We start from the raw sequence: 72089 nt of genomic DNA on the forward strand, positions 1-72089 counted from the left end.
TAAACTCCTGGGGCAGTGGCAAGGCCCATATTCCGTGATTCGACAGGTAACCCCTGTCACTTATGAGTTGGAACTGGACCCAACACGAGCCACCAAGCAGATCTTCCATGTGAATCTGCTGAAAAAGTGGGAAGGCCCACGTCCCGTCCTCACTAACACCTTGAAGCAGGTACCCCTCTCCTTTGCTGCCTGTATAGATTCGGGGCTCCCCTCCCACCAAAGTCACGACCTTATGACATATCTATACCCCTTACGTCAGGTGTTTTCCTCGGTACCCGGTCATACGACCATCACCGAACACGCTATTCACACAGAACCTGGAAAGGTGGTCAGACAAAGGCCATATCGAGTCCCTGAAGCCCGTCGGACTGTCATAAAACAAGAGATAGAACAGATGCTGAAAATGGGCATAATAGAACCCTCATCGAGCGATTGGAACTCACCGATCGTCCTGGTTCCCAAACCTGACGGGTCCGTCAGGTTTTGCATTGATTTCAGGGAAGTCAACAAGATATCCTCATTCGACACATACCCCCTTCCGCGGGTCGACGAAATGATCGAACGCATAGGGAAGGCCCAGTTCATCTCCACTCTGGACCTCTGTAAAGGCTATTGGCAGATACCCCTCAGAAAAGAGGATAGGAAGAAAACAGCGTTTTCCACTCCTGAGGGGTTATACCAGTTCCTGGTCCTCCCTTTTGGCCTACACGGTGCTCCCGCCACCTTCCAACGTGCCATGAACCACATCCTACGACCCCATACCCAGTATGCTGGGGCATATCTAGACGACATAGTCATCTATAGCGATAACTGGAAACAACACTTGGACCACCTGCACAAAGTCATCTCCTCTCTTGGGTCATACGGATTCACGATCAATCCCGCTAAAACCACCCTAGCTGCTCAAACAGTCCACTACTTGGGGTACCTTCTGGGTGAGGGCCTCATACGACCCCAACATACCAAAACCGAAGCCATCCGTTCCCTCCCCTTTCCTGCAACGAAAAAGGACCTCCGTGCCTTCCTAGGCCTCTTAGGGTATTATCGGAGGTTCGTGCCCAATTTTTCTCAAAGGGCAGCACCGCTCACCGACTTACTGAAAAAAACCACAGACACTGAGACCCTACTCCGACATCCCACCCCCTTGTTACTACAGGCTTTTTCCGATCTTAAGCATGCATTGACCTCAGATCCCGTGCTAGTGAGTCCTGATTATACACGTGCCTTCCTTTTGCAGACTGACGCCTCGGAACAGGGGTTGGGGGCGGTGTTGTCACAAAAAGACCCGTATGGAAACGAAAAACCCATTCTCTACCTCAGCAGGAAGTTATTTCCCAGGGAGAGAAATTATGCTGTGGTAGAAAAAGAAGCTCTGGCTATAAAGTGGGCGGTGGAAAGTCTCCGTTACTATTTAGAAGGTCGGGAATTCACCATTTACACCGACCACGCCCCCCTGGAGTGGATGGCTCGGAACAAAGGTCATAACGACCGGGTCCTTCGCTGGTTCCTTGCACTACAACCCTACAGGTTCACCACAATCCACCGAAAGGGGGTGGAACAAGGAAACGCAGATTACCTATCACGGTATCCTATGTCCTTCCCCCGTACACGAAAGACACCTAGGGAAAGGGGATGTGAGGGACCCTTTTCCCCGAACCCTAAACCCTCCCGTGTACCACCCGGATTACCTCCTTTACGGAGTTCTCCCTTCCCGGACACGCCAAACGATATGATCTCCAAAGAGTCCGTGACAACGACGACCCCGCCCCTCTCTCTCTTACAGGGTCCAATCCGATGTGACGACAGACCGGAAGGATTCGACCGGTACCCCGGAAGTCCCTCCCCCTCCCCGGTGGACGACCACAGAAAAGACGGAATTGAGAAGAACGAAGGGGTCGGAAGATCGTGGCAGGAACTCTCGACTGGCGATACGGAGAAAGGAGAAGACGGAAGTGGGGACCTCGAGGAATGGTCGGAAGACTGGTGGAGTCCTCCGGAGGTAGCTGAAGAGCGGCCGTAACTCAAAGGAGAGTTACGGCGGAGCGTGTGAGTACCTTCCCCCATATTCTAGCTCGCTAGGTACGCTGTGTAAAACCATAGAAGCCTCCTTGTATATAGACTCCCTCACTTCTACAGTCACGTCCAACCCCCTTGTAAATACTATACAGCACTGTTTACACTATAAGTCCTATTTCTCACAAACCCTTTCCGAGCACCCTCAGTCTTGTCCTTTTTCCTCCTCGACCCATTTCTTTCCCCCCCCCCCTCACGGTCCGTTTCCTCTTCATCACATTGTGGGTCTCGGGGGCGGTATCTTCCGCAGAATCCCTGCAGGACTGACGGCTCCTCTGTTTGTTTTTCTTTCGGTCCTCCGAGGAACACCTACCCCGGTCTACCACCGCCGAAGAGTGCCAAGAGCGTGAAGCGTACCAGAAACCCCGACAACGACGACCGAGACGAGAACCATCACCCCATTACCCGTGACTCTCAACCCTATACTGGAACTTGTGTATATTAAAGAAACGCACTATAGCCCACTATATCTGGCCTCCTCGTCTGTTATTCCAGCCCGCCACATCCCCACGATCACAATCGCTTATCGGGTTTGTGCATGATGAGCATACATCGAGCAAAAATTGATGGAAACAAACAACAGCTGATTGATAAAGTAATTGATAAATTTGCACAAGACTACTGACGTTTACAGTTCCTTTTTCGAGATCAGTACACTAACCAGTGAACAATAACTGTATAAAACTACTACTCATTGAAGAATGTGACTGTTACATTTCAGCAAGACTCTACATGTTTGCAGTTCCTGCAACAGTTACCCAGGTTAAGTTTATATGTTTTATTTTCCAATTTGGAAGAGAACATCTGTTATTTATGGTAATAAATTTGATTTTATGTATTTTAATATATTTAAGTTAATACATTTTCACAATAAATACACTTGTCACATATTTTAATTCTCATTTGTTTGTGAATATTAACACCAAATGCAGACTGACTTTTCATGTTTTTTTTATAATGCAGTTATAGTGCCTTCGCTGCCTTGATCATGTGTGTATGAATAATGTGGTATATTCAATAGCGGTGACATAAAAACAGATTAGAAATTGCTAATCAGACAATGGCAGCTTGATCCTTCCATTAATATTTTGCATCAGGTTTCTAAACCCTTTGCATGCCTGTGCTTTTTCACTTTAGGCCAAGAGCCGCTCCTGTCGGCAGCTGAGCTCTGCTTTTCTCTTTGCCAACTGCTAGAAGATGTGAATGATATCTTCCAAAGTACACAAAAGAAAGAGATGGCTGTGGCACAACAACCCTATGATGTATGAGATCATATGCAGCCTGCTTCCTGTCCCCCATGCCTCCTTCTGCGCCCCAGTGTTTCTTGTGCCCCACCTGGCACACATCATGTCGGAGGATAGTGATGACGTTAACATTTTGACCCCCTCCTGGAAAAATTTCTGCGGATGCCCATGTTGTCAGCTCTCCCGAATCACTGCATACTAATGAGGAAGGCGAAGCCTTCAAGAAAGACTTGAATAAATTCATTAATTCCTCTGTGGAAAATGCGGTTGAGGTGTCAATGAGACGTATGTCCAAGGGTATGGAATCGTCTATGTTAAATATTTTGTCCAAAGCTCTGGCCCATTCTGCGGGGGATAGCAGAAAAAGAAAGATGGTTTCTTCTGTCTCTGGTCATGCTTCTCATTCTGCGTCAACTTTGACTGAGGACTTAGTTCCTCCAAGGCCTCCTACTCAGGAGGGGGAGGGTTTTTTTGGTTCCGAGGGCAAACGCAAACAAAAATTAAAGCATGCAGAGTCTCCAAAAAAGTTAATAATTTCCACCATTTTGGACACGGACGATGACCAAGACGACGCAGACGATCTGTTTGACCTTTTCAATGTCTCTGACCCTTAGTCTCCTCCCGCTAAAAAAGCCAAATCTGATTCCTTTTCATTTGAGCCAGTTTATGACTCATGTTTGACCCGTCCTCCATTCGCCATCCTAACTCGTCAGAATGGTTGCCTTCCCCTCATGTTGCAGATTATATTTCTGCTAGACTACGTCTCCCTCTGGAGGTAGCGGTCCGCGCTCGTTTAAAATCAGAGTGTCCCAAGCCCTCCTTGCTTGATAAAATTACCTTAGTCCCTTCCATAGATCAACCCTTACTCACTTTCTTTTCAAAGTTCGGCAAGGACCCCCGTAAGGGTGTTGATAAAGCCTGGTCCTCCTGCCAGGATAAGTTGCTGGACGTGGTCGGTCCTCTGGCACGCATCTTTGACATGGCTGAGACTTCTCGTCTCGATGGGTCTGATCTTTCGGCTGAAGAAGTGTCGTTGTGGGTCCAACGGGCCTTTTGCTTACTCGGCAACGCTAATGCGGCCATAACCCATGAGTGGCGTAAGGGTCTTCTCATTAAGCTAGACCCTAAACTAGCTAATTTAGCTCCCCAGGATCCTGGTGCCAAGGCTAACGGATTACTTTTCGGAGACTCTCTGGTTAAAGACCTTAGTAGGTTCGTGTCTACTTTTGCATCCTTGGACAAAGCCCAACTGTCTATAAAAAAGGTCTTCACACCTCGGGTCTTTGGACGGGCCGGCAGAGGCAGGAGTCGCTCTTCCGGCCGCGCCTACTCCAACCGAGGCTCCAGAGGCTCCTACAACAACAATTCCTCTCAGGAATACAAACCGCAGTTCTACCCTCAGCGGGGTAGAGGTTCCAAAGGTCGCGGACACAGAGGTTTCCGTGCCAACGACTTTAACCAACAAGGTAAGTCCATCTCCTCTTCCCCCTGTGGGAGGGCGTTTAAAACTGTTTCTTCAAAAATGGCAAACAATTACCTCGGACCCCTGGGTCCTAAACACTGTTCAAGGCTATCTTATAGAGCTCTATTCACCGCCTTTCCAAACTGTGTTCCCCCCTCCTTTGGTCTTCTCAAACGACATGTCCACTCTAATTTCTCTAGAAATCCAGTCCCTTCTTCAAAAACAGGCCATTGTCATCTCCCCTTTTGATCCCTCAGGTTTCTTAAGTTCTATTTTTTTCGTCCAGAAAAAGAACAAAAAATTGCGCCCTGTTATCAATCTCAAATGGTTCAACCACTTCGTGGTCTACCGCCATTTCAAAATGGAAACCATCCTCCATTTAAGGGACACCCTCACGATTGGTTGGTTCGTTTGGACCTTCAAGATGCTTATCTCACAGTCCCCATTCATCCTTCTCATTCAAAGTTCCTCCAATTTCAGTGGTTAGGCGAGACTTTCCGGTTCACTCCCCTTCCCTTTGGTCTTTCTTCTGCACCTTGGTGTTTCACAAAACTCTTGAAACCAGTCATAGCTTTCCTGCGTTCCCTGGGAATCAGAATGATCATCTATCTAGACGATATTTTGCTCATGGACACGGACAAACAGCTGCTTCTATCCCATCTTCACATCACACAGTCTCTGCTCAAGGATCTAGGATTCTTAATCAATCTCGAAAAATCCATGCTGCTGCCCTCTCAGAGCATCGAATTTTTAGGCTTCAGAGTAGATTCAGTCGCAGCTTCTCTGTTTCTTCCTCAAGCGAAGGTATCTTCGATCAAAGCAGAAATTTCTCACGTCCTTCAGTCTTCTTTCCTCTCTCTCAGGGCTCTGGCAAGAATAGCCGGTCTTCTTTCCGCTTCCATCCAGGCCATCTTTCCGGGTCCCCTTCACAATCGCGCCCTTCAACGTCTGAAGATCAGGCACCTGCGCCTAGGACTACCCTACGACGATCTTATCGCCTTGGATCAAGAGTCTCGCGTCGAACTACAATGGTGGATAGACCATTTAGACGCGTGGAATGGGCGAACGATTTTCGCCGCGGCCCCAGATCTTGTGTTAGAATCCAATGCCAGCCTGGCGGGATGGGCCGCCCGCTGTGGTCCAATATCGACTGGCGGTACATGGTCTTTAGAGGAGTCCAAATTGCACATCAACTGTTTAGAGATGCTTGCAAGCTCTTTTGCAATCCAAAGCCTTTCAAAAAACAGAGTTTGCTGTTCTTTTCTTCTCCGCATGGACAATGTTTCTGCGGTTCGTTACATAAACCATCTCGGTGGCACAAAGTCCAGACCTCTTGCGGAACTGGCAAAGAGTCTTTGGGAATTTTGCCTGTCAAATCAACTTTCCCTGACGGCGGAGTATCTTCCAGGAGAGCTCAACTCTGTAGCGGATTGACACTCTCGCTTTCTTCGGGACTCCAGCGACTGGAGGCTTCTTCCATCCGTCTTCCTATCCCTCTCTCACAAATGGGGCCTTTTCTACATAGATCTGTTTGCTTCTCGTCTCAATACTCAGCTACCCAGTTTCTTCAGTTGGCGACCAGATCCTTTGGCCCTGGCCACAGACGCCTTCCTTCAGGATTGGTCTCGACAACTCAATTATGCCTTTCCTCCTTTCCTCATGATCAACAGAGTTCTTTCCCAAGTATGGCGTCAATCGACCTCCCTAGTCCTGGTGGCTCCCTTTTGGCAGTCCCAAGTTTGGTTTCCGTCCCTTTTGGAGTTGGCAACGGACTTTCCTGTCCTCCTTCCGAGTCGCACGGATTTGTTGGTGAATCCTCAGGGTATGCCGCACGATCTCATCCTGGACAACTCCCTGTTTCTGTCTGCCTGGAAAGTCTCCGGCCTGTCCCTCCTGATGACTTCATTTCACAAGAGGCTTCTATCTTTATCAGCAAAAAAGCCTGGGCTCCCGGGACCTCCAAGGCCCACAAATCCGCCTGTTCTCTTTGGGCAAGCTGGTGTCTGGAACGGCACGCCGATCCATTTTCAGCCCCTCTAAACTTTGTGGTCAATTTCTGAAGCTAGCGCAGGTAAGTCCTACAGAACAGTTAACCTGTATAGATCCGCCATTTCCCTTAATCATTCCCCCATTGATGGCAAACAGGTTGGCTCTCATCCTCTGATATGCCGACTGTTGAAAGGAGTTTGTTGTTCTAAACCTCCGTTGGCTAAGTATTCTAGTTTATGGGATGTTTCTGTTGTGCTTAAACTGTTTTCTGATTGGCCAGATAATAATGCTCTTTCTCTCAAAATTTTATCAGCTAAACTTACCATGCTTTTGTGCCTGGTCTCTATTAAACGTGTCTCTGATGTTAAAGCGCTGGACATTTCAGCTCGTCTGTTTTCCCCTACTGGGGTTCTTTTTCAGATTCATAGACGTACTAAGACTAATTTAAATTCAGTATTTTATCCCTACTTTCCCTCGCATCCAAAACTATGTGTTGGGCAATGTTTAAAAGTGTACGAACAAAGGACGTCTGATCTCAGAGCGCCCTCTCACTCACAGCTCCTCATTTCCTTTCGTAAACCCCATCTTCCTGTCTCTTCTGCTACCCTGGCCCGGTGGGTTCGTTGGGTCATGTCCCTGGCGGGTATTGACGTCTCCGTCTTTGGAGCCCACTCCACGAGAGGTGCCATGGCGTCCAAAGCCTTTTGTGCAGGGTCTCGCCTGGAGGACATTCTGAGATCAGCGGACTGGACCAATGATTCTGTCTTTCGCATGTTTTATTGTAAACCTATTGATACTGTAGCTTCTCTAGTTATAAATATGCTTTAAACAAGCATAATAGGAGCCTCCGGTCTTGCCATAAAATGTAGATTTTCCTAGTTTCTTATGACGGAAAGTCTTAATTTTTATTAAAGACACGGAGGCGAGTATTATCCCGCCTCATCACTACCAACGTTTGTTCTCTCCTTCAGCGAATCCAGCTCTGCCGCCGGGATCTTCGTGAGCGTCTTCTTCAACAGAGACGGCCTTCTCCAGCTCGATTGGTTCCTTCTTCTGGACATCTTCCACCTCCGGGATTTCCTGCTTCTTTTGCCTCATGGCTGCATCTGGTTCAAGACTTTTGCTCCTGGATTTTGGCTACTTTTATTGTTTTTTCCATTGCTCCTTTATTTGCTGACTTTTCCTGATCTGCTCACCTGCGAAAAGAGGAAGCTCCGCAGTCAGTTGTGACGTTTTATTGTTAGCTACTGCCTGATTGGTTATTTGTTCCGTTTTCTTTGCGTTCCCATTGGCCAGTTCTTCTCGCTTGGCCCTCTGGGAACTGTAGTGTTTTCACTTTTCTGGCTGCTATTGAATAAAGCTAGAAAAGAAAAGCATAATACTCGCCTCCGTGTCTTTAATAAAATTAAGACTTTCCATCATAAGAAACTAGGAAAATCTACATCATCCATGAAATGCTGACCTTGAAATTTACTGGCACATGCATCAACGTAGGCTTTTGCGATTCCTTAATTGCGATAATTAAGGAATCGCAATTAAGGAATTGCAAAAGCCTATGCATGTAGGAATCGCTATAAAAATAGCGATTTCTACACATTCCTCAATTGCGACTCGCAAATTGCGAGTCGCAATTAAAGAAAGCCGTCCCAATCATTCCTATAGGCCTCCAGGCCCATAGGAATGATTTGGAGATTGCATGAGCAATTTGCGAGTACCAGTAGGTACTCGCAAATTGCTCATGCAATTTCGAGGGTGCAATGGTGTCAAAATGACATCCTATTGCACCCCTGAAATTGATCTGTGCACATATGTTGCAAACACACATGCCCAAATGCAAAAATACCGGTCGCAAAAGGGCAGATTCTGAGAATCTGCCCGTTTGCGACCGTTTTTTCCTTTGATGCATGTGCCTGTTAGTTCGTTGCTCTTGAAGAAGGTTGAGGTGTGCCTCATGAACTTAAAAAAAAAACTGTGCGACTCGAAGGAGAAGGCATCGTAAATCAAAATATACAGTGCCGCATGCTGCAGGAAGACGAAGTTCAAGTTGCCAAATAGAAACGTGGTTGGCAGAATGGTTGGAAAAAACACAGTATAAAGCATTGCCAACCAGTAACAAAGTGTCTCAAACACAAAATGGCGGCACGTATTTTAACGCTATGCCGGATGGTTCACTGGGTCACTTTGCATCAAAGACTCTCGGTAATCAGAAATGAGCTCAATATGCGTCACAGAAGGCAGCACAAGTCACTTTTTGATAAATAGCAGGAGAAGGGTAAGGCAGCGCTCGCTCGAGGCACTTTTGAAAATGAAGAGGGGATTTAACTGCCAAAAACAAATGTGCTCTGTAGCAATGTGGGAAAAATATAATAAAAGTTAAATAACTCCCAATGTCAAGCAAAATTACAGTTCAGAAATCATGTAGAACAGAGTTTTCTCAGACAGTCACAGGACAGTTTCAAAACATTGCAGGAAAGGCTGGTAGTGAAGCAGGGAAATTCTATGTCAGGACAGGAGGCTCCAATTATGCTTTCTCATTTCTTTACTAGAAATGCTCAGCAGCCAATAAAAACACAGTAGATGAAGAGAAAAACTGCAATACCCATAAACACAAGGGTATCACGTGAACAACCATAGAGACCATAGTATAAAAGGTCATGTAGAAAGTACAACATTCTCTTTCTTTGCTGCTCCGCAGCCAGTTAAGTATTTATTACTTTCTTATTAATACGCTTGTGTTACTGTTGCAATTTTGGTGCATGTATTATTGTTGCGAGCGTATCATTCCGCGTGTTTCACGCTGTTGAGTACCGGGTTTCTATGGTTCCCGTAACGGGTTTTGGTCTCCGCTCGCCGCGGTCGTCAGTGCGGGGAGCGTGAGGTTTGCCACCTTCCCTGGAACGGGCGCTTCGCGCCCGCATCTCATTATTTTTCATTGTGGAGAGGGAGACAGGGGCTGGGAGGCTCGCGCTTGGCTTTGCGAGTGCTCCGTATGTAAAGAATACCGGGCGGCCGTTACCGCGCATGCGCGGCGGCCATTTTTGAATCGCAAACGAGTGATTTCTCCTGACAGAAAGGTCGCATTAGCGCCCAGTGCCCACAGCCTGTGTATTTCGCCCCTTCTTACGCCCATTAGCAAATTTATATCTTTTGGGCTGTAAAATTGATCATAGGCTTTGCCTAGAGTGACAGTTTTTTCAGTCAGCAAGCCCTCCCTCCACATTTAAATTTTTTATAGAGTGTTCAGATTATCTAATCTGCACTGTTGGCTTGCTGTGGGGTTTTTTCACTTCCCCTGCATTGTGCCTTTGGCCATTATTGATTGTTGTCATCCCTGTGGGCATTGTACCTTGCTACACTTTGTGACATAATGGAGGATTACTATGAAGATGACTATTACTATGATGAGGATCCTTCTGGCTCTTTGGAGCACGATTTGGTGGAGGCGCTGGATCAGGGAGTACAGCATTCCGTTAATAAGGCGCTTGTTCGCGCTATTAATCCCTTATCTCTCTACGCACAGCAACAGGGTTGGTTACCGGCTGCTCGTGCGTCTAAATCCCCTGTCAATCCTCATAAGTCTGATTTTCAAAGGTTGGCCAAAACGCTGTCTTCGGACACGGCTACTACTAAGGGGTCGGCTGGGACCTCGTTTTCATCCTTCCCAGATACTGATGCTGACGAAGCTCATTCCTCCACTTCTTCTGAGTTTGAACCTCCTCCACGAAAAAAGGCTCGTAAGGAGCACTTCGTGGACGCCCCCTCTCATCCCCCCATTCTCACTTTTGATCCCTCCGATATTGTGCATCCACATTCTTCATCTTGGTTGCCATCTCCAGCAGTGGCGGAATATGTGCAGCCTCATATTCGCCAGCCTTTTGAAAAAGATGTCAGGGCCCGCCTGAGATCCGAGTGGCCACGTCCTGATTTGGCGGACCATTTGGCCGAAACCCCGGAGATGGAACCTACTATGGTTACGTATCTTAAAAAGTACGCCAGAGACCCCAAGAAGGGTCTTGACAGGTCTTGGCGTTCCTGTTGGATTTATGGGCCCGCTCACTAAGATTTTAGATTTGGGCATTCTTGCCAAAGAGTCTTCAGCTCTTGTTAATCCGGACAAACTCATTGAATGGTCCCAGAGGGCCATTTGTCAGTTGGGGAATGCCAATTGCGCGATTTCTTGTGAGCAACGCCGCTCCATTCTTCTCTGACTTGATCCTAAGCTGGCGGAGCTCTCATCTTCAGAGTCCGGCCCCTTGGCTCAGGGACTCTTATTTGGTCAGCTGTTCCTGAAGGAGCTTACCCATTTTGTGGCCACTTTCAGTGGCCTTGACAAGGCCCAAGCCTCGCTGCGGTGGGCGTTTCGGCCGGTTTTTGCCAAGGCCGGACGTCTTAGGGGACGCTCGTTTGGCCGTGGATCTCAGCAGAATTCCCAGAGAGGATTCCAGTCCCACAGAGGGGGTGGTCAGGACTCCGGCTTCACCACCCATTCCAACTTCTATCCCTCTCGCAAAGGGAAAGGACAATTCCGGAAGGGTCGCTTCGGTGGACACCAAGGTGGTCACCAAGACTCCAACAATTCAGGTGAGGTTGATTCCAGTTTCCGAAGTGGTTTTGGGGGGAAGGCTCCAATTTTTTCTCCACAATTGGCAGTTAATCTCCAACGATGCTTGGGTGCTGGACACTGTTCAAGGTTACAAGATAGAGTTTTACCATCCCAAGCCTCAACCCCTCCTTCCAACCCCGTTGTTTTTCTCTCTTCAGGATCGGGAGATCATTTCAACAGAAATAGACACCCTTCTTGCAAAAGGGGCTATTCTTCGAACTACCTGTCATCCAAGAGGTTTTGTGAGCATGGTGTTTCTGGTACAGAAACGAGGGGGCGGATCCCGTTTGGTCCTCAATCTAAAGGAGTTCAACAGAGGGGTGGTTTACCGTCATTTCAAGATGGAGGGGATCCATCTTTTGAGAGATCTTCTCCGAGAGGGCGATTGGATGGTTCGCCTAGATCTCAAAGATGCGTATTTGTCGATTCCAATCTTTAGCCCACATCGTCGGTTTCTCCAGTTCCAATGGCAAGGGGACTGGTTCGAATACAAGGTCCTCCTGTTCGGCCTCTCATCAGCTCCCTGGTGCTTCACGAAGCTTCTGAAGCCCGTGGTGGAATGCTTACGCGCTCGGGGTCTCCGCATGATTATTTACTTGGACGACATTCTGATCATGGCAGATTGTCCACACAAATTGATTTCGCATCTCGAATGGACGATCGACCTGTTAAAATCTCTGGGATTTCTAGTGAATCCTCAAAAATCTGTTCTCATCCCATCTCAGGTGATAGACTTTCCAGGCTTCCAAGTCAATTCTCTGACCTGTCAGCTTCTTTTACCCAATCAAAAGATTTGCTACATCAAAAGGGAGTTGGTTTTGATTATCTCCAAACAGATTGTATCATTGAGATCTATAGCTCGTGTAGTCGGTCTTTTGGCGTCTTCAATTCAGGCGATTTTTCCGGGTCCTCTGCATTACAGGGCATTACAACGGTTGAAGATCCGTCATCTCCAGAACGGCCTTCGCTATTCCGATCAGATTCCTCTTTCAGAGGAGGCGAGGTGCGAGATGCAGTGGTGGTTGGACCACATGGATGCCTGGAATGGGCGAGCCCTGTTCGGTTCTTCCCCAGAGATGGTGATAGAGTCCGATGCCAGCCTGTGGGATTGGGGAGCCCGGTGCGGTCCAATATCAACAGGGGGTCGTTGGTCCCCTCAGGAGTTGTCTCTCCACATCAATTGTCTGGAACTCCTGGCAGGGTCCTTTGCGATCCGTTGCTTCACTCCCCTTCGGTCCAACTGTTGCATTCTTCTCCGCATGGACAATGTGTCCGCGGTTCGTTATGTCAACAAGTTGGGCGGCACGAGATCCAAGTTATTAGCGGAGATCGCCAAAGATTTTTGGCACTTTTGTCTGCAGAAGAAGATCACTGTAATTGCCGAGTATCTTCCCGGCCGCAACAATCAGATTGCGGACTGGCATTCGCGTCACCTTCGGGATTACAGCGATTGGAGGCTTTATCCTCGCATTTTCAGCTCTCTCTGTCGGGTTTGGGGCCAGTGTCACATCGACCTGTTTGCCTCTCGCCTCAACACTCAGCTTCCTCGGTTCTTCAGCTGGAGGCCGGATCCGGAAGCCCTGGCCACGGACGCATTTCTCCAAACCTGGCCTTCCCTTCTGTGCTACGCCTTTCCCCCGTTCATGATGATTCCGAGAGTCCTGGCTTGCACAAAGCGTTATCAGTCAGAGCTGATTCTGATTGCTCCTCTGTGGAGGGCTCAAGCTTGGTTCCCAGTTCTCCTGGAAATGTGTTGTGCCGTGCCGATCCTTCTTCCCCAGAAGTGGAATCTCTTGCTGGACCCTCTCGGCAATCCGTATCCCCTGATCCAGTCAGGCTCTCTCCGTCTTCTGGCATGGCGACTTTCGGGGACCGTTGGACGGTCCCAGGCCTTTCACGAGACGCTTGCAAGTTTATCAGTGGATCTTGGGCACTCAACACTCACAAATGCTACTCAGGCTCTTGGAAACGATGGTGTGATTGGTGTGTTCAACGGGAAGCTGATCTCGCTGCAGCGGATGTATCTCTAATTATTAACTTTTTAGCGTCTCTTGCTTCCTCCGGTTTGGCTTATCGGACGGTTAATAATTTCCGTTCTGCCATTTCGGCAGGCCATGTTCCTCTTGATGGTAAACCCGCGGGTGAACACCCTTTGATTACTAAATTGCTTAAGGGTATATGTCTGGCGACTCCTCCATGTCCTAAATACGCATCTTTATGGGATGTATCCGTTATCTTGAAGTTTTTGGAAGCCTGGCCTTCCAATTCTTTGCTCTCCCGCAAACAATTGTCAGCCAAACTGACCATGTTGTTATGCCTAGTTTCTTGCAGGCGGGTGTCTGATGTTCGTGCATTGGACTTGGCAGGTCGCAGTTTTACCCTTGAAGGTGTCACTTTTCGGCTTTCCCGACGTACCAAAACAAATACTTCCTCGATTACCTATCCTTCTTTTCCTAACCATCCCAACCTTTGTGTGGTTCAATGCGTCAAGGATTATGAGGTATGTACTGCTCCTTTACGTTCAGATATGCGGGATCAACTGTTGATTGCTTTGCAGAAGCCTTTTCGCCCTGTTACCCCAGTTACTTTAGCTCGTTGGGTTCGATGGCTCATGTCTGAGGCCGGCATTGATGTTTCCATTTTTGGTGCTCATTCGGCACGTGGGGCTATGGCTTCTAAAGCATTCTCGATGGGTGTTACTTTGTTTGACATTATGAAGGCCGCAGATTGGTCTTCTGATTCTATGTTTAAAACATTCTATTATAAGCCAATTGATCATATTGCTTCAGTGGTGGTGGATAAGCTTTGAACAAGCATAATCGGAGCCTCCTGTCCTGACATAGAATTCAAAATTTGCGAACATACGTGACAAGAATTTTCAATTCTATTAAGGACAAGGAGGCGAGGATTATCCCACCCATTGTTATTGTTATGTACATATTTTGTATTTATACTGTTGCTTTTGAATATGCATTATATTTCTTATAATTCATTGTTTCTCTAATCCCCCCCTATTGTGTTTATACTATATATATTGGATGTGTATTACGGCAGTCTGTCTCTTTTTAGGTTCTGACCCGAAGTGACGGTGTTATTGTTCCATCTGGTTTCTCCTGCATCCAATGTTCTTCTGTTTCCAAGGTCCTGCGGCCTTCCAGTGCTGCGTTCTTCAATATGGACTTCTGCCATTGCTGATGGTTTTTTCTCCCTGATGGTCATCGTTGTTCTTGGACTTATTATTTTACTTGAACTGTTCTCCTCACCAAAGAAAGAGGATGTTGTACTTTCTACATGACCTTGTATACTATGGTCTCTATGGTTGTTCACGTGATACCCTTGTGTTTATGGGTATTGTAGTTTTTCTCTTCATCTACTGTGTTTTTATTGGCTGCTGAGCATTTCTAGTAAAGAAATGAGAAAGCATAATCCTCGCCTCCTTGTCCTTAATAGAATTGAAAATTCTTGTCACGTATGTTCGCAAATTTGGAATCCTTCACGGATATCAGTAGAATAACGTTGACAGTAAGCACCTCTAGATAACACTCTCCAGATGTCACACCAGTGCACCTCAGTTTAAGCTGGCATCTTAAACACGCATTCCAGACTGAAAACTGTGGAAAATCATGTAATTTAGTATCAGGGGAATCCCTTTTCTGGCCGTAAATTCTGACAGTTGAAGATTTAATAACGGCAACACAAATGTGGCAGAACAAGCAGAAAAGGCAGGGGAATCCACAACAGAATATATCAGGACAGTCAGAGGGCAGGGGAATCCTCCAGAAATTGTAGAATGGTTGAAGTAAATTTTAGCAGGGACTGGCACTTAAGGAATAGGGCGACCGGATGAATGGTCACTGGTGGGGTTCTGTAGAGGTGCCAGTATGCTTGAGAATATTTCTTGAATGAAAACTAAATTCTTTACCTTGTAGTTTCCTGGTCTTGGCAGTCCTTATAAGTAGCAGGCTGAAGTACGCCCACATCGTCGCCAAATTGTAGTGGTGGATAAAGGATCACGTAGTCAGTCAGAGTGGTAGATTATCAGGTTTATTCCAGGTAAGTACATTAGAAGAAGATGAATAGATAAGAATTCACTGAAAAGCAATGAACCCCACCTGGAGCAGGTTCCTACCCGCTCAGCCTCAGATCTCAACTGACTTCAAGGAGTCAGAGAACATTCTAATGCATCACAACAATATGAACATTCTACAGGGACAAGTCAGAGGCTGTGAAGGAAGCAGTAAAGACACTACATAAACGGCATATTACGTTTTGGCAAAAACTGGGCCCTCCTTACAAGCAAAATACTTCTACAGTCTTCAACTGGTTCAGGCTCATTTAGACATGTCAATATTTTAAAAGTGGAGATTTTGAAAACAAATTAGGGGGAATGTATTTTGCCAATTGACATACATTAAAGAAGAAGCAATTTCAGGTCGGAAACAGATAAAGCCATTTTGGCTTAAACATTAGTAGTCTCGAGCTTGAATCAGGTGTGTTGACATGTATGCTCACTGAAGAGAGTCAAAGTGTTCATATTTATAGGTGGGCAGCTATCGTCACAAAAGCCTTTAACCTTACTCACCTGAACCATAATAAAGCTAAAAGTGGACACCCGTTGTCTCAATACAGGTTAGGCAAACAATAGCTGTATTTGGTATGAAGTCATTTCTTAAATAGGAGAGGCCAAGTTAAACAAAACTGGCCAGGTGATCAATGCAACAGTGAAATACAGTGAGAAAACCACACTTCAATAAATTGTAACTAATATAACCAAAGGAACACATGTTTTTTTCTGACTGGATTTATAAATGAAAAGCATGTTTACAACTATACATTTTGGTTTTCGCCTGTGTTAGAACCACACAAACTGGCTCCTATACTGAGGATAAAAGGTGTGATGCCACAGCAATACCTAAAAGAATATGAATTAAAATGAATGTTTTTGTGAAAATCATGTTATGTATTTGTAGGCAACAAAATTATTGTTAATAAAAAGCAAATGTTAAGTGACGATGTAATGGGTTTGTATTTAGTGTTTTGATTAGAATGTAATTACTTCTATGTTCTGTTTGCCTCGTGCTTAGAGTGTGCGTTGTTGGGGATTCGATCAACTGCTGTCAGTTCCGATCGGGATCCTGAGGGTCGCACAGCTCCTTGCCGTGGCTGAAGTTGTTTACAATAAAGAAGACATTTATTACAAAGACTCTTCTGCTTCGTGGTGAATTCCTTATTTACCACATATGGCGCCGATCAGGAAACAACTTCAGCCAGAAGAAGAAGCCCACGCAGCAGAATCTACTCGTCACTGATGCTACGAGCTTCAAAGCCTACAGCCGGAACGGGAATTCTGGTTGTGGCTGCCGCGCACCTTTCCTCGTGTATCAGAAGAAGTCTGGTAAGATCCATTTTTATTGATTTTGAGCGCATTTGAATCGATTGCTACCGGCGACCTTTTGTGGCTCGTGCGCTTGCACAGAGTCCAGTGTACACAGTCAGCGCGTGATTGGAACTCTCAATGAGGGCGGCTGATCTGATCGTCAGACGTATTGAGTAACGCTCTGACGCTACGTGAAGATCCAGGGCGACCATCTTTGTTTGGTTAAAGGCCTTGGATTTCAAAACAGCGGCGATCAGCTGTGCCTACGTTGTGGTGATACACAAATACTACGTTACTGAAAACTTCTTCCTCAAACAGCTGATTGCGCATTGCAGTGATGCGCACACCTAACAATTGAATAATTGTGGAAGTCAGCTGTTCGTATATAACGGTGATGCGCTCACCCATGGTTCTTCTACAATCTACTATTTGCGCATCACGGTGATGCGCACACCTTATAATTTTTTATAGCCTTCAGTATATTTCCTTGGATGCACTGATTTGCCTTTTAGCGTCATAATTCAGTACTATACATTACTGAATTACAGCACTGGATTACATCTCTTGGTAATACGCTCAACCTTGTATTTGAGATCAGACTCTTTGTTTAAAAATAAATTATTTATTTCATGATGGCAACAGCACAGCAAATTACTCAACCTCCTCCATTTTTAGCAAAACCAGGTAAACCTGGCTTACCCTGGCTGGAGTGGTTTGGTCTGTTTGACTTCGCATCTCGAATGGACGATCGACCTGTTACAATCTCTGGGATTTCTAGTGAATCCTCAGAAATATGTTCTCATCCCATCTCAGGTGATAGACTTTCTAGGCTTCCAAGTCAATTCTCTGACCTGTCAGCTTCTTTTACCCAATCAAAAGATTCGCTACATCAAAAGGGAGTTGGTTTCGATTATCTCCAAACAGATTGTATCATTGAGATCTATAGCTCGTGAAGTCGGTCTTTTGGCGTCTTCAATTCAGGCGATTTTTCCGGGTCCTCTGCATTACAGGGCGTTACAACGGTTGAGGATCCGTCATCTCCAGAACGGCCTTCGCTATTCCGATCAGATTCCTCTTTCAGAGGAGGCGAGGTGCGAGATGCAGTGGTGGTTGGACCACATGGAGGCCTGGAATGGGCGAGCCCTGTTCGGTTCTTCCCCGGAGATGGTGATAGAGTCCAATGCCAGCCTGTGGGGTTGGGGAGCCCGGTGCGGTCCAATATCAACGGAGGGTCGGTGGTCCACTCAGGAGTTGTCTCTCCACATCAATTGTCTGGAACTCCTGGCGGGGTCCTTTGCGATCCGTTGCTTCACTCCCCTTCGGTCCAACTGTTGCATTCTTCTCCGCATGGACAATGTGTCCGCGGTTCGTTATGTCAACAAATTGGGCGGCACGAGATCCAAGTTATTAGCGGAGATCGCCAAAGATTTTTGGCACTTTTGTCTGCAGAAGAAGATCACTGTTATTGCCAATCAGATTGCGGACTGGCATTCGCGTCACCTTCGGGATTACAGCGATTGGAGGCTTCATCCTCGCATTTTCCGCTCTCTCCGTCGGGTTTGGGGCCAGTGTCACATCGACCTGTTTGCCTCTCGCCTCAACAGTCAGCTTCCTCGGTTCTTCAGCTGGAGGCCGGATCCCGAAGTCCTGGCCACGGACGCATTTCTCCAAACCTGGCCTTCCCTTCTGTGCTACGCCTTTCCCCCGTTCATGATGATTCCGAGAGTCCTGGCTTGCACAAAGCGTTATCAGTCAGAGCTGATTCTGATTGCTCCTCTGTGGAGGGCTCAAGCTTGGTTCCCAGTTCTCCTGGAAATGTGTTGTGCCGTGCCGATCCTTCTTCCCCAGAAGTGGAATCTCTTGCTGGACCCTCTCGGCAACCCGTATCACCCTGATCCAGTCAGGCTCTCTCCGTCTTCTGGCATGGCGACTTTCGGGGACCGTTGGACGGTCCCAGGCCTTTCACGAGACGCTTACAAGTTTATCAGTGGATCTTGGGCACCCAACACTCACAAACGCTACTCAGGCTCTTGGAAACGATGGTATGATTGGTGTGTTCAACGGGAAGCTGATCTCGCTGCAGCGGATGTATCTCTAATTATTAACTTTTTAGCGTCTCTTGCTTCCTCCGGTTTGGCTTATCGGACGGTTAATAATTTCCGTTCTGCTATTTCGGCAGGCCATGTTCCTCTTGATGGTAAACCCGCGGGTGAACACCCTTTGATTACTAAATTGCTTAAGGGTATACGTCTGGCGACTCCTCCGTGTCCTAAATACGCGTCTTTATGGGATGTATCCGTTATCTTGAAGTTTTTGGAAGCCTGGCCTTCCAATTCTTTGCTCTCCCGCAAACAATTGTCAGCCAAACTTACCATGTTGTTATGCCTAGTTTCTTGCAGGCGGGTGTCTGATGTTCGTGCATTGGACTTGGCAGGTCGCAGTTTAACCCCTGAAGGTGTCACTTTTCGGCTTTCCCGATGTACCAAAACAAATACTTCCTCGATTACCTATCCTTCTTTTCCTAACCATCCCAACCTTTGTGTGGTTCAATGCGTCAAGGATTATGAGGTATGTACTGCTCCTTTACGTTCAGATATGCGGGGTCAACTGTTGATTGCTTTGCAGAAGCCTTTTTGCCCTGTTACCCCAGCTACTTTAGCTCGTTGGGTTCGATGGCTCATGTCTGAGGCCGGCATTGATGTTTCCATTTTTGGTGCTCATTCGGCACGTGGGGCTATGGCTTCTGAAGCATTCTCGATGGGTGTTACTTTGTTTGACATTATGAAGGCCGCAGATTGGTCTTCTGATTCTATGTTTAAAACATTCTATTATAAGCCAATTGATCATATTGCTTCAGTGGTGGTGGATAAGCTTTGAACAAACATAATCGGAGCCTCCTGTCCTGACATAGAATTCAAAATTTGCGCACATACGTGACAAGAATTTTCAATTCTATTAAGGACAAGGAGGCGAGGATTATCCCACCCATTGTTATTGTTATGTACATATTTTGCATTTATACTGTTGCTTTTGAATATGCATTATATTTCTTATAATTCATTGTTTCTCTAATCCCCCCCTATTGTGTTTATACTATATATATTGGATGTGTATTACGGCAGTCTGTCTCTTTTCAGGTTCTGACCCGAAGTGACGGTGTTATTGTTCCATCTGGTTTCTCCTGCATCCGATGTTGTTCTGTTTCCAAGGTCCTGCGGCCTTCCAGTGCTGCGTTCTTCAATATGGACTTCTGCCATTGCTGTTGGTTTTTTCTCCCTGATGGTCATCGTTGTTCTTGGACTTATTATTTTATTTGAACTGTTCTCCTCACCAAAGAAAGAGGATGTTGTACTTTCTACATGACCTTTTATACTATGGTCTCTATGGTTGTTCACGTGATACCCTTGTGTTTATGGGTATTGTAGTTTTTCTCTTCATCTACTGTGTTTTTATTGGCTGCTGAGCATTTCTAGTAAAGAAATGAGAAAGCATAATCCTCGCCTCCTTGTCCTTAATAGAATTGAAAATTCTTGTCACGTATGTTCGCAAATTTTGAATCCTTCACGGATATCAGTAGAATAACGTTGACAGGAAGCACCTCTAGATAACACTCTCCAGATGTCACACCAGTGCACCTCAGTTTAAGCTGGCATCTTAAACACGCATTCCAGACTGAAAACTGTGGAAAATCATGTAATTTAGTATCAGGGGAATCCCTTTGCTGGCCGTAAATTCTGACAGTTGAAGATTTAATAACGGCAACACAAATGTGGCAGAACAAGCAGAAAAGGCAGGGGAATCCACAAGAGAATATATCAGGACAGTCAGAGGGCAGGGGAATCCTCCAGAAATTGTAGAATGGTTGAAGTAAATTTTAGCAGGGACTGGCACTTAAGGAATAGGGCGACCGGATGAATGGTCACTGGTGGGGTTCTGTAGAGGTGCCAGTATGCTTGAGAATATTTCTTGAATGAAAACTAAATTCTTTACCTTGTAGTTTCCTGGTCTTGACAGTCCTTATAAGTAGCAGGCTGAAGTACGCCCAAATCGTCGCCAAATTGTAGTGATAGATAAAAGATCACGTAGTCATTCAGAGTGGTAGAATATCAGGTTTATTCCAGGTAAGTACATTAGAAGAAGATGAATAGATAAGAATTCACTGAAAACCAATGAACCCCACCTGGAGGAGGTTCCTACCCGCTCAGCCTCAGATCTCAACTGACTTCAAGGAGTCAGAGAACATTCTAATGCATCACAACAATATGAACATTCTACAGGGACAAGTCAGAGGCTGTGAAGGAAGCAGTAAAGACACTACATAAACGGCATATTACGTTTTGGCAAAAACTGGGCCCTCCTTACAAGCAAAATACTTCTACAGTCTTCAACTGGTTCAGGCTCATTTAGACATGTCAATATTTTAAAAGTGGAGATTTTGAAAACAAATTAGGGGGAATGTATTTTGCCAATTGACATACATTAAAGAAGAAGCAATTTCAGGTCGGAAACAGATAAAGCCATTTTGGCTTAAACATTAGTAGTCTCGAGCTTGAATCAGGTATGTTGACATGTATGCTCACTGAAGAGAGTCAAAGTGTTCATATTTATAGGTGGGCAGCTATCGTCACAAAAGCCTTTAACCTTACTCCCCTGAACCATAATAAAGCTAAAAGTGGACACCCGTTGTCTCAATACAGGTTAGGCAAACAATAGCTGTATTTGGTATGAAGTCATTTCTTAAATAGGAAAGGCCAAGTTAAACAAAACTGGCCAGGTGATCAATGCAACAGTGAAATACAGTGAGAAAACCACACTTCAATAAATTGTATCTAATATAACCAAAGGAACACATGTTGTTTTCTGACTGGATTTATAAATGAAAAGCATGTTTACAACTATACATTTTGGTTTTCGCCTGTGTTAGAACCACACAAACTGGCTCCTATACTGAGGATAAAAGGTGTGATGCCACAGCAATACCTAAAAGAATATGAATTAAAATGAATGTTTTTGTGAAAATCATGTTATGTATTTGTAGGCAACAAAAGTATTGTTAATAAAAAGCAAATGTTAAGTGACGATGTAATGGGTTTGTATTTAGTGTTTTGATTAGAATGTAATTACTTCTATGTTCTGTTTGCCTCGTGCTTAGAGTGTGCGTTGTTGGGGATTCGATCAACAGCTGTCAGTTTCGATCGGGATCCTGAGGGTCGCACAGCTCCTTGCCGTGGCTGAAGTTGTTTACAATAAAGAAGACATTTATTATAAAGACTCTTCTGCTTCGTGGTGAATTCCTTATTTACCACATATGGCGACGATCAGGAAACAACTTCAGCCAGAAGAAGAAGCCCACGCAGCAGAATCTACTCGTCACTGATGCTACGAGCTTCAAAGCCTACAGCCGGAACGGGAATTCTGGTTGTGGCTGCCGCGCACCTTTCCTCGTGTATCAGAAGAAGTCTGGTAGGATCCATTTTTATTGATTTTGAGCGCATTTGAATCGATTGCTACCGGCGACCTTTTGTGGCTCGTGCGCTTGCACAGAGTCCAGTGTACACAGTCAGCGCGTGATTGGAACTCTCAATGAGGGCGGCTGATCTGATCGTCAGACGTATTGAGTAACGCTCTGACTCTACGTGAAGATGCAGGGCGACCATCTTTGTTTGGGTAAAGGCCTTGGATTTCAAAACAGCGGCGATCAGCTGTGCCTACGTTGTGGTGATACACAAATACTACGATACTGAAAACTTCTTCCTCCAACAGCTGATTGCGCATTGCAGTAATGCGCACACCTAACAATTGAATAATTGTGGAACTCAGCTGTTCGTATATAACGGTGATGCGCTCACCCATGGTTCTTCTACAATCTACTATTTGCGCATCACGGTGATGCGCACACCTTATAATTTTTTTATAGCCTTCAGTATATTTCCTTGGATGCACTGATTTGCCTTTTAGCGTCATAATTCAGTACTATACATTACTGAATTACAGCACTGGATTACATCTCTTGGTAATACGCTCAACCTTGTATTTGAGATCAGACGCTTTGTTTAAAAATAAATTATTTATTTCATGATGGCAACAGCACTGCAAATTACTCAACCTCCTCCATTTTTAGCAAAACCAGGTAAACCTGGCTTACCCTGGCTGGAGTGGTTTGGTCTGTTTGAAAACCACATAGTTGCTATCGATGCTACAGAATATTCACCTGCCCGCAAATTTGCACTCCTTTTTGGCAGTTTGGGTTTGGCAGCACAGCGCATTTTTCAAAGTTTACCTCCTATTCCTCCACCAACTGGCCAATCAGGAGACAGTCAGTGGAACATATATTTAGAGGCTATTGCGAGACTTAAGAAACAGTTTTCAGAGTCTCCTATTATTATTAAATTTTATAAGTGCAAGCAGGGTGACAAAAGTTGAAGAATATATTTCAGCTCTAGGAGTCCTATCCACTACGTGCGGGTGTGGACCTTTAGCAGATGACATCATTAAGACCAATTTGTGTTCAATTGTGCATCACACAAAATAACGGAAAGAATTTTAAGTTGCAAAAATCCCCCTCTCTTGGAGGTGATTGACTTAGCTTTAAGTATCGAGAGATCAGCAATTTCTACTAAAGCTATGCATGCAAGCACTACGAGCAAAGTTAATCTGATTTCTGATCAAGAGGACACTCTAGAGGCACGCCGTCCAGAGACAACTGATGCGAACTGGCGATTGCCACTTAACGAACCCCCCTAACATATAGAGTGAGCTATGCGATGGGATACTGGGGAGGTGTCTGACTGGTATGTGCGTTAGGGACAGGTGATGGGAAGGTCTGGGGGTGGTTCCCTTAGGAGAGAGGGGCGGTACTCCAAGCGCACACTACACCCGGAGGTAAGGGCAGTAAAGGCTAAGTCCCCCACCCATACCAAGGGACACCTACACCGCGCACGCGTAGGCACCATGACACTGGAGCGGTCTATGACAGTAAACGCCACATAATAGCCCTCACTAGCCGTCATTGGGCTTAGTTACACTTCATAAGCGTTAGCTTATAGTTTGGTCGGATGCCCGCAAGGGGATTTGCCCTGGCAGTTATATTGGCCTTGTTATTCAGTTCACGTGCATGGTTCAACGTGAGAGTTTCTTTGTTTTGGTGTTCTTTAATGCAGCGCTTTGGATTGACTTACAGGGACCCTGTGCCCCGAGTAGATTGGGACTTCCCCGGCCCCGCCGCATGCACAGACTATAACCGTTCCAAATGGCCACCACATCTATAATCACATGGAATGTCCGGGGTATGCACACGCCAGCGTGTAGATACTCCATATTCGCTTACCTGCAGAGGCACAAGGTGGCCATAGCCCTCCTTCAGGAGACGCACATGACACAGGTAGAAATGGACCGGCTGCGTGCTCGATGGAGGGGACAGGTATTCAGCACCACTTATTCAGCGCGCGCCAGGGGTACATTGGTCTGGGTACGGGCGGGCACCCCGTTCACATGTCTGGAAGCACTGGTCGATCCGGCCGGGAGATACACCTTAGTGCACGGGCGGCTAAATGGACAGCATGTGTTACTAGGCTCACTATACGCCCCGAATGTTGAGCAGCCTTCATTCCTTGCTAGCCTGTCCACGGTGTTGGCGCCATATGCGGGTCGCCCCTGGCTACTGGGCGGAGACTTTAACTCAGTCCTTGACGTGCAGCTTGACCGATCCTTCCTGCCTCTCCGTGGTACACGGGGGGGGGGGGGCTAAGTGGTATTCCCTTATCGACCTGAGGTCCGCCTACCACCAGATTCCTCTTGAAGGGGAGTCTCAGGAATTAATGACGTTTATTACATCTTTTGGCGCATATAAGTTTCTGAGACTTCCCTTCGGTCTAGCATCCGCGGCTAGCGTTTTTCAAAGGATAATGGATACAATGTTTAAGGGTATGGTGGGTGTTCAAGCCTATTTAGATGATATCCTCATTTTCTCAGAAATGTAAATGAACATTATGAATTGTTGAGGAGGGTTTTGTCTAAACTTGGGGACCATGGCATGGCTGTAAGAGCTGATAAGTGCAAATTTGGAGCAAAAGAATTGGATTATCTGGGCCATACGATATCCGATAAACGTATTAAACCTAAATTTTCTGTCATCAGGGCTCTAATGGAAGCGAAGCCACCTGGTGATAAAGATGCTCTGCGCTCCTTCTTGGGGCTCGCGGAGTATTACGCTAGATTCGTAGGCAACTATGCCCGGGTTGTGAAGCCTCTCTGCATTTTGCTCACGAAAGGTAAAAAATGTATATGGTCTCAGGAACTGGATGGTGTGTTTGAGAAAGTGAAAGAGCTGATTATCTCAGCTCATGTTACGAAAAACCTAACCTAAGTTCCCTGTTTGGATTTCTCCTTCACTATTTATAAGTGGAGGGCTATTCATGATGTCTGTTGCTTTTCATTATTCAAAGGATTTGTACAACGTATCAAGCTGTCAGAAACGCCATCTGAAAAGCTTTAATGTTATAAGTAATGTTGGTAAATTCTGCCACAAAAAACTGGGTCATTTGTATTTTAGTAATCATTGCTTGAAGTCTGAGTTTACCAATGCTTGATGTAATTACTATCATGTCATGCTTCAGAACTGAATACTCTACAGCTGGGCACGTTTTCTGACACTCTGCACGTTTTAAAACTGTCTTGGTGCACGTGCTAACTGGAACACGTGTAAACACACGCGTTAACCAGAACACGTGTAACTCCCTCTGCGCTGCATCTATTTAAAGCCCACCCGCCTTGCTTCAGCGCTTCGCTTTGAAACGCGCTTCCTACCTGACTCCATTCTTCGCCGCGTCTGGATGTTCCAGTTGGTTAACTGATTCCCCGCATTCGCGTCTCAGTTCAGGGAGATTCTTCTGCAGCTGAGAGTGCCGGCGGATGGTTCTTCCGTTTCCTTTCCCCATCATTACAACTTCCTGCAAAAAGACAAGACCAGATAAACACCTGGTTGCCAAGCAACACTTCTTTGAAGCAAAGTTAATGTTTTCAAGCCATCCATGCATACGTGGTAAGAGTTTAACATTTACTTCAAAAAAAGGTACCAAAACTCTCTGCAAGCAAAACGATAAACAATATAGAGCAAAGAGCACTATTTGGGATATTTCAAGACTGAAAACGCTTCAAGGACATTTGGGACTTTTAACTCCTTGCAAATTACAGAATTTAGAAGTAGTTGGCTAGACGACTGAAAAGCTGACGAACTATTGTACTTTAGGCCTGAATGAGAATACGTGTGTAGTTTTATTTCGCTGATATTTTTGTTTAGTTTTACTTTGAAGAGCCCCTTTTTGAGCAACTGCAAGAAAACGTCCAAGGTATATTTGGTATCAGACATTTGTATTAATAGTCTTTAGTTAAGTTAAAGGCAATGCAAGGTAATGCTGAATAATTACTTGTTTATGTTTATTCAAGGAAAGCTTGAAAACCGAGACATAAGCCTAATTACAGAATCCAGTCTCATTACTGAATCCAGGAGCTGATTAAAAATCCGGATTCTATGCAGTGGTATGTTAAAACAAGACAAGACTAAAAGTTGTTATGAATATTCGTTATTGCTGAACTCAATTGCTGAGACAGGATTTATGTGTTAATTTAAACCATCTTTTTCCTTAGGAAGATATTCCAAATCCAGAACCAGAGTTCCAGTCCTAGCCCTATTTCCTTCCCTGAGAGAGACGACCACAGGAATCCAGAGTTATTTGTTTCTCTCTCTTGTCTCCTCCATTTCCCCCCTTCCCCTCAGAATCAGACAGAGTCACGAGTAAAATCTCTTCTTGTGGTTCTGGTTGGTCTCAGGGGGATTCGGGGACAAGCAGCATTGAAGAAGGAACAAACGGAGTTCAGGTGGGTGACTACGTAACAGAAAGCGAAGCCTAAAAACCTATCCTAGTTCCTTCTTCAATTCTGTGTCATGGATTTGGAGGAGGGAGTCATGAACTCATCACAATTAATGTTATTGGTTAGAAAACTTACAGATGAGATGCAAGAATTAAGGCAAGAAAATCAGGCCCTTAGACACGAGCTTGACAAAACCAAAACCGGGTTTACTAGTTGGAGGGATCCTAGTCTTGAGCAAAATAAACCTCTTATCACTCCAGCCAAATTCGGTCCCGCCTTTAACTTCCCTTCCTCAACCCAAAGTCCGAATCCAGAACAAAATGTCCAAGTTACTGTGGTCTGTGGTCTCCCCAGCCCTGTTCCATTGGCCAACCTAGAACGTTTCACTGGAGACAGTAGTAGGTTCTCCATCTTTATGAGTCAGTGCCTATTACATTTTTTGTGCAAACCACAGTTTTTACTACTGATACTTCGAAAGTGGCTTTTATTATTTCATACCTTGGAGGTGTAGCGGCCAATTGGGCTATGCCTCTAGTTGACTCCAATGATCCTTTGCTGCACAATTTAACGGACTTAAAGACAGCTATGTCAAGTTTATTTGCCAAACAAGTGTTTATACATGCCTCTGATAATGAGCTTTTAAACTTGCGCCAGGGGTCAAAAGATCTAATTACTTATGTCACCAATTTCAATAGGTTACTATCAGAGACACATTGGCCTGAGGATAAAAGAAAATCTTTATTCTATCGAGGTCTCCGAGATGACCTTAAAGACTCTTTAGCACACATAGTTAACTTACCTGAAGACTAAACTGAATTTCTGGACCTAGTAGTTAAACTTGACCATAGATTAGGTGAGCGAAAAAGTGAGAGACCCAGGGGGGATTTTAGAGCCCTACATTTTAAGGTAGAAAAGAAAGAGGTTGAAGATAAGAATTCCATTACAGAACCCATGCAGATAGGTGGTCTAAAAGGACCCCTTTCCACAGAAGAAAAAGATTGTAGGAGAAAAATAATCTTTGCCTTTATTGTGGTAAAGTTGGGCATTATGCCAAGGACTGCTCAAACAAATCAAATAAAAGAAAAGGAGTTGCAACAATTGATTTAACAACCAAGGAATCGGAAAACTAGTTTGCCCGGGGAAAGAAGAGGTTGTTTTCTCCGGAAAGTCTTCAGTTCAGATCTCCCATTAGGCTACCAATGTTATAACTCACACTCCTAAACACTTTACTATAAGACTAACCTTCATAATCAAAGTACAACATAGACATAGTCTGATGGTGATGATAGATTCTGGTGCTACAGGCAACTTCTTTGATTTAGAACTAGCCAGGAAATTAGGAATAACACAAATTCCTAAGTCTGAACCAGAAGTAGTCAGAGCAGTTGATGGATCAGCTTTGTCATCAGGGTTAATAAAATTTCATACAACACCATTGACAATGGTAAGTGACAATGGACACACTGAAGACACTGTCTTTGACCTTATTGATACTCCCACTTTTGGCATAATCTTAGGAGTTCCGTGGCTTGAACAACACAACCCTCGCATTGATTGGGTTAAAAGAACTATTAGTCTAGACTCTGCATTTGCAGGAATCATTGTTATCAGGACATTCAAGATCCCATTCCCCCTTTGTTTTGTTCGGCGGTACTTCCCATAACTCCACAAATTCCTAAAGAATATCACAAATTTTCTGATGTTTTTGATCTGGTTCAGGCTACCAAGTTACCTCTGCACAGGGTATTTGACTGTAGAACAGATCTGATTCCTGGTGCAGTTTTGCCCTGTAGCAGAATTTACGCCCTGACAGAACCTGAGAACCAATACCTAAAGACCTATCTGGACGAGCTCTTAGAAAAAGGGTTCATAAGACATTCAACCTCACCCGTCTCCTCACCACTTTTTTTTGTTTCCAAAAAATCGGGCGATTTGAGAGCGTGCATAGATTATCGCGCCATGAACAAAGTAGCGATTAGAAATCGTTACCCTTTACCATTGATTCCAGTTTTGTTGAATCAGGTTAAGGGACCTAGTATCTATACTAAACTCGATCTACGCGGTGCATACCATCTAGTGCGCGTTAAAGGTCATGAATGGAAGACCACATTTCGTACTAAGTCTTTTCGAGTATACTGTAATGCCATTCGGCCTTTGTAACGCCCCAGCCGCGTTTCAGTACTTCATCAACAAAGTTTTGAATGATTTGTTGGATGTCTGTGTCATAGTTTATATTGATGACATACTGATTTTTTCCAAAGACGAAGAGGAACACATCAAACACGTTAGTTCTGTTTTTTGGAGATTTAAAGATAATTCTTTGTATGTAAAACTTGAAAAATGTGTCTTCCATTCTCAAAAGGTTGAGTTTTTGGGGTACTGGCTTTCCCTGGATGGTATAACTATGGATCCTAAAAAAGTTGACGCAATTGGCCTACTCCAACTTCAGGAAAAGATACCCAAAGGGTATAAGGTTTCGCCAATTTTTACCGTTGTTTTATATCCAATTTCTCTGACATTGTTACACCAATCACTCAGTCACTCCGAAAAGGCGTAAAGTTTCAATGGAATTCGGACGCAGAACTGGCTTTTTCTAGGTTGAAACAAGCATTTACTTCAGCACCCATTCTGATTCACCCAGACCCTGACAGACCTTTCTTTGTTAAAGCAGACGCTTCTCAAACAGCCTTGGGAGGTGTTTTATTACAAAAAGATGTTAGCTCAGGACAGCTTCACCCTATTGTCTTCTATTCTCGTAAACTTCTGCCAGCAGAGCAAAATTATACCATAGCTGAGCGAGAATTGTTGGCAATAAAGGCAGTGTTCCTTGAATGGAGACACCATTTACTGATTTGGAGACACTATTTTCTGATCACAAACATTTACAATTTTTTACTACAGTCAAGGCTTTAACTCCTTGACAAATGCGTTGGCTGTTATTCTTCAGTGAATTTGACTTTAGCATTACTTACCGTCCAGGTCAAAAACAACTTCTGTCAGACACTCTGTCAAGATTAGTTTGTGAAAAAAGGTCAGATGAAAAAATCGAACCACAGAATATTATCCCATCAGAGAAGGTTATAGCCGTATCACAAACAGACTCCTTTCTCACTCAGGTGAAATTACATTCTCAGCCTCTGAATCAAACAGAATGGCTTTCACAAAAACACAATTCCAAACATGAAGGATATTTTTTCCATAAGAAAAAGTTGTTCATTCCCCAGAGAGATTTACGACAACTAATTTTAAAGTGGAATCACGATTCTTGTACTGCAGGACATCCTGGAGTAAATAAAACTGTGGAATTGTGTCAGAGAAAGTTTGGTGGCAAAACATCAGCCAGGATGTTAAACAGTATGTTAAAACATGCCCCATCTGTGCTAGACAGAAAGCATCCCATCAGTCTCCCACAGGTCTTTTGCAACCATTACCAATCCCGCCATTTCCTTGGCATACGATCAGTCTAGACTTCATCACAGATTTGCCAAACTCTCATAATTTCACTACAATCTTAGTAGTAGTAGGTCAGTTATCTAAAATGGGGCATTTCATTCCTATGCACAAATTACCATCTGCAGTTGAATTTAGTGAGATATTTGTAAAACACATTTTAAGATTACATGGCCTTCCCAGTAAAATCGTTTCCGACAGAGGACCCCAATTCGTTTCAAAATTTTGGAATCAATTATGCAAAAATTTAGGAATAGAAATAGCACTGTCCTCTGCTTTTCACCCACAGACAGACAGTCAGACAGAAAAACTTAATCAGCACCTGGAACAAAGTCTACGCTGTACGACATCCACAGTGTTTGCCAATTGGGATGAAGTTTTACCACTTGCAGAGTTTTCATACAACAACAGTCATCACGCTGCTCTAGGCTGCTCGCCCTTCTTTTTCATTACGGGCTTACATCCATGCAGTCTCCCAACTGTTCTTCCAGATTTTTTTAACACAATGCCTGCAGTCACAGAAAGACTACACACTTTACAGAAACTACAGGAAAAGGCCAAGCAAACTTTAGCCAAAAATAAGCTAAAAAAGAAATTAACAGCAGATAGACACAGAAGTCCAGCACCATCCTATAAGATAGGAGATCTTGTTTGGTTTTCTATAAGAAACATCCAGATGGATGGCCCTAAGAAGTTAAAGCCCAGATTTATTGGACCTCATCCTATTGAGAAAGTCTTGAACCCTGTTTCTCTTAGATTAACGTTACCTAAAGATTTGGCTATCCACCCAGTGTTCCACGTGTCCTTATTGAAGCCACATGATCCTTCCACTCGACAGGACAACCCACCTCTCCCAGTGATTGTAGGAGATCATATTGAGTACGAGGTAAATCGCATAATGGATTCAAAGCGCATACGAGGTCGTTTGCACTATCTAGTTGACTGGAAGGGTTATGATGCTTCAGAACGTTCATGGGAACCAGAGACGCATGCGCATGCCCCACACTTAATATGGAACTTCCATGCTTTATATCCTAACAAACCCCACCCAGTAAGACGGCCTTTGGGGAGGCGAACTGTACAACGTATCAAGCTGTCAAAAACTCCATCTGAAAAGCTTTAATGTTATAAGTAATGTTGGTAAATTCTGCCACTAAAATCTGGATCATTTGTATTTTAGTAATCATTGCTTGAAGTCTCAGTTTACCAATGCTTGATGTAATTACTATCATGTCATGCTTCAGAACTGAAAACTCTACCGCTGTGCAAGTTTTCTGACACTCTGCACGTTTTAAAACTGTCTTGGTGCACGCGCTAACTGGAACACGTGTAAACTCACACGTTAACCAGAACATGTGTAACTCCCTCTGCGCTGCATCTATTTAAACCCCACCTGCCTTGCTTCAGCGTTTCGCTTTGAAACGCGCTTCCTACCGGACTCCGTTCTCCGCCACGTCTGGATGTTCCAGTTGGTTTCCTGATTTCCCACATCCGCGTCTCAGTTCAGGGAGATTCTTCTGCAGCTGAGAGTGCCAGCGGATGGTTCTTCTGTTTCCTTTCCCCGTCATTACGACTTCCTGCAAAAAGACAAGACCAGATAAACAACCGGTTGCCAAGCAACGCTTCTTTAAAGTAAAGGTAACGATTTCAAGCCATCCAGCATACACAGTAAGAGTTTAACAGTTACTTCAAAAAAAGGTACAATAACTCTCTGCCAGCAAAACGATTAAAAGAGACAATAAAGAGCAAAGAGCACTATTTGAGATATTTCAAGACTGAAAACGCTTCAAGGACATTTGGGACTTTTAACTCCTTGCAAATTACAGAATTTAGAAGTAGTTGGCTAGACGATTGAAAAGCTGACGAACTATTGTATTTTAGGCCTGAATGAGAATACTTGTGTAGTTTTATTTCGCTGATATTTTTGTTTAGTTTTACTTTGAAGAACCCCTTTTTGAGCAACTGCAAGAAAACGTCCAAGGTATATTTGGCATCAGACATTTCTATTAATAGTCTTTAGTTAAGTTAAAGGCAATGCAAGGTAATGCTGAATAATTACTTGTTTATGTTCATTCAAGGAAAGCTTGAAAACTGAGACATAAGTCTAATTACAGAATCCAGTCTCATTACTGAATACAGGAGCTGATTAAAAATCCGGATTTTATGCAGTGGTATGTTAAAACAAGAAAAGACTAAAAGTTGTTATGAATATTCGTTATTGCTGAACTCAATTGCTGAGACAGGATTTATGTGTTAATTTAAACCATCTTTTTCCTTAGGAAGATATTCCAAATCCAGAACCAGAGTTCCAGTCCTAGCCCTATTTCCTTCCCTGAGAGAGTCGACCACAGGAATACAGAGTTATTTGTTTCTCTCTCTTGTCTCCTCCATTTCCCCCCTTCCCCTCGGAATCAGACAGAGTCACGAGTTAAATCTCTTCTTGTGGTTCTGGTTGATCTCAGGGGGATTCGGGACAAGCAGTATTGAAGAAGGAACAACCGGAGTTCAGGTGGGTGACTTCATAACAGCTCAAGCTTTGCATGCTTTTCGGGATGATTGTTCTTCTATAATCACAGTGGATGCAAGTATGAGTGGGCTGGGGGCTGTTCTCAGCCAAAGAGTGAATGGCAAGGAGCAAACTGTAGCGTTCGCTTTGAGATCTCTCAAACCCTACGAACGAAACTACAGTACCTTAGAACGAGAGACTTTAGTCTGTGTTTGGGTTGCCAAAAAATTTAAAATGTATATTTGGGGTCGGAAATTTGAAATGCTTACAGATCACAAGCCACTCTCTTTCATATTCAGCAAAGTCTCCAATAATAATACCATGTCGGCTGGGTTGACCCGTTTGGTATCAAAGTTGCAAGAAACACATCCAAGGGGGGAAAAAACGTTTGTGCCGACTGTCTGTCAAGAATGTTGATGGAGAAAGATGACGAAGAGGACTTTGGCGAGGATGAGGTGGAATGTGTAGCTGTTTTGGATGCTGTCGAAAATTGTGCTTCATTTATTTCAGAAACAGATTGGAGAAAAGCTTGTTTGAATGACATTATTCTTTCCAAGGTGATGGAATTTTCCAGCGGTAATTGGCCAGAAATAAGAAATTTAACTGGAGATTTAAGGAATTTCGCATTGGTTGGTGACAAACTTTCGGTTAAGGATGGTTTTGTTCTAAGAGGAGATACATTTGTACGTCCTATTAGTCTGAGAAATTCTATTATCAGAATCGCCCATGAGGGTCATTTAGGTGTGACCAAAACATGCATGAAGATAAAACAGCATTACTGGTGGCCCGCGTTGGAGGCACAGGTTAGAAGTCTAGTGGACGGTTGTGAGGAGTATTTGCTTCCAGACAAGCACTGGAAGCTCTCTAAGTTGCCTTTGCATCCCACCGAGTTCCCTGAGAGACCTTGGGATAAATTTGGCCTTGATTTTTCGGGCCCTTATATCGTTTTGGCGGAGGAATTTAGGTTTTTGATTTTGGCAGTTGATTATCATTCAAAGTGGATGTATTACAAATTTGTGGATTCTCCCAATACTGATAATACTATTGTTTTCTTAAAAAAACTGTTTTTGTTGGAAAGAGCACCTAAATCTTTAGTCACAGATAATGGAACTCACTTTGTGTCGGATAAAATGTGTACATTTTTGGAATCTCATGGCATCAAGCATTTGAAAGTTGCAAGGTATTGTCCTGCTTCGAACGGTTTAGTGGAGCGGGGCAATAAAGTTCTTAAGGAAGGCATTCAAACAGCTCTAGCGGCTGGCCTTGATGTTGGAGCATTTTTGGAAGAAAAAGCGTGGAATTACAATACCTCTCCACACTGTACTACTGAAGTTACCCCCTTCGAATTGCTTAGGGGTAGAAAAGCGAATTCTGTTTTATTACCGTAATGGTTGGACAGTAAGTTGTCCGTTAGTATTGATCCGGTTGGTTTATCTAAAGTAGTCAAGGAAAAACAGTCAGAGATGAAGAAAAGGTTTGACAGGAGGGGTTCTCTTAGTGATTTGTAAATTTATGAAGGGGACTGGGTCTTATTTAAAAAACCTTTTAAGGTTAAAAAAGGTGAGTCTCTATTTTCTGATCCTGTTCTAGTATGCAAAGTCAGCAAAGGAGCTGTGTTCTTGGAGGGCAAAGGTTGGTGGAACAAAAGACAGGTAGTTAAGTTGAGGAAGGATCAGGCAGAATTGATTACAAATAAGAAGGCAGGAAGGGGTTCACATGGTTTGGAATAGACTTATTGGTTGAATGATCAGGATTTGAGTGTTCCTAGGAGTGAGAATGTGAGTCTGTCAGCTGGGGAGCCCGTTGGAGAAGGGTTGAACGGTAATTTAGACAAAACTCTACAGGGATGTCGCAGTAAAAGGCTCCCTTCCAGGTTTAAGTATTTTATTACCTACTGATTGTCAATATTTTTTCTGTTGTGTTAGGGGGAAGGTGATGTAATGGGTTTGTATTTAGTGTTTTGATTAGAATGTCATTACTTCTATGTTCTGTTTCCCGCGTGCTTAGAGTGTGCGTCCTTGGGGATTCGATCAACTGCTGTCAGTTTCGATCGGGATCCTGAGGGTCGCGCAACTTCTTGCCGTGGCTGAAGTTGTTTCCAATAAAGAAGACATTTATTATAAAGACTCTTCTCCTTCGTGGAGAATTCCTTATTTAACACAGACGGAAATGTAAATCAGGTGTGCTATCATTTGTGAAAGATAAAAGTGTATTTTCACTGAAAACATTAACCTTTGTTTACTATTCTTTAGCCTAAAATTGAAGAATTGAAGCTCACATCTATTTGTAAATTTGTATATGGGTGCACTGAAGAACAGATTCCATTTTGTGTGAACTGAGACTTAATGCAGTCAGGCGCAGTCCAAGATGGCCGCCCTGCTGAGGGAAATCTTACTGAGGCCACTCTCTTTCTCTCACAGAGAACCGGCATAGCAAAGTAAATGCACGAGGCAAATGAATGCAACAAGGGGGTATGGATAGTATACCATTTAGGTAGGAATATAAAAGGGAACTAAATAAGGCTTAATAGAAGGATGGGCAGTAAGCAGGTGAGATTATCAAAAGGAGAGGATGAGAGAATTGGTAAATGGGTAAACAAATGGGCAGCAACTGAGCCAGTGTGAAGCAATACGAAACTTGGCAACTAAGAGGAAGATTTACAGACACCAAACTGAGCAAAAAAGGCCATGGTATAGTAACAGTGCTTGACACAACACTTTTAAATTTACTGCATATGAAGAACATTGCACTACTATGTGCAGTGCAGACCTTAACGGGTAAATGACTACAACTGAAACAAAGAAATAGCATGAACAAAACAATAAAATGTGTGCATTGCCAGACAATGAGTAAATGGTACAACGGAAAACATACAAAATTGGCACCATGGGGATGTCCCGTCTAAACCTGAAACAAAATTGACAACAAAATGCACAGTTTCTGTAAGTCTTAATGCCAGGGAACACTGAAGAGACCAGACTTTTAGGGGTTAAGACACCAACTTTGCTTTTAACTACCACAGTTACACAAGGAAAACACTTCTAAGAAGGGGAACACGTGACAGTGGCATTCACAACTCAACAAAATTAGCACGATCACAGACACCAATGGCCAAAACCGCAAAAAGGATTATGGACAAGGTAAACAACATATTGTTTAACAACAATGATGTATCACTGACAACTTTGTTTGGAAAGCTGCTGTATGACAATGGCCTTAGCTTGTCTTGCATCTACACTGGCCTGCAGCCACACCATTCCCTTAACCAAACTACTTATTACAATGTCCAGGGAGAAACACTTTGGGGTTGTAAGCGTGCAAGGGGCACTCGTTCACCAGTTGACTGGTATTTTACATTTCTCATCATGAGATGTTAAGTTGGTGCTGATGTTGTGCCTACTTGTGCCTGAAGCTTATGCTGAATGGACATGAGCTGTTTTGCACAAAGGTGGGAATCCACAGGGACACTTGGAGTTCATTTTACCAAAAAGTAGAGCATATCTGTGTGACAAAGACAGGACTCAATATTTGGCTATTCTCCATGTATTGATGATCATTGCAGAACAGTGGATAACAGTGGCCTAGTTAGACCCTCTTGTATGACCTGTAACAGGATATTTTGCTCGGTCTACGATACAGGCTTCAGTGTATCGCTTTTATATCTTTTACATCTACTTCTGCAGCAACAATGGTTAGAGGAAAACTAGACTGAGGCCAGCTTCTAGAAGCAAGCCAGTTGTGTCTACTTCACATATACTCAGCGGCAAACTGAGTTCTTGGGTATCTGGTTATGTATGGTTATGCAAAGTACCTCAGTAGCTCTGTCTCCTGAGTCACTGTTCTTTTAGACCAGGCTGTTGTAAGCCTGAGCACGATGCTCATGGGGCTGACCTAGCCGAAGAATCACAAGCATGAGTGTAGCTGTATCACGAGTAGGAAGAGAGCCATCTCAACCCGACTGCGGAGCTTGAAGGAGGACGTCTGAAGCAGGGCCCCTAGCACAGAAGAGGAAGTACTCAGCAGATCAACGGGGTGGGTGGGGATAATGTGTAATGCTGCTTACAAACGACCTGGGCAGCAGAAGTCACCAATTGATTCATTAAGTAGCAAATGCCTGAAGCTGCCAGTATGAGTAGTTCCTGGCCAGAAAACAGGCTGTGTTTTTATTGGGGATTGTCAATTGGATGGACCCAGCCAGAGTGGGTTGCAGCTTAGCCAGAAACCACTTTTCCGTAGGACAGAAGTACACATCTGGCAGGCCTTGTCCTAATCTGGTGATTATGTGCTGAAGGGAGGATCACAGAAATGCACAACAGCCCGTGCCACCATGATGAGAGAGACAGTTCCCATGGAAGGTCCCAGAAACAATGAGGGAGGCCTAAAGCCGAAAGTGGTCTTGATGTTACAATAACAGAGGCTCAACTAGCTCACCTACATGACAGAATAGGATGCACTGTATCATAACTTTGGGAGCAGGGATAAGATGTGAAATAATAGTCATAACTACCACATGAGATTTACTAAAGTAATGTGTGAGGAGTGTAGCTCAGTTGGTAAGGACACTGATGCTGAGAAGATGGAGAATGGGTTACAACAGGAGGTAAACCAAACTTACACATCTTATGACTTACCATCAAAACACCAACAAATAGGCAAAGATGTTGATTTGACTTAACTGAAACAATACTTTAATGCGAGCTATTGCCACAAATCATTGACACTGTAGAGAACTAAAAACATTTGTGGCTTGAGCAGTCTATTGTGCAGAGTGCCCTAAAGTCTGTTTCAATTCAAGCAAAAGGGCTGGGAAGCACCAAGAATAGTGTCTTCATGTCACCAACGCCTGCAGGCAGGAGGTTAGGTGTAGCCCTACTCCCCAGAAAACACAGTGAAGGTAAAGGTCATCAACCAGAGACACTTGAGCTACAGGACAAGGGAAAACACAGCTGCACTTTGAATAGAAAAGATATGCTTTGCTCATGAAATAAACATGCAAACGCTGGAACTTCATGTTTATAATAAATCCAAAGGGCTGACTTGTTTCTTTAGCAGAGATTTTACACTCCAAATAAAATCAAGACTGGAAAGTAGTTCTAAGGAACAAAGTCTGAGTGGTAATCACCAAACTGCAAGATAATCTCATTAGAAAAATGCTCATGGAATATTCAAAACACATTGGAAAACGTTACTGACAAATCAGAGAATCCAAGACTCTAGCAAATTTGAGAAGATAGAGATGGAAACTCATCAGAAACATGCAACTCAAATGGCTTCTTAAGGAATGTTTTGCCTAAGATGAGTTTTCACCTGGTTTTTCATCTTAGCTGAACCGTTTAGGATATTTCTCTCTCATACCTTTCTTTCTCTCTCTAACAGTATATATCTTTATATCTGAATATATATCTCATGTTCCCTCCTAATCTCTCTCTCTCTTTCACTCACATTGTCTCTCACTCACATTCACATTCTCTCTCCCTCTCTCTCACCTAGTCACCTCAGGGAAGCCTACCAACCTTGACAATGATGGTCAGGTCATTTATATTGTATAGTGAAACTTTGCTTAGGCTGGGATGGGACTATGTCCCCTATCAACCAACCCAGGAAGAGCTCAGGACTGTACATTCTTTAGCCCACACCAACCCAGAAGAGACAGGACCCGTCTTACTTCTTCATAGTCCGAAAGAAGATGTGCTGAGCCACCTTCCTTGGCTCCATCTTTACAGAGGAATCCAACCTAACTCAACCTTAGTAGTATAAATCATGGGGAGGAATAAGCCAGCAGAGGGGGCCCTGTCTCATACACTTACCACTACCCTGAAATGTAATTGTACAGATTACATGCTCGAAAGGGTGATAGGGGTAGTGAGCACCGAGATCACCCTCTCAGAAAGAAGAATGTCGTTAAATCTAGGCTCTCCTCTCTCCTTCCAGTCTCTCAACGGAGGCTCATACAGATCTTGAGCTAGTGGCCACCCCATCCCAGGGCCTATTTCCGAGTCTCACATTAAAAACACAATCCCAGGCCCTGGTAGGACAACCATTCCCCTGCCCATACCACTCCCCTGCCCCCCAAATTCAAAAGGGCCCAAAACAAACAAGCAATGGAACTAAGGCCATGAACCCTGCTTCCTCTTACCAATCAAGTTGCTCCCCAGATAAAGCTTTGCAGTGCGACCTGCACCCTCAGTCACTCCCGACCGCGAAAAACGAGGTTCCTCAAGAACCCCCATCCCAGTACATATCCATGCTAATAGAAAGCTGTACAGATAGATTTAGACATATACTAAGGGCAGGGCTTGCTCCCCAGTAGTTCATCTCGATGCTCTGGACATCAAAATAGAGGCCCTTAGGAGTCCTCCTCCCCCAGCGGTAGGAATTAGATCTCCCCCCCCTATTGTGCTGTAACATCAAGCTGAGAATGTAAGGCCCAACTATTTCCCTCTATTGCAAAAGCCCCGTCTGCTTAAATCTACAACTTGACAGAGAGCAGCAGGCTTAGTGGGTAATTCGGAGAGACGAGCTCAGGGTCATATAAGGATGCAGTGGATGTAAAGAAAAGGCATTTCCAGCACAAATGGCCATTTAAGAAGAGCCAAACAGATGATGGGCGAAAGGCTGAACAATGCAAACATTTACCCCAGTCACAAGTCTGGGTTGAATCCATTGTGTTTTTTTTATCACAACGTCACCCCAGTCTGTACCCAGCCATGGTGAATGTTTGAAAATGTTCACATTCTGTCCTTCCTCTTTCTGTTTTGCTTTAGTCAACCCAAGTGGGAAGGGTATGCCCAGGAGTGGGTCCCATGCTCATGGGGGGCAGGGTCAAGACTGATTTGCATATGGCTGGGTTCAAACTGATGTGGTTTTGTGAGAAAACAAACTATGGATTAAACTCAGATCTGTGACTGGTGGTGAATGTTTGACCCCCCCCCCCCCCCAAATATCACTCCAGAGTGCATGCCCTACCTTATTGTCCTCCAGAATGTCTGTAAGATACCCCCTGGTGCAATTGAAGATTCCTTGCCCCTGAAAAACAAAACTGTTCACTGGATAAAAACAAAAGTGAGATGGTCCCAGGAATTAACCCAAGAGGTCAAACGTGTGATTATAGCCCCTTCGTTAGGCAAACATCCCAATGACTGTTCTGGGACAGAGTATTAGTTAACTTCAAGACTCCGCTATTGATAGATTTGCTTCCAGGGCGATGACTTCTGATTTAGGCCAAATTAAAGTGCTTCCACTAGAGTATTTCTACAGACCAGTTGCTGCGCTCACCTCTATTGGGATACACCCTTCAGTAACCATGGTAAAATAATTTTCAATATAGTCACAAAAAACACTTTTGAACCCCTTTCACTTTTGAAAGTCCAAGATTGACGATGTGTGAAAATGTCACTTGGGGGCATCAGCACATCCCCTATAGGGGGGAACTACCAGGATACCTCTGGATTTGTCAGTATATTAAATCTAGTAGCGTCAAAGAGGGCTCATTGGCACACAGTGGATTCCCCTTCCTCCATAAATTGCGCTATAGATGCATCTGGAGCACCCTCAAAAACAGGATGCCAGCTGAGTGTTCCTGATTGACACTGATAATGCCATAACAGGTACTGCCATTTTGACACCAACAAAGGGGACACACAACTGTTTTGCACCTCTGTCCTCTCCAATAAGTGCATCCCATAGAGAGGCATCTCTGATCTCTGATTCTCCTCAACCTAGCCAAAGCTCCAACTCAGCAGGGACAATCAGAATTCTCTTGTGGAACATTTCCGGTATTAAGTCCAATAGCCGCACCAGACTGGACAGAATATAGAGACCAATTCAACGTATGTAAGCTCCAAGAGACATGGGCAATTGAACCTCGGTTGAAATCTGGCTACACCACATATTATGTCAAAGCACTGCCATCTGTTCGAGGCAGGATGTGGCATCAGGGGGCCTTTTGACTTGGGTCAAAATTGATTGATTTAAACCTATGAATCAAAACATTGACAAGGCAGATATTTTGGGACTAATAACGTATTCCCCAGAGAAGACTTGTATGTATTTGTCTACTGTAGACCCAGAAGCAGAAGTGTGGAATTGTCTAGTGTGAATATCTTGCAACATTCTGTTTGACAGATCAACTCCTAGGATATGGTTATTATAAGTGGAGATTTTACTATAGATTTCAATCTTATGTACAGCTATGATTTAGTGGCGGAGGAAGAAGACGAGAGCTGGGGTATCCCTTCCCTCAGCTCATGATCCTATATCTGGAGCTCAGAGGCTGTCATGCACGTTGTCCGCTTCACAACACTAAAAGGCTGAGTGAATGTAATGGCAGATCTGTATCTGACAAGCTGGGGCACTTGACATTTAAGAAAGGTTCTATAAGATCAAAAATTGATTACATCATGACTAGGGTTGTCAGGTGAGAAAGATTGGAGAACTCTGAAGTGGACGAAAGAGAGGAGAGTGACCACTACCCCATACACCTTCACCTCGTGGGTTGTGGTTCCAACAACTACCCGCCCCTGCAGCACCACAAATAATGCCAATAATGGAAAACAATCATAGGCTCTCAAGTGGCTTTCAATTGTGGGGAATACGGATACCATGACAGAGATACATGACATATTTGTGAGGGTCCTGTCTCTGCTAAATAGCCTGGAAAATCCTGAGATTTTATCACTGATCCACACAAAGCTGGCAGCATCTTTAATACTGATCTTGACACAATCACCAAAAAAGAACACCCCTGCAAGGGCGCGTAATGTAGATAGTCATCTTTGGAACACAAAGGATTGTCGATTGGCAAAAAAAGTACTGGTGAATGCTCTAAAAACAAAATCACTCTGAGGTCCGCATAGCCAGGGACTTCTACAGGAAGACAGTAAGAAGTGCAAGAGCCAAGTGGGAGGATGCCAGCTGGAGCGATCTTGTAATGGCTACAAGGTCTAGCGTCAATTGTCAATTTGGAAAATAGTTGCCCATGGGAGCAGGAGTTCCAACTTACAAATAGACTGTCACCTGAATCCTGGGGCTTAGGTAGACCACTTCCCTTAGTTATAAGATCAAGCCGCAAACGACCTCATTGCACCAGCTTGCCTTTCACCACTCCCAAACTTCAGTCCTTTAGACCTTCACTTCACACTGGAAGAAACCATGATAGCTATCACCGCAATTAAATTGGGCAAGGCCCCCAGAGCAGACAAAATCCCAGGCAAGTTACAGCGCCATGATATGTTAGTCTGGGCCCCATATTTTAACTGCCTGAGCAATGCAATAGCTGCAGGGGCTCCAATCCCAGATACATGGAAGTGGGCGGAAATTATCCCCATTTACCCAAAAAATTGCCAATTTATAAAAATCAGAATTCTAAAGACAATTAGGGAGTTCTATCGTGTGATCAGTTGTTGACAAAGACAGTCCAACGAATGCAAAGTTCTAGACCCCAATGCTGATCCCCCAATGTAGGAAGCTGGCTCTGTATATACTATGCCAAAGTAAGGTATAGTGTGCACAGAGTCCAGTGGATCCCCAAAGGCTTACAGACGTAAAAGTAGATAACATCTTACTCTCTATTTGTGGTAGTGGGCTTGAGCAGTAAGGCTTTATCAGAGGGTAGTGTTAAGCATTTATTGTACACACTCAGCCAAGCAATGATTTCACCCACTCAAAGACTGAACTCTGACCAATTGTTTTGTATAAAAATATTTATTTGTTGTATTATATTTTTAGAACAAAGCGAGACTTGGTGCAGGTAAGTAAAAATAGTACTTTCGAATGCAGTTTAACGTTAATACAGGCAGGTCAAATATTCAGAAACTGTTGAAATTAGTTTTCAGATTACTTTCTCTACTCAGTGTGATATACCTAGATATCACACATTTGACATCTCCTAAATCAAAGGTAAGTAATTAGGTTGTTGTAAATACACAGTTTCTTAGGTTCGCATACAATTTCCAACTCCACACTTGAAACATTTTTCACAGAAAAGCAGTCAATGCAATCCTATGGGAGAAAATGAAAAAAGGTAAGTACTTGGTTGTGGTTGTTGGGTTCTGGGGTTAGAACCAGGGTTTCCACAGGGTCAAGGATGTACTCATAGAACACCATCAGCAGCACTAGGGAGTCCGGGTGCAGAGTTCTAAGGCTCAATGTTATCCAAAGGGGGATAAAGGGCCTCCGGTTGGTGGCTGCTCATCGGCACGCCACTTGGATGTGAGAGCAAAGCTCCTAGGGTTTAGCTCAGGGTAAAGGGGGATTTGATTTAGCGCACTAGGTGCACAGGGGAACAGAGATGGCCGGGTGCAGGGAGCTGGTTTTGGGGTCGGGTGCTCTGTTGATTTCAATGGAAGTTGCCGGTTTGGGGTTTTGGCTGCAGGCTCGGTCCCGGAAGTCTTCCGGGAATAACCAATACCTAAGCAGGTAAGTTGGAGGGCTCGGGAGGTAGGTGCATCTCAGGGCCTCTTCTTCCGCGTGCAGGGCGGCCGGACGCAGGGGACCCTTTTAAGGCCGTATTTCACCTTACCGGTTCACCCGCGGTTAGGGGGTTATCAGTGCAGAGTCTGCAGGTGATGTTGGGGAGTCCTGGAAGGGACAAACCACGGTGGACTCAAACTCTGGAGCGCTGAGAAACCTCGCTGGGACAGGTGGGCTACTCGGGCCACAGGCGTTGGGTGCAGTGGTGATTCCAGATGTCAAGTTTCTTTGTCCTCACCAGGCTAGGATTCTTTCTTTGGTGATTCTTTTGAACAGAGCTGCTGTTCACAGGAGATTCGGTCTTTGTTGAAGGGAGTCAGTCCTCCCAGGGGTTCTGGAGGTCGCTGGCTGCAGGACAAGGCCATTTTTGACACAGGATCTCAGGAAACTGCAGACGAGCCGGTAGGGCTGAGGCCAAGCCAGTTCTTCTCTTCAGTCTCCTCTGCTGGGCGTCTCCTTTCATCCTTCATCATAGGTTGCGGGAATCTGCCTTCTGGGTTCAGGGCTGCCTCCTGAATACCGTGTTTAGGGGGCAATTTAGAGGTCTCAGAGTCAGTAGCCAATACAATTCTGACCTTAGGGTGACAACACCCTTTGTGTGATGATCACACGTGGGTGAGTGGGCACAATTCCTAACACTGATTGGAGAGTGCCTGCCATCTGTAAGATGGCGGGCACTGAAGAGTGGGCTTCACCTCGCCTCTCCACCTGAGGGGTGGGGTTGGCATAGGTGGGCACACCTTCAGGTTTGTTCTAATTCTTTCTGCCTGTCCTCCCACCGAAAAGGGGTGAGACAGGAAGGGGGCATGCTCCTGATAGGAGGAGAGGCTAGGGGTCATGTTACAAAGACGGCAAGGCCTTTGAAGCTCCCCTGCCACAGATGGCTCTTCCTGGCCTGGGGAGGTGTAACCACCTTCGCCCAGGTAAGGCTTTGTTTCAGGGCCCAGGGGGCCAGAAACATGTCACGTGGTGGCAGGCTGGTGTATACCAGTCAGAGAACCCACCAGAGGGTGATTGTTTTTCAGGGGGCATCTCTAAGATGCTCTCTCAGTGCATGGTAGGATAAATCCCACAATGGCATCAGTGTATGTTTGTTATGCTGAGAAGTTTGCTAACAAACTACCTAGAATTCAGTAAAGCCATTATGGTGCTGTGGAGTTCGTAATGACAAACTTCCAGACCATATAATCTTTATGGCTTTACTGCACTTTCAATGTCTACGAATGGACTTAGACACCGTAGGGCTAAAGTGCTCATGCAACTGTACCCTCACCAGTGGTATAGTGCACCCAGCTAGAGGGGTGTCTTACCTACACCATAGACAGTGGGTTGCCGGCATAGCACACAAGTATGTGTGCCATATCGACTCTTCACCTTTCTCTGCACCAAAACATGCAGCCGGCAATGGCAGTGTGTGTGTTAAGGTACAGGGCCTCTAAGGGTGGCACAATATGTGCTGCAGCCCTTAGAGGCCTCCCTTAGAGGCCTTACCTGGTCACAGCGCCCTTGGTACCCATGGTACCTTTTACAAGGGGCTTACCTGTGGCCAGAGATGTGCCAATTGGGGGTACAAAGGCACAGGTTTGGTAAAGAACACAGGCCGCGGAATCTGACTGGCAGGGACCCAAAGCACATCAAGTCAAAGTGCATCAGAAGTCTGGCAAAAAGTGTGGGGGGGGGTACTGCAACAGAAACCCACTTTCCTACACAAGTGCCCCCCAGCCCAAAGGCCAGGAGACTCAGCCAAATCCGGGGGAGTCTTCCTAGTCTTTTAGGTGAGGCAGAGTAGAGTAAGTGGTTTGAAAGTTGCAGGGCCTACTCTGCCTTACATCCTTCTGTCCAGGTCAGTCCCTTTGAGGAGCTGGCCTACCTCAACAGTTTCAGGGCCTAAATCCCAATGGTCCTTTCCTAGCTCTTTGGTATCTTTACCTCGTCTTTTTTAGTTTGGGTTCAGAAGTGCCTACCTCTGCAAATTCTTACTTAGCTAGGGCAAGTTCCAGCTTACCCACAGAGGTTACCCACAGCTTGAGTAACCCCACCATGACCAACAGGGTCAGGGGGGATGTAACTTGCTATTTGGCAGAGGACTGAACCACCATACCAAGGACAGTGTTGTCATGAAGGCTAACACCCAGCAGAGGCAACGGACAGCTGTCAGTGCCCAGAACCACACCTTTAGCTCTTCACTGGTAGGTGAAGGGGCTAACTTACAGGCTTCTTTGATTTCTGGTTGCCTGTCTGCTGTTTTAGGGCAGGGGGGCACTACACCTTGTAATGAACACTCTTCTTCCACCTCTGTTCTTCCAGCTGAGGAGCCACCAACTTAGGCTGAACAGTTGCCTGACTAGTCAGGTCTTTTTGTTGGCTAGGGAGGACTTCACCAGTGCCAAATTCAGAGTTCTCCCTTACTGGGATAGAATCTCCCTGGCCCACAGGAACTGTGGGTAACAGTTGTCCACTTTCCCTACAATGTCTTCTTTTTCTTTTAGGGCTTATCTGCACTCTCTGCAGGTTCAGCCCCCCTGCCCCAGGTTCCTTGGATGAGGTCTGGCACTGGACCAGTACCTCTGTATGGCTCACACCAACCTCTGGGTGGTCATTCCCAAGGAGAGAATCAAGGGAAAGTCTTTATTGACTACTACCTTCCTCCAACTAAGGGACCCAGCTATTTCTAGGGGCACTACAGCCACAGGCCTAACAGTGACACCCCCTGGGGCAGGCCTTACACTTTTTGTTTACCCTGAGACATACTGGTTTGAGAGTAACAACCTGTCATGCACCACAGTGTGACTTGTGGCACATGGATCTCTCAGGGTAGTGGCTGGGATTCCATTCACCAGTAGGTGGTGGAAGTGTCTACTCCCCTCTGGAATCTCCAACTCACCTTTTGGGCCCATTTTTAAGTTGAAGGCTAGGAGGACTTACTTATCTGAGGAATCACTCTCAAAGGCTAAACCGGCAAACCCCTTGGAGCTACACTAGGGGATCTGTTTGTAGGACAGCTAGGGTCCTTGGTGTGGTGTCCTGTCTTTTGACAGTTGTGACACCATACCTTGTTGGGATCCTAACTCTTACCTTGGTACCAGTTTTAATTTGTGAGGTGTCTTTGGACCCACCAGCCTGGACAGGTTTTTGAGGGGCTACCTGGGACTCCTTACTTTTATCTTTAGGAGGAACACTGTATTTCCTCTGGGGAGGTTTTGAAACTCCTTTCTTTTGGTCACCCCCCTTGTAGACGTGCTGGTCACACTTGTCTTGACCCAGTGGTCTGCCTTTTTTCCCAATTCTTGGGGAGAAATTGGACCTAGGTCTACCAGATACTGATGCATATTTCCTCAATGCAATTACTTAAAATGTGTTCTTTCATAAACAAATTATAAAGACCATCATAATCTGGCACTTTACTTCCAGTCAACCAGGCACCTAGTGTTTTCATTGAGTAGTCTACAACTTACGCCCAGGGCTGACTCTGGGTTTTCTAAGCCCCCCTGAATCTAAATCTATACTCCTCAGCAGTAAGTCCAATCCCTCAATCAGGGTGACCTTCATGAGTTCATAGGGCTCTGCTTCTGCCTCACTAAAGGCCAGAAGTCTGTCTCTGCACTTACCAGAGAACAATTCCCAAAGGAGTACTTCCCAGTAGGTTTTCTTCACTTTTCTGGCTTAACAAACCCTCTCAAAGGCTGTGAACCACTTGCTGATATCATAACCATCCTCAAATGTAGGGACAATCTCTTTGGGGATTTTGGGATCCTGAGTTTGCTCTCTGACCCTATTTATTAAGTTGCTGCCATCATTGATGGAAGCTAGGGCCATCTCTGCTCTTTCGTTTTCTAGAACCAGGAGTCTGGTCTCTAGGTCTAACACGTGTTGAAATTTAAACAGTTGTAAATGGCTATCTAATGCGACAAAAAACGCACTATTGTGAGGGATTTTCAGTGAGTCTTAGTTGATATTATTTGATATTGGCAACCATAGTGAATAATGAGTCAGTTGAAAGTTATATTTCCTTACTTTAGTTGAATTTATTTCATTATTGTGACCTGTTATATTGATAATGATGAACTAATCATTTGGATAGACACAACATCGTGTGATAATAGACATGCCTGCATATACTCTGATACTGTTCAAAGATGGCGCCCGTTGTGGATATTGTGAGCTAGTCACCTTGTCGTTTTTCATGTCTATAACTTGAGGAAGTTGAATGACGCGCACCGCCTACACGTACCTGTATCCGGGTGGCGAGAGCGTTACGAGGTAAGCGTTAGCGCGCCCAAAGCCTTACGCTGTTGGTAGCTTAGCGAGTGAGATACTTGTGACGGTTTATCTTGAATAGTTTCCTGTTCTTAATCGTAGGTCTCCGTACTTCAGGGAACTTGGCAGGAACTTATTTTGTCCAATTGGAAAGATATTTTGACACTGGAGGTGTATATCGTGGGGTAAGAGCTGTCTCTGAAAAAGTCTTTTACCAACTAAGGCAAATTATTATTAGCCCTAGTAGTTATATATTGTAATCTTTCTAGGTCGGTGAAGATTGTAGGCCTGGTATTTTCATTAAATAAAACTGATAACGTGGAAACCTGAGGTGCTGGCCCGTATACTGATAATAAATAAAGGTAGGAAATGATTTACAATGAAACTAGTTGCATTATACTTAAATAAATGAACACTGAGTTGGTAATTCAACCGCTCAGGGTCTCACATTAGTTTTTATATTTACCTTGTAGGGCCTAGCATCGGCATTTGTATTATTGGGAAAATTGTGAATTTTAAGAGAATCTGAACTGAAAATGTACCAGATTAGGAGGTAAGATATAGGAGGACTTGAGTTGTTTGAAAAAACATTATACAAACTGATTAGCCTATGCCTCATGTGCTTCGCAGTAACTAATATTCTATCGCGATTTGAATTGTTTTAGGTATTTGAACCAAAGAAATAAGGTACAGATATATCATTTCAGGGTGATACTTACTGAGCATGCGTCTCACTAGTGGTGAAACACGATAATATTAGGTGTAAAGCAACCTAACACTTTATGAAGACAATTTACTTTTTATTGGCTTTCATTTACCACTGTTTATAGAGTAGGACACTGTGATTAAAGGATATGTTAACGATTTGTGCAATTGCTGAGCACAATGTACAGTGATTACTTGATTTATTATACACAAAAGTTTTCCTCTGCACAAGGTTGGAATCTGGGCTTATTCACATTATTTAAATATTGGTACTCCAATTTCGTTATTTATGTTACTTCCAGCCCTGAGGAAGTCGTTTGGGTTAATCCCTATAGCGACGAAACGCATTGGGAGTGGAACACTTTACTGAAAATTAGGAGAGTGGAAGACTTTACTGAAAATTAAAGAAGAGCAGAAGCCCAAAAGAATATTGTCCTTTTTTGCTTTACTGTTATACTGTGTCTTTAACATTTGGCGTGTGCATCAACATGAGTAAATACTCTAGGTCTAATATTTTGGCCAACCTCACTAAGAGGTTGGTCTCCTCATTGAGACTGTCCTAAATGGACTCAGAAGCACCAGACCCACCTGTGTGGGATCTAGGTGCAGTGAGTTGTATTCTTGGAGTCAGGGACACAGGGGCCCTCTCCTCCCTAAGAAGTGAGGGGGTTAGATGTGATCTTCATCCCCTACATCTTCTTTCCCATCTGAGACGTCCTCACCTTGCTCGGAAGGGTGGTCCTTAGCATACACTGCCGACAGCTCCTTGAGCTTTTGTTTGGAGGGGTGGGACCCAGTGACAATGTTTTTAAGTTTGCATATAGACCATAACTTCCTAAGGCCTAAGTGGACATAAAGGGTGAGGTCGAGCTCCTCAACCATGTTCTCTATGCCATTTGGTATGTTTTCACTAACAATTGGGTTCTTGTTAAGAGACATTCTGAAAAAAACGAAACCGTCTTACCCCTAAATATGGAGAGTTTTTATTTCTTTAAAACATTCTAAAGGGACTTAACCAAGGCCCTAACAAGACTTTTAGTAATTTTGAAAAAGAATTGTCAATTCAAAAAAATCGGAATTCTAAAGACAATTAAGGAGTTCTGTCATGCAATCAGCTGTTGACCAAGTCAGTCCAACAAATGGAATGTTCTAGACCCACGCTGATCCACCAATGTAGGAAGCTGGCTCTGTATATACTATACCAAAGTAAGGTATAGTATGCACAGAGTCCAGTGGATCCCGAAAGGCTTACAGAGGTAAAAGCAGATAACAACTTACCCACTATTTGTGGTAATGTGAGTGAGCAGTAAGGCTAGTGTTAAGCATTTATTATACACACGAGGATGTTTTCACACACTCAAAGACTGAACTCTGACCAATTGTTTTGTATTAAAATATTTCATTGTTGTAATTTGAAGCTCCCCTGCCACTGATGGCTCTTCCTGACCTAGGGGAGGTGTGACCACCTGCGCCCAGGAAAGGCTTCGTTTCTGGACTCAGGGAGCGAAGTCTCCCATCCCAGGGGTCCAGAAACATGTCTTGTGATGGCAGGCTGGTGATTCTTGGTGAGCTTATGTTATATTAGTGAACCAAAAGATTTATGAATGTGTCAATACGTGAGGGAGCGACCAATGAATAAGAAGTGAGGACTGATGAGTGAACAGCGAATAGTGAAATGCAAGTGAGCAAATTAATGACGTAGGTATCTTTTGGTGCCACCTGGCTACTTTTATAGCAGCATGACAGGTACAGAAATTAGAAAAAAATCACCTAAAGATTGTATTTATTCCCCCTCTCAATACATATTTAAAACAGTAAATGTAGGAAGAAAACACTTTAACTGTGTTCTATTGCTGCCCTAATGACCCCTGACAGGTAACTAAAGTAAACAAAGTCAGAAAGGCAACGTTAAAAAAGAATACAGATATTTTAATTTCAATTTCTACTTAAGAAACATGTCCTCGCTTTTGCAGAATGTTAAAAGTGAACAGTTCAGATACCCAGTTTGCCTTACTCAGAAATGCGGGAACAATACCTGGTGTATGTAATGAATATGAAGTGAGTGAAGTGAGGGACAGGGATAACCTGGAGAGTGCTGGGTAGGGTCATTCATTTGCCCCAAAGCAAGAGTGACATGAACCAGGACCGATCTCTGTGTCTAAAGCTTCTGTCAATTTTCATGTTCCTCTCTGAGAAGGATGCTTGAAGTGGGGGCTGGGCAGGGAAGCTTTAGGATGTTGGCAACCAAATACAGACACAGGGCATTGTTCTCTCAGAATGTCCGTGTCAGCCTGTGTTTTGGTGGCAGAAGAGTTCAAAAGTTCAACTCAGCTGATAGAGATACCACTGAATGTGTATGCCCTCTTTCAGCCAGACTGCTGGATAAACCCTCCTTACAAGCAAAATACTTCTACAGCCTTCAATTGGTTCAGCCTCATTCAGACATGTCAACATTTTAAAAGCGGAGATTTTAAAAACAAATTAGGGGGAATGTATTTTGCCAATTGACATACATTAAAGAAGAAGCAATTTCAGGTCGGAAACAGATAAAGCCATTTTGGCTTAAACATTACTAGACTCGAGCTTGAATCAGGAATGTTGGCATGTGTGCTCATTGAAGAGAGTTTAAGTGTTCATATTTATAGGTGGGCAGCTATCGTCACAAAAGCCTTTAACCCTACTCCCCTGAACCATAATAAAGCCAAAAGTGGACACCTGTTGTCTCAATCCAGGGTAGGCAAACAATAGCTGTATTTTGTATGAAGTCATTTCTTAAATAGGAAAGGCCAAGTAAAACAAAGCTGGCCAGGTGATCAATGCAACAGTGCAGTACAGTGAGACACCACACTCCAATAAATTGTATCTAATATAACCAAAGGAGCACTGTAATATAGTAACTATTTACTGTTTCATGTGTGACTCTGTATGCTCAATGTGAATTTTATGGCATGACACGGAGGCCAATATTATGCAAATCTCCTTTATTGCGCAGCTCACAGCAGCAACAATGAAGAGATCTAGAACTTCAAAACATTCCAACAGGATATATAGTCCATGACAACGTAGACATCTCCCTTCTTTGTTGCTGCTGCTCACAAGATAAGTACACATTTATCTATTCTTGATCTATACTAGTTTAACTACGTATTTATCTGCCTTTTGAACTATACTAGTTTTGGATTTTTGTGTTGAGCTATAAGGTTGCCTGACGACTGGCTGATTGTTACCCCTTCATCCTTTCTATTAATGCCTGTTTTTTCCTACTGAGTAGGGCTTTTGACTGGCTTCGTGCCTCCCCATAACCTTTCGCCCCTCTTTTGTGCCTTAACTCGCTTCTGACCTACTTTTCGTCAAAACTGTCTCCCTCTATTCTTTCCCTCCGCCTCGTACATCGCTACACAGGGTTTAGAGTTTTTCTCATACCTCGTGTCCCAACCTCGCAATGCCTTAAACTGTCCTCGGAGGGAGACTCTCCATCTCCCTCCGACACTCCTACCGCGCCTTTCCTCGGCTCTTTTAGGCTGAGGACAACCCCTCACACGGGACCGGCGTCTTTCAAACGCCGATCCCGTGCTGAGACTCGCATCGCCCCTCACGCACGCGGATCGGCGCGCTCCCAACGCCAACCCGTTCCAAGCACATCGATGTTTCTCCCGTCTCCGTAGCGACTCTGCGGCCCCTCCCGAAGCCGGGAGGCCGCGCGGGGTTGCTATGGAGACGCATACACGGAGACTCTTTTCTTTTCACCCGATACCTCGCATAACAAGGGCCTTACCGTTTTTTCTTTACCGGATGCCCCTCAATCTTCAAGGACTCGTTTCCGAGTCATCTCACGATCTAAAGCTTTCCTAATAAAAAAAAAAAAAAAAAAAGGGGACACAACAGTAGACAAAGAGGTAGGACAAACAAACCTCATACTCAATTCAATTGTGAAAATTGAAGAAGGACTTCCATAGCATTACAGCTATCCCAATCGAGGAAAGTCCCTTAGCACACAATCTCTGTTACCATAACAACCGGCACCCATTGTCTCATTGCTACTTGACAGTTGCTCTTGCCATTACTACTTGACAGTTGCTTTCCTCATCTTAGCTATGTCCTCAGATCCCTCATCGAATACTATGGCTGATAAACTAGAGGGACTCATTAATAAAGCCATAGATAAAGTTATGGGGTCACTGGATGACACCATTAACAAAAAATTTGAAGACCTATCTAAAAAAGGATGGCCATCCACAAGCTCTCAGGAAGAGACCGGAAATATTATACCGACGCAAAGAAAAAGACAGCTCATATCTAACCCCACCAAAGGTAACAAAAAACAGAGGAGCTCCAACCCTACCCTCTTGACCTCACGCTTTGGCGGTGACAATGACAGTGCCCCGGGCACAACGGATGGGCGGTGCAAAGGCCTTAACCTTCCTATCCACATCGACAGCGATAATGGATTAGAGGATGAGATCGACCTCTCCTATTTCAATTCTGATGAGGAAGGCGAAATCACAGACACTACAGGTGAGGCATCAGGGGCCTCAGGGTCTAAAATGGAAATACTTGACCCCTTCGGGGAGTATATGTTTGATCCTCTCCTTATCAAACACCCCCTCTCTCCAGAATGGGTTCCGTCTCATCATATTGGAGAATACCTCTCCTTCTGGCTGCGCAAAGAAATACCTAAAGAGGTCAGATCTCGACTTAGATCTGAATGCCCTCACCCTTCCCTCCCGGAAAAAATAACTGCGACCCCCGATTTGGACAACAAGGTAGTGGCATTTATCGCCAAAACTGGAAGAGACCCCAGAAGAGGTCTTGACAAAGGTCTTAAATCATGTCAAGATAGACTCTTGGACATTACGGGCTCTCTTACCAAAATTTTTGAATTAGCCGAAGGAGGCTATCTTAATAACACCCCCATAGACCCTAAAGAACTGCGTCAATGGGCGCAAAGAGCGATCTGCCTATTGGGCAATGCAAACACTGCGCTTTCTAACGAAAGGCGAAAGAGTGTTCTACTTAAAATTGACCCAAAGCTGGTCGAATTAGCTAACAAAGAAGGGGGAGCTTCCTCTCAGGGCCTTCTCTTCGGAGATGAATTTATCAAGGAAATGGCCAAATACGTAGGAGTTTTTAACTCCATCCAAAAATCACAAAAAGATATAAAGAGAGTCTTTAATAATAGAGTTTTTACCCGGCCGGGAGGATGTGGGGTCGTTTCCCCGGCCGTGCAAATTTCTCAACAAGACCCTACATGGGACGGGGAACAAGATTCCCACAATCCGTTTTTTCATCCCAGTCATCGTTCTTTCCCCAAAGACAAAGATTCCGCGGAAGAGGCTTCAGAGGGGAAAGAAGACAGAGATCCATCTCTTCAGGTAAGTGCAACCAAAGACCTTTCAGATACCCCTATAAAGGTGGGAGGGAGACTAGCCCTTTTCTCTGGGAACTGGAACATGGTGACTCAAGACCCTTGGGTACTGGACACCGTGAAATGTTTCAAAATAGATTTCATTCACCTACCCCCTCAGGAAACCCTACCTCGGGAAATTTGGTTCTCAGAAAAAGATACCGCCCTCGTGACCCAAGAAGTAAGAGACCTATTCGCCAAAGGTGCGATCCAGGAGGGGTTAGAGATTGGCTTTGTCAGCAATATCTTTCTAGTAGAAAAGAAAGACAAAAAGATGAGACCCGTCATAAATCTAAAAGACTTAAACCAATGGGTGGTCTACCGCCATTTCAAGATGGAAGGAATTCACCTTCTCAGGGATGTCTTGAGGAAAGGGGATTGGCTTACTCGCCTAGATCTCAAGGATGCATACCTAACCATCCCCATTTGGCCCCCTCATCAAAAGTTCCTCCAATTCCTTTGGGAAGGAAAACTATGGCAATTCTCCAGTCTTCCTTTCGGAGTTTCTTCAGCCCCTTGGTGCTTCACCAAGGTCCTTCGCCCAATAGCTGGCTGGCTCAGAAGCAAAGGAGTAAGGCTAATCCTCTACCTGGACGATATTTTAATAATGGCTCAGTCCAAAGAGGTTGCTTCCCAACACACAAGTCTTGCCATAAACATTTTGGAACATCTGGGATTCGTTATAAATGTCAAAAATCGCTTACAACTCCAAGCCAAGAGACACAGTTCCTGGGTTTCTCGGTAAATACAGTCCTTGCAGAGTTAAAACTCCCAGGAGAAAAGGTAAGGAAACTCAGGAAGGAGTTAAGGAAAATTCTAAAGATTCACCACTTCCCTCTCAGGAGTCTAGCGAGGATTCTGGGCTTATTGTCCTCGACTATCCAAGCTATCTATCCGGGTCCACTTCACTATCGGGCCCTTCAGAGACTCAAAGCCAGAGCCCTCAGGACGAATCCATCTTACTCCCAATCAGTTTCCCTGGATCAAGATTCCAGAAAAGAAATACTCTGGTGGTTGAGGAATGCCGAAGCATGGAACGGGAGAGCAATTTTCGGGCAGGATCCGGACCTAGTAATAGAGTCGGATGCCAGCCTAGAGGGTTGGGGTGCCACATGTGGCAACTCTTCAACGGGGGGACTTTGGATGCCCCGAGAGAAGGATCTTCACATCAACTGCCTAGAACTATTGGCAGGATCCTTTGCAATCCAGAGCTTCACCAAGAACATGATGAAATGTTCAGTCATGCTTCGCATGGACAACGTATCGGCTGTGAGATACGTGAACAAAATGGGAGGTCCTCATTCCAAAGGTCTATCCGATTTAGCCAAGAATTTTTGGGCGTACTGCCTCAAGAAAGGCATTTCAGTCATTGCAGAACATATTCCGGGTTTGAACAATGGGGTAGCAGACTGGTTCTCAAGGAATTTCAAGGATTCCAGCAACTGGAGACTCAACAGGGAAACCTTCTTGAAGATCCAATCGTTGTGGGGTCCATTTGGAATAGACCTGTTTGCAGACAGAGCCAACACTCCGCAAGTTTTTCAGTTGGAGACCAGATCCCATGGCCTTGGGGATAGACGCCTTCCTCTAGAACTGGCTTGGTTTGAGACCCTATGCATTCCCGCCTTTTGCCATACTCCCACGTCTTCTTCTTCAAACTCAGAGAAACAAGGAAATAGTGGTAGTTATAACCCCCCTATGGAGATCCCAGGCCTGGTTCCCCATCATGTTGGAAATGAGTGTGGATTTTCCAATTCTCATTCCTTCCTTCGAAGAAATAATCACAGATCCTCAGGGAGAATGTCACCCCCTTGTTCTTCAAGGTCTCATGTCACTGATGGCATGGAGGATTTCAGGAGACAATGGCAGCTCCCGGGACTTTCGGAGAGCGCTTTCAGACTCATGTCTGAATCCTGGGCACCTGGAACAAGGAAGGCTTATAGATTGGCTTGGCGTAAATGGGTTTGTTGGTGCCTTCGACGGAATTACGATCCCATTTCAACTGATGTAGTCCAAGTTCTCAACTTCTTGGCTGAAATCTTCGCGTCAGGTCTGGCATATCGAACCGTTAACATCTATAGGTCAGCCATCGCAGCTGGCCATTGCTTAATAGATGGTATCTCTGTAGGCCAAAACTTATTAACTAAAAAACTTATGAGAAGTATGCGGGTTTTAAACCCACCTTTACCCAAATACTCTAGTTTATGGGACGTTAGGGTTGTCCTTAGATTAATCATTGATTGGGGTGAAAACTCAACTCTCTCACTTAAAAAACTATCCTATAAACTGACTGTCTTACTGTGCCTTGTTTCATTCAGGCGTACGTCTGATGTTAAAGCATTAGATATCTCTTCCAGGGCTTACCAACCTGAGGGAGTTTGTTTTTTCCTTAAAAGACGAACTAAGACTATGTCTTCTTCTGTATTCTATCCCGTTTTTCCTGAGAATGAAACTTTGTGTGTGGTTAAGTGTTTGTTAGAATATGAAAAAAGAACATCAAACTTAAGAGGCATTGTCGATCAATTGTTAATATCCCACAGGTTTCCTCATAAAGCAGTCTCTTCCCCCACTTTAGCTAGATGGGTTAAGGATGTTATGAAAGAAGCAGGGATTGACATCTCTTTTTTTGGGGCCCACTCTCTTAGAGGAGCTTCAGCTTCAAAAGCCTTTATGCTGGGTGGTAGCCTTCAAGATATCCTTAAAGCTGCGGATTGGTCAAATGAGTCCATTTTCAAAAAATGTTACTTTAAACCTGTTTCAAATGTTATTGATAATGTCTTGAACACACTTTAAACTTGCATAATATTGGCCTCCGTGTCATGCCATAAAATTTAGATTTTTCACAGCCTGCTGGGCAGAAAATCTAGATTTTATTAAGGACACGGAGGCTAAGATTATCCCTCCTCTACTGTTCCCTCCCTGGGAATATAATTTATTTGTTCTTCTGTCTTTTCAGATTAGAATGTTCAAGAGAACTTCCGGTTGTCTTCATTAAAGTTACTTCAAGAAGATTATAAAGTTTTTTCTTGTTCGAAGCTATCTTGTTCGCTGCACAAAGAAGGGAGATCTCACGTTGTCATGGACTATATATCCTGTTGGAATGTTTTGAAGTTCTAGATCTCTTCATTGTTGCTGCTGTGAGCTGCGCAATAAAGGAGATTTGCATAATCTTAGCCTCCGTGTCCTTAATAAAATCCAGATTTTCTGCCCAGCAGGCTGTGAAAAATCTAAATTTCCCTATGCCTGTGTGTTTCTCTTTGATTAGCACCATGGAGATAGAATGTCACTGTTCTGTGGATAGCCAGTTGCATCTGGTTCCTGCTCAGTGATGGATGGGACTTTGTATTCTCTGGATTAAACTTGTTCCTGTTTATGATGGAACTCTCCATGGATTTGTTTACTTAATTTTACACTGGCGACGAGCGTGATGAAACCAACTCTGCGTTTCCAGATAGAAGAAGTTTTTATTGGCTTTCATTTACCACTGTTTATGGAGTAGGACACTGTGATTTAAGGATATGTTAACGATTTGTGCAATTGCTGAGCACAATGTACAGTGATTACTTGATTTATTATGCACAAAAGTTTTCCTCTGCACAAGGTTGGAATCTGGGCTTATTCACATTATTTAAATATTGGTACTCCAATTTCGTTATTTATGTTACTTCCAGCCCTGAGGAAGTCGTTTGGGTTAATCCCTATAGCGACGAAACGCATTGGGAGTGGAACACTTTACTGAAAATTAAGAGAGTGGAAGACTTTACTGAAAATTAAAGAAGAACAGAAGCCCAAAAGAATATTGTCCTTTTTTGCTTTACTGTTATACTGTGTCTTTAACATTTGGCGTGTGCATCAACATGAGGAAATACTCTAGGTCTAATATTTTGGCCAACCTCACTTTGAGGTTGATCTCCTCATTGAGGCTGTCCTAAATGGACTCAGAAGCACCAGACCCACCTGTGTGGGATCTAGGTGCAGTGAGTTGTATTCTTGGAGTCAGGGACACAGGGGCCCTCTCCTCCCTAAGAAGTGAGGGGGTTGGATGTGATCTTCATCCCCTACATCTTCTTTCCCATCTGAGACGTCCTCACCTTGCTCGGAAGGGTGGTCCTTAGCATAAACTGCCGACAGCTCCTTGAGCTTTTATTTGGAGGGGTGGGACCCAGTGACAATGTTTTTAAGTTTGCATATAGACCATAACTCCCTAAGGCCTAAGTGGAGATAAAGGGTGAGGTCGAGCTCCTCAACCATGTTCTCTATGCCATTTGGTAGGTTTTCACTAACAATTGGGTTCTTGTTAAGAGACATTCTGAAAAAAACGAAACCGTCTTACCTCTAAATATGGAGAGTTTTTATTTCTTTAAAACATTCTAAAGGGACTTAACCAAGGCCCTAACAAGACTTTTAGTAATTTTGAAAATGAATTGTCAATTCAAAAAAATCGGAATTCTTAAGACAATTAAGGAGTTCTGTCATGCAATCAGCTGTTGACCAAGTCAGTCCAACAAATGCAAAGTTCTAGACCCACGCTGATCCACCAATGTAGGAATCTGGCTCTGTATATACTATACCAAAGTAAGGTATAGTATGCACAGCGTCCAGTGGATCCCGAAAGGCTTACATGGGTAAAAGCAGATAACAACTTACCCTCTATTTGTGGTAATGTGAGCGAGCAGTAAGGCTAGTGTTAAGCATTTATTATACACATGAGGATGTTTTCACACACTCAAAGACTGAACTCTGACCAATTGTTTTGTATTAAAATATTTCATTGTTGTAATTTGAAGCTCCCCTGCCACTGATGGCTCTTCCTGACCTAGGGGAGGTGTGACCACCTGCGCCCAGGAAAGGCTTCGTTTCTGGACTCAGGGAGCGAAGTCTCCCATCCCAGGGGTCCAGAAACATGTCTTGTGATGGCAGGCTGGTGATTCTTAGTGAGCTTATGTTATATTAGTGAACCAAAAGATTTATGAATGTGTCAATACGTGAGGGAGCGACCAATGAATAAGAAGTGAGGACTGATGAGTGAACAGCGAATAGTGAAATGCAAGTGAGCAAATTAATGACGTAGGTATCTTTTGGTGCCACCTGGCTACTTTTATAGCAGCATGACAGGTACAGAAATTAGAAAAAAATCACCTAAAGATTGTATTTATTCCCCCTCTCAATACATACTTAATACAGTAAATGTAGGAAGAAAACACTTTAACTGTGTTCTATTGCTGCCCTAATGACCACTGACAGGTAACTAAAGTAAACAAAGACAGAAAGGCAACGTTAAAAAAGAATACAGATATTTTCATTTCAATTTCTACTTAAGAAACATGTCCTCGCTTTTGCAGAATGTTAAAAGTGAACAGTTCAGATACCCAGTTTGCCTCACTCAGAAATGCGGGAACAATACCTGGTGTATGTAATGAATATGAAGTGAGTGAAGTGAGGGACAGGGATAACCTGGAGAGTGCTGGGTAGGGTCATTCATTTGCCCCAAAGCAAGAGTGACATGAACCAGGACCGATCTCTGTGTCTAAAGCTTCTGTCACTTTTCATGTTCCTCTCTGAGAAGGATGCTTGAAGTGGGGGCTGGGCAGGGAAGCTTTAGGATGTTGGCAACCAAATACAGACACAGGGCATTGTTCTCTCAGAATGTCCGTGTCAGCCTGTGTTTTGGTGGCAGAAGAGTTCAAAAGTTCAACTCAGCTGATAGAGATACCACTGAATGTGTGTGCCCTCTTTCAGCCAGACTGCTGGATAAACTGCATATTACGTTTTGTCAATAACTGAACCCTCCTTACAAGCAAAATACTTCTACAGCCTTCAACTGGTTCAGCCTCATTCAGACATGTCAATATTTTAAAAGCAGAGATTTTAAAAACAAATTAGGGGGAATGTATTTTGCCAATTGACATACATTAAAGAAGAAGCAATTTCAAGTCGGAAACAGATAAAGCCATTTTAGCTTAAACATTACTAGTCTCGAGCTTGAATCAGGAATGTTGGCATGTGTGCTCATTGAAGAGAGTTTAAGTGTTCATATTTATAGGTGGGCAGCTATCGTCACAAAAGCCTTTAACCCTACTCCCCTGAACCATCATAAAGCCAAAAGTGGACACCTGTTGTCTCAATCCAGGGTAGGCAAACAATAGCTGTATTTGGTATGAAGTCATTTCTTAAATAGGAAAGGCCAAGTAAAACAAAGCTGGCCAGGTGATCAATGCAACAGTGCAGTACAGTGAGAACACCACATTCCAATAAATTGTATCTAATATAACCAAAGGAGCACTGTAATATAGTACCTATTTAGGTGCCGATTCCGATCCTGGAAAAATTTCCCCCGTCCGAATTGAATCGCATTGGGAAAATTCCCCCACACGTCCTCGGGTCGGGAAAAGTCTCCGACACGTCCCCGGACATTTTTACGTACAAATGGGAAAACTGAAGTACGAATGCACAAGTACGATCCGTCCCATCCGTCCGATTGTACAACTGTATGGAAAAAAGACCGTCCGGAGCGAACTCCCATAGCAACCATGGAGATGTCCAAACAAGTGCCCGGTACGCGCCGAACACCCCCCTAGCCCCCCCGTGTGTACGCGCCGTACCCCCAGCCCCATATGTACGGAGTGTACCCCCACCCCCGTATGTACGGAGCGTACCCCCCAGCCCCCCGTATGTACGGAGCATAACCCCCAGCACCCCGTATGTACGGAGCGTACCCCCACCCCCGTATGTACGGAGCGTACCCCCCAGCCCCCCGTATGTACGGAGCATACCCCCCAGCACCCCGTATGTACGGAGCGTACCCCCACCCCCGTATGTACGGAGCGTACCCCCTAGCCCCCCGTATGTACGGAGTGTATCCCCCAGCACCCCGTATGTACGGAGCGTACCCCCCAGCACCCCGTATGTACGGAGCATACCCCCACCCCGTATGTACGGAGCGTACCCCCCAGCCCCCCGTATGTACGGAGCGTACCCCCCAGCACCTCGTATGTACGGAGCGTACCCCCCAGCCCCCCGTATGTACGGAGCGTACCCCCCAGCACCCCGTATGTGTGGAGCGTACCCCCACCCCCGTATGTACGGTGCAGAACCCCAGCGCTACGCAAATTCAAAAAGTCTTAAATTAATTACTTGGGGCATACTATTTCTGAGAGAGGAATAGAACCAAAACAAGAATTGATTGAAGCCATACATAACTTAGCCTCTCCATCTAATAAAGATGAATTAATGAAATTCCTGGGTATAGCCGAATACTACAGCAAATTTGTGCGTGGGTTTGCTGAAAAAAGTGTTAATATGAGGACCCTTTTATGCAAAGGGGTTGATTTTGTATGGTCTTCGCAATGCGAAGAGGAATTTAACAATTTAAAGGCACATTTAAAAGACACTCCAAAGTTGAGAAGTTTTTACCCCGCGTTGAAGACTATCTTAATTACAGATGCAAGCATGAAGGGTCTTGGGGCGGTACTCCAGCAAGAAAAAGGGGATGAGGTGAACGTGATTCTATTTCTTTCTAGGAGTCTAAAAGGGGCAGAACTCAGGTAGCTCTAGCTGTACATTGGGCTACAAAAAAGTTAAAGAACTTACTTTGGGGTTCTAAGTTTAGTGTAAGGACAGACCATAAACCCTTATGCGAGGTTTTTAATAAAAAGGGTATTGATTCTATATCTAGTTGCATATCCAAATGGGTCGTGGCTCTTCAGGCTTATAATTTTGATGTTGAGTACTTACCTGGTGCGTGAAATTGCATTGCAGATACCCTGTCGAGACTTGTGTGTACTGATTTGGATGAGTCTATCGTTGAAGATGACAAGGTCAATGAGTGGGTATGTAACATTGAACACAATGGCATAAAAGAAGAGAAATGGAGAGAGGAGTGTAAGAATGACAGTGTTATGAGAGAGTTATGCACTCTAATAAAAAAGGGGTGGAAAAAAAAAGGAAATGGAGAATTAGAGAAATATTGGAATGTTAGAAATAAATTATCTGAAGTCGATGGCCTCATTTTCAGGGGGTCAAAACGTATTCCTCCTTAAGCTTTTCGTGGAAATTTGATTGAGTTAGCACACACGGGTCATCAAGGAATGTCCAAAACAAAAGAGAGGTTGAGGCTCAATTACTGGTGGCCTGGTGTTGATCTTCAGGTTGAGCGTTCTATCAGGGAGTGTATACCTTGCGCTCTTAGTGAAAAAAGTCTGAAGCCAAGGGTGCAACCCATGGTTATCAAGGAGCGCCCTGAAGGTCTATGGCAAGAATTAGCTTTGGACATAATAGGTCCAGTCACTGGTGATGGGGGTGAGACATATGTGTTTGTATTGATTGGCATGTATTCTAGGTGGCCAGAAATTAAGTTGACTAGATCCGTCGATTCCAAACATGTTATTTCTTTCTTAAAGGAAAGTTTTGCAAGGGAAGGTCTACCTGGTTGTTTATTAACGGACACTGGTGTTCAATTTGTTTCTGGTGAGATGGAAAAGTTTTTAGAAAAATGTTCCATAAAGCATAAAAGATGTTTGCTCTACCATCCAGAAACGAATGGCATGGTGGAACGCTTTGTTCGTGTGCTTAAAGAAACAATTTCTTTGTCAAAACAGAATGGTTTAGATTGGAAAAAAGAGTTAGACAAAAAGGTTGAAGTTTATAGATTTACTCCCCATGCCACGACAGGGCGTACACCTTTTGATCTTCTTAAAGCAAGACATCCCAACACTCTTGTGGCGCCTTTCTGGGTCAATTATATGGTTTCTAAAAAGGAGAGTATATCTGAGGATGGAGGTTGGAAACGTAAAGAAAAGGATAAAATTGAAGCTCGCAAACAGAATTATGATCTCAGGAAAGCAGTTAAAACTACAGTTGTGAATGTTGGTGATTTGGTCATGATCAAAGCTCCACGTGGACGGAAGTCTTCTGGTTGGTTTCGAAAACCTCATAAAGTCATAAAAGTTTTTACTAATGCTATTAAGACTGAAGATTATCGCATACGGAATCTCAATAGGGTTGTTGTTATCAAGAACTCTTCTCTCCTGGAAAATGGTTCCTTGGTTCATCCTACTTTTAATGAGTCTTCTCTTCCACCCAGTCATCTTAAGGAGAGAAGTGTCAGAGTCAAAACCATGCCTACGAAATTCAAAGACTTTATTATGGATAAATAACTTTGGTTTTGTGGAAGGAAGGTATGTAATATAGTACTTATTTAGTGTTTCATGTGTGACTCTGCATGCTCAATGTGAATTTCCCTATGCCTGTGTGTTTCTCTTTGATTAGCACAATGGAGATAGAATGTCACTGTTCTGTGGATAGTCAGTTGCATCTGGCTCCTGCTCACTGATGGATGGGACTTTGTATTCTCTGGATTAAACTTGTTCCTGTTTATATTGGAACTCTCCATGGATTTGTTTACTTAATTTTACTCACACATGTTTTTTCTGACTGGATTTATAAATGAAAAGCATGTTTACAACTATACATTTTGGTTTTCGCCTATGTGAGAATCACACAAACTGGCTGCTATGCTGAGGATAAGGTGTGATGCCACCGCAATACCTAAAATAATATGAATTAAAATGAATGTTTTTGTGAAAATCATGTTATGTATTTGATGGCAACAAAAATATCGTTAATAAAAAGCAAATGATCAGTGACAGAAATGTGATTCAGCTATCATTTGTGAAAGATTAAAGTGTGTTTTCACTGAAAACACTAACCTTTGTTTACTATTCTTTAGACTAAAATTTAAGAATTGAAGCTCACATCTATTTTTAAATTTGTACATGGGTGCACTGAAGAACAGCCTCCATTTTGTGTGAACTGAGACTTAATGCAGTCAGAGTCAGTCCAAGATGGCCGCCCTGCTTAGGGAAATCTCACTGAGGCCACTCTCTTTCTCTCACAGAGAACCAGCATAGCAAAGGAAATGCACGAGGCAAATGAATGCACCAAGGGGGCATAGAAAAAGGATCTAAATAAGGCTCAATAGAAGGGTGGCCAGTAAGCAGGTGAGATTATCAAAAGGGGAGGAGGAGATAATTAGTAAATGTGTAAACAAATGGGCAAAACCTGAGCCAGTGTGATGCAATAAGAAGCTTGGCAATTAGGAGGAAGATTTACAGACACCAAACTGAGCAAAAAAGGCCATGGGATAGTAACAGTGCTGTAGTGACTTCTGCATCTTTCTTTATAGCAATTTCTCATTCTTTGCTTATTAGAATGTTAACATGGTTGTGATGTAATAGAATGCTGCTCAGCTTGAGTTTCAGTTGAGACTTGGGACTGAGCTAAGATGGTCCTGCTCCTGGTGGGGCTCATTATCTACCTAACTTCTGTACAATTACTTATACCTGAATGTACCTTGTACCATCTTACTTCTAATAAATTACTTCTTCAATCAACTACTCGGACCTTCATCATTCAACCTTCACTACATAATTGATGGCGACGAATTGGGCGAACTTTAGCCTACTACTGAGATGGACTTTCTAAATTCAAGCTTCTACAAGGTAATGAACTTCTGAAACGGAGCTTCAAAAATCAAGCTTCAACAAGGTAACAAACTTTTAAGTTTTTCATTCAACTGACTTTCAAGCATACTGGCGAGCCCCACCAGTGACCAACCACCGGTCGCCCTTTTCTTATAAACTGTGCCAGTCCCTGCTACAACTTTCTGCTTAACAGTTCTTGACTGTTTATTTAAGAAGAACACCTGTTACCTTCTAAGTGTGTTTCTTCAAAGCGCAGTTTTCTACAGCAGCGTTCACTTTCCCGCCTGCTTGCTGCCTTATTCAAGTTTGCCTTCCACATTCCTTCTTTGATTCCTACGGTGCTGATTTGGGTGTATTTCATCCTTTTTAACAATTCAGCTTTTCAGCAATTCAGCTAATCTGCAAACACTAGTTTGTCATGATATCAAATCAGTGGTCTCTACTGAACCTTCTAAGTGCCATTATTGAGATGTTTATTTGACTTTCTTAGCAGTAAACAGTTTTAGAACGTGTATCTTAGGTGGAGAAGAATAGTTGTGTCAAGCGCAACATTTACAGTTATCCTGTGGCATGGGTTCAACACATTTTTCAATTCATGTTGGCACTCCTTGTTATATCCTTGTCTTCTTCTTCTCCCTGCTGCTCAGCCTGTGTGTGTGATGTCATCGGAATGTTCATGGATGCATGGTTTGAAGTGTGGTCAGTTTGAGTGAAATGGGCTGAGCAGCTGGATGCTGCTCCCGGTGGGGCCTTCTTTACCATCTATCTTATGACTAATAAACCTACTTAATTATACCTATGGCTAGAGGATTACTTACCTGCGAGAGTACTTTCTTCAATGTAACAGTGGCGACGATTATGAAAGAACGACGCGTGCAGAAACAAGAAATGAAACAAAGAACTACAAAAATGATTTCCAGCTATGCCTGACGATAAGCTTGTCAACGTCCTTGATGCCCCACCGGTGTCTTTTACAACTGACAGCCTACAAAGGTACGTTTTGGGGCGTTGGACATTGTGTGGTTGAATGTCTTGATCTGCCTACAATCAGCCTACATAGTAATAAGCCTGACTACAGCCAGCCTACATCAGCCTACTTTTAAAAGTTTCAGGCATTTAAAATATGTTGATGTGAAGACAACCATCCTGTGTGTGCCTACCTACAAATAAGTTTCATCTTTGCATCTATGTCAACCCACTAGCATGCTGGATCTTAAGAATGGAGAGGTTTAAGTCTACACATCAATAGTTTTTGGCATCGGATTTGGCGTGTCGTTAAAGCTTCAAGCTAACAGACAACTTACAGAATTAAAACATTTGACTCTCTTCACTTTGAAACCCCCAACAATTGCAAGTAGCGAAGAATTTTTGAAATGTTATGATCAGGGGTTAAATTTCGAGCCTGATGTACCCTGTTGGCAATGTGATATGCAGACCTCTGTGTGAACTTGTGAGGCACAATTTGAAGTCGTTAAACTGCAGTCTGCGTTAATTACCCTGATGTCAATGTGATATACGGACCTCTGTGTGAACTTGTGAGGCACAATTGGAAGTGGTCAAACTGCAGTCTGCGTTAATTTAAAGTTTCATATGTAGGCAAAGATCAGTTTGTGTGAGCCCCGATGTGGTGTGCTCAAATTCCAAGGATTTGTGTGACATTTACGAAGAAATATTGGCCTAATTGTTGTGACATCGTCTCAACCGCACCCTTTGAATTTCTAATGGCAGTTACCTGTGGAGCGAGCTCTGGCACGCGTGCAGTCTACCATTCTGCTTTTGGAGCGTGTACCTTTGGGTGTCGAATTGTTGGTGTTGTCCACCTGACGTAATTGGTGCAGTCGCCCGTCGACGCTAAGATGCACGTTGCGTGATGACGCTTCTGGCAGCCATTTTTTTATCTACATAAAAAAAAAAAAACTTTATCGATGCGAATTCAAGACACACATACTTGGAGAACTTCGTCCGGGAAAAGTTGACGTAATCAGCACCACCTGTGTGTGCCAAACCGTGTGAGCTGCAAAGTATGCCCACTGAACAATTTGTACTGTAATGAGTGCTGCACCGATGTACTTCAGCCTCAAAGTTTTGCTGCAAAGGAAATTGATGCAATATGTGGAGTGTAAAGAGAAACAGGACAAGGTGCTTTTGTTAAGTTGGTTTTACCTATGAGATCGCAATACAATTAACTTATCTTCTAATGATGCATTGCCCTTGTGTGAAACAGTTTCATTATCAAATTTTTGACAACACTGCCATCTTCTGGATTTGGATGGATCCTACTGAGTATTGTTTTAACGTGTTTTACTGGTGGGGATTTAATTCGAGCAACTTTTTCAGCGACGACAACGGTGACTACTTTCTGTTATTTTAGTTTATTGTGTTGATAGTTATGGTGCATAACAAAGAGGAAAATATGCACTGTTAATGTATATTGTACTGTGGTAAAGTCTTGCAAGAGCTATTTAATGTGAATTTGATCATTTCATGTTTTGGCAGTGGTTTGATCAATCACCAAATATTTATTGGCATTGGCAACCTCTGCGATTTACAGTTTAAGTATTTTCTAAGTTATGCGTGAGTGCAGATTTGTAATAACACTGGCATTGTTTAATATCCTAGTACCATGATGTTCGTGCTTGGTTTAATTGGTTAGCGTGGGCATCTGTATTTGACGGGTCACAATCTTTTTATTTTGTTTTATGTTGGGTGTCAGTTACCTTTTAAAGTTTGTCTAGGCGTGCGTTTCAGGGAGTCAAGTATTCCGTGAGCGCTGGGGAGTCATGTACCCCTTAAAGTGGTTTTGCCTAGGCGTTGGTTTTAAGTGTCAAATACCCTTTAAAGTGTTTTGTCTAGGCGTGCGTTCTGGGAGTCAGGTATCCTGTGAGCGCTGGGGAGTCATGTACCCCTTAAAGTGGTTTTGCCTAGGTATTGCTTTCAGGGGTTAAATACCCTTTAAAGTAAGTTATGTGTTGTCTAGGCATGCGTTTTTGGGAGTTAGGTATCCTGTGAACGCTGGGGAGTCATGTACCCCTTAAAGCGTGTGTTGCCTAGGCGTTGGTTTCGGGGGTTATATTCCCTTTTAAAGTGTGTTATGTGTTGTCTGGCAGTGGCGATGCATCCATTAAGGGCGCTGGGGCGTTCCCCACAAGCCGCCCGCACCGGCAGCTCCCTCGGCGTCAATCATGTCAGTCACAGTCAGCAGACAGCATGAACTCGGACTGCCCACCCCCTTCAGATTCTGAAGGGGGAGGGCGGTCCGACGTCATGCTGCTGAGTGACTGACATGCAGCAGACCAGGGGTGGCGCAGAGAGCACAGCAGGCAGCAGTGCGCATTCTGGGTGAAGGAGGCGAATTTTCGCTCCGTGCCCAGTCATGCGCACTACTGTCTGCTGTGGCTGGCGCATGCCCATTAGGAGAGCGAGGGTTGAGCAGAGGCTCAAACCTCGGTCTCCTAATGGGCAGGCGGGCAGTGAGTCACCCTGCTCTAAGCCAATGCTGGTGCTTCTGGAGCAGCGTCAGTATTGGCTTAGAGGGGTTGCCAACCAGTGCTGTGCCTGTTCCTTAGAAGAGGCGCCAACGGGACCCGGCCGAGAAGCTGAGAGGCGCCGCGCGGACCTGGTCTGGTAAGATTAGTAGTGAGAGGTCATTATTATCGCCAGTAGATGGAATTATTGACTAAAAAAACCTGACAGGCTGGGGGATTTTCTGTAGTTGGAAATTTCGACATGAGGGTGGGAACGTGGGTGTTTTCCGGACGCCACTAGAGGGTTGCTGAAAATTGGCACGGTAGCGAGCGCCCAAAAACTGGTAAATCTGTGGGCATTCACACAAACTCTAGAAAACTTTTATATTGATTTTCCGCAGATACACTCCGTGCCACTGTCGTAAGGTAAAATGATGCCCCCCCCCTGCAGAATGTGACACATATTCATTGGCCTTGGGTGGAATGGGCCCCCTCTGGACGTTGTGGGGGCCTCAGGCGCCCCAGGGGCTGCAGGGGCCTGTGGTACACCCCCGCTCAGTGCCAGTAAAGTTTGGGGTAAGGGTGAAACATGGTTTTGTAAAGCACACTCACACTCCTTTATTTTCTTGGGTTTAGGTGATTTGGTTTTCAGAGCTGCAAAACTATGCGGAGAAAAAACAGAAGAAAACACATGTGCAAATGAACATTTTGGCAATGTTTACTCTTGTGGATAGTCCTCCTTGCAGACACTATGCAGGATGCAGGCATACATCCAGGGCAGTGGGCATATGCCTGGAATTTGGAAATTTCAGATTTACATAGATTGCCACAAGCGCTACTCGTTTTTTTGGTCAGTCTCCAAAAATACTTGCAAGGCAGAAGTAAAACTCCAATATAGATTTCCACATATCACTGGGTTGTCTTTCGACATCTCTCTTTCCATTACATACCCTCCTCTCTTCATTCCACTAATGCTAACCCTAGGTAGGTAAGCCACTCTTGGAACAGCTAGAAAACTGAAAACTAAACAGAGACTGAAACAATATGTGGAATAAGCTGCTTCAAAGAAAATGTCTTTTGATTCAATTTGCTTCTAGAAAACAGTGATTGAAATCTAATGATGTCCATTTAAATCTATGAAGTCTTTTGGTGGATTTTAGTTTAGAAACGACTCTACTGTTTTTTGCTGGGCATGCTTCCGGTTTGTCTGCCCCATGCACTTCAACAGTCTGATACAGACCAGAACCTTCACTCGCACATGGCAGAAAGCATTTGCACCCAGTTAACATCGCTCTTTTAAAGGGTCGCCATCAACTGACACAGGTCCTTCTTAGAATTGGCACCACTGGGTAGAAACAATTGTCCATCGAGGCAGATGGCAGGGAATTAAAGCACTAGCCCATACTTTGCCATCGAGTTTTCCATTGCATGGCACGTTGATCCTGTAACATGTAAATCATTTCTCTTTCAGAAGAAAGAATGGCATGGCACCTTAGCTTTCATTTTTAAATTGTAACCCCCCCCCCCCCCCCCCCCCACCCCCGGCGACCTCCTCCCCTCTCCCGCTAGTATTGCGAGTAGTGAAGTGGAAGTACATCCATGTTCTGCCTCTAGAAGGTTTTGTGTTTCACACATGCACAATGTGATGGCGGCACTGATTAGAGAGTCAATGTAGAAGTTCACACCTGAGTGCCCGGGCCGTAGCACTGAATTGTTGCTTGTTTGTCGGGTCATTACTAGCGTTTATAGACGTGGGAATATTGGCACCAGCCAGCTTTATTGACGTCTTGTCAAAGGCACTCGGGGACATCTCTTTGATGTATTTATGTGTTTAAGAATCCTTTTAGCACGTTGACCAATTTCAGATTTAAACCCTCCTTTTAGGGTCGTGGTTGTTTGTCTTTGTCAGTGTCTTTTATTCACCTAACAAGGGGCACATCTAAACGCGTGTGCATGATGGAGCGAGTGACAGAGAAGGAAAACAAAAGTGAGGTGCGAAAGAAATGAATCATAACTAAACCAAAGCGAAACCAAAAGTATCAGTTCAGAACAAAGTGTGGTAAGAACCAGAAAAGAAATGTTAAAAGCACAGAAGAAACTTCATTGCACGTTATTTTTTCACCATTTGCTGCGTGCCGGTCCTGCATTGTTTTTGCGCAGAGCAGTCAACCCTTGAGTACAAAAAGGATCATAAAAGAACAATTAATATAAAGCACTCAGAACTAATTCGGTTGTTTCCAAAAACTCCAAAGGGCAAGATTTGCGTCAGCTATGCGTTTGTGCTGAACTGGTTGGTGTGGCGCCAAGTAACCGTTGGTAGGTCGAGTAAAGCTTATTTTCCATTGTACCAAAAGCATTTTGTGATTCACAAAGCCTGCTTAGAACAAGCATTGGCATAGCCAATAGGTCTCGCTTTTGGGACCTTATAAGGATTTAGTTATGCAGCACAATAGCCTTGGTGCAACAACATCAACTGTTGCATGGCTGAAACACTTATAAGGTCTCAAAGGCGAGACCTATTGGCTATGCTAATGCTTGTTTAAAAATCCTCCTGTGGTGAGAACCCCTTTGAACTCTCATGACGACGGTCAGGCTCGCTCGCGGCACGATACTTACCTCTAACGTTTACGCCCTACCACTTTCATAAGTCACCAGCCGCCACTGTTGTCTGGGCGTGCGTTTCTGGGAGTTAGGTATCCTGTGAGCGCTGGGGAGTCATGTACCCCTTAAAGTGTGTGTTGCCTAGGAGTGTGTTTCGGGGAGTCGCGTACCCTGTGCGTTGGGGGTCATGTACCCTTTAAAGTTGTGTTTTGCTTTGACATATGTTTGAATAGTTATTTAACTTATGTGTTTTAAGGAGTTGTATACCCCATGCTGTGTGTTGCTTGGTTTAGAAATGCTGAGTTCCTGTCCTTGTTATTCTTAGGGGCGCCATTTCTTTTAGCTGCGGTTCCCTGTTTATCATTTTTTGTGCTGGTCTGGCCAACTTGCATGATTGGTGATATTTTGGGTATTTTTGGTTTGGATGAGGGATGGTGGTTAGGTGATGTCCTTGTGTGTCAGCTTAATTTGTTGAATTGTATGGTCTTATGGTGTTTTTGTATTAGTTAATATCGGATGAGTCGTCATGTGGGGTTTCTGCATTGAGTTGTTGGTTTGTATTGTCAAGTGATGTTTTTACATTGGTTATTGTCGGATGAGTGGTTGTGTGAGGTTTTTGCATTAAAGTGTTGGATTGTATTGTCATGTATTGTTTTTGCATTGGGTTGTGCTAGGTGAAATTGTGCCGCTCTTCATGTTTTGTGTGAGAGGTGTCGTTCTATCTTTCTTTTGAATTTAGTGTGAGTGGTGTTTTGTTATGTGGTGTGATACAATAATCATACCGTTTTAAGTTATTCACCGCGGTTTGAGTTCTTATATTGTGCTGTATTGCTATTTCAAAATGTTATGTATAGTTATTCATACATTCTCGTTATTGCTTATTTGTAATCCTGACCTTGTCATCGTCAGGACTTACTGTGTTATTTTCTCTTGTATTCTTTTGTTTTCATTGTTTAAAGGAGGGACATGTGTTATATCCTTGTCTTCTTCTTCTCCCTGCTGCTCAGCCTGTGTGTGTGATGTCATCGGAATGTTCGTGGATGCATGGTTTGAAGTGTGGTCAGTTTGAGTGAGATGGGCTGAGCAGCTGGATGCTGCTCCCGGTGGGGTCTTCTTTACCATCTATCTTAAGACTAATAAACCGACTTAATTATACCTACGGCTCCTGGATTACTTACCTGGAAGAGTACTTTCTTCAATGCAACACTCCTAGCTGTGAAAGTTTCAATGACAGTTTAACTGTATACTCACTGTCACGTCCTCCGTGGCGACCGCTGCACACTCCCTGAAAGGACGACCGTACCGCGCTTGGTGGACGAGAGCCGCGCTCCATCTCCGCGAGATGCGTGAGATCTGGAGGGGCTCTCTGGTACACTACGATTCCCGGCATCCTTGTCTGCACGTATGCGCAGGAGACAACGCTGCGCGGATCCGCCCGGCTACGTAAGCCGAGGAAGCAGAAGGAATGGCGCAGATTATTTTGCTTCGAGCTGCTAAGGAGGAGGACGTTCCAACGGCCTTGCTGATTCCATGTTGGCTTTGGTGGGGTAAGGGTGTCGGTGACACCGCCAAGAGTCATATCTTTGTAATTCCCAGTATTCCGGCGTTGTGACTCACGCCGCTAGTGCTGCCTTTGAATCTCTGCCATAGCGGACCTGAGTGACACCGCCAAGAGTCATATATTTGTAATTCCCAGTATTCCGGCGTTGTGACTCACGCCGCTAGTGCTGCCTTTGAATCTATGCCATAGCGGACCTGAGTGACACCGCCAAGAGTCATACCGGTGTACTTACCAGTACTTCGGCATTGAGACTCACAGCGCTAGTGCTTTTCTTTTGACAATTGGCCACAGCAGAACTGAGTGCCACCGCCACGAGTCATTACTTGCTCATTATCGTCTTACGGCCCTGTTGGGTAACAGCGCCGGATAGAATCCAGGGCTGACACATACATTGCTGCTATTCCTCATGTATGGCAACGAAAGCGCCTTGGTATAACCTAGACTTTAACTCGAGGAACCAGTACCAGGTGGTATATCACCATTCTACGATTTCCTGCAACTTGTCTGCCAGACATCAGTTCTCCATCTTATTGGTTTAATTTCTGTGTGTATTGTTTCGTCATAGCAGGGGA

This window comes from Triturus cristatus, chromosome 6, assembly GCF_964204655.1.
Source record: "Triturus cristatus chromosome 6, aTriCri1.1, whole genome shotgun sequence".
Taxonomy (NCBI): Eukaryota; Metazoa; Chordata; class Amphibia; order Caudata; family Salamandridae; genus Triturus; species Triturus cristatus.